Source organism: Phallusia mammillata, chromosome 8 (genome assembly GCF_965637545.1).
Source record: "Phallusia mammillata chromosome 8, kaPhaMamm4.hap1.1, whole genome shotgun sequence".
Lineage (NCBI taxonomy): Eukaryota > Metazoa > Chordata > Ascidiacea > Phlebobranchia > Ascidiidae > Phallusia > Phallusia mammillata.
In genome coordinates, this window is record NC_137259.1 from 3,943,074 (window position 1) to 4,004,021 (window position 60,948).

A 60,948-nucleotide genomic window follows, 5' to 3' on the forward strand; every position below is an offset into this window, starting at 1 on the left:
AATATATTTCTCATTGTTTTTTTGACTTTAAGGAATCACGTTGTTAAGAAACAGAAACCTTTGATTAAAAACCTTGGAAATATCTTGTTGATGTTTTTTGTGGTACGAATATAAGACCATACGTTTAGCATAATCTATACCTGTGGTTCTCAACCTTTCGTGGACCGTGGTCCCCTAAAAGTAACTTTTCGACCTCGTGGCCCCCTTCAAGTAACCCTGTAGGACCTGTGGCCCCCTTAAAAAATGTATATGACAATTTCATGTTGGAGTTCGGTACTAATTTCGGCTTTAAACAGGTCGAATAGAATAAACAAGAATCCGTAATCGTAAAAACCTCATGCAATATAGACAAATAGTATGTGAAATAGTCGATTAAATTAGGGAATAAAGTTAACAAGGAAATGGATTTTAGTGGGCCCTGGTTGCGAACCACTGATCTATACACTCGACGTCGGCAGGTGCTTTGATTTCAAACCAAATCTTGTTGAATGGTGTTTGCAAAAACTTACAACAGACAAAATACATATCTGTAAATTTCTAGGTTATAACATCGAAACAAATGGCGTATTATTCGTTAGGAGAAAATAGCGGCTGTCGATGATCTTTTTGTATGATGAACAATCATAATTTATTTATTTCAAACATTCTCCCTCAGTATTGATTTTACCAATGTTTGTTAGTAAATAATCAGCTTATGTATGCGAGCGAGAAAATAAAGTAATTGAGATCATTTCCTGGCAGATGAAAATCACATAAGAGCTAATTTTATAAGGCTGCTGTAGAAGTTGCCGAATATATTGTCACTTCATTTACTGAAACTACGAGATCCTTAATGGAAAATGCGACTGTTCATAAACTTATCTTGTTAATTTGTTTTAATTAAATTAAAGTAGACACTGTAAGGTGTGTAGCAACTTAGTGTTTGTGCAAAATAGGCTTCAAAAACACGTAAATATCCAAGCTGCAATTTAAAACTGGGTTCTCCCATGGGTGCCGTAAAAGTATTAAAACAGACACACACGCGGGAAATGGTACTTGGAGTTTCTTTTCAGTTCTTTTGCTGAGTAAGAAACGTGTTTTGGTGAAAACAATAACAATGCCGCGAAGAAAACGGAAAATTGTTGAGAATGCAAGCAAAAGTTCCACCCCGGATGAAGAAAAGTGTGATGCACCTAGAGCCAAGGAGAGCAAAGGCGATGAAATAATTCTACGCATCGAGCATTGGTAAGAATAGGAAAACAGAATTAAAGCAAACGAACATTTCCTGACAGAAACCTTCCACTTTTTCAAAACGTTTTTTCAAAAGAAAACTTGTAAAACAATTGTCACGCCGAGTTACAGCATTTTTTCTTCATAGCATTTGTTGGACAGAATTATCGCATTTACCGAAAACTCTATGTATGTATAAACCACAAAGTATATTGTCACAAAAATTATTTTATATCCAATTGCATTTGCTGTGAAGTTGGATCATTTGTTGTAAAAAAGGTTTTTCAGGCTGGTCTAACACCTGGTTAAACTTTTTCCTATGAATAACCAAAACAGTTTTCTTTCAGTTGCTTAAGGCAGGGGTGTGCAACCTGCGGCCCGCGGGCCAAATGCGGCCTGTTGATAATGGTTGTGCGGCCCACGGAGACGCTGGAAATTTCTAATTTACTGGCAAACAAGTCCAATAATCATATATTTTTAGCAGATTAATGCGCCTGGTGGTATTTCTTGGCGCCCTTGCAATAATGCAGCTATAAATAAATGCGACTTTTACTTGTTAACTCAATATAGGCATATATTTGGTATGCAACAAAGTAAAATCAACTTGTGGTGCGGCCCGCGATCTAATCATGGTAATTGTATTTGGCCCCACAGTGACAAAGGTTGCACACCCCTGGCTTAAGGTATTAAGTTGTCAATTGTTTTAGTTATGATTGGATTACTTAAATTATGTTGAATAGGAGTTGGAAAAATTTAACTGACTTCACAGTTTTCAGTATTTGTATCAAGCTCTTTTAAACCCAAGTATAAATGTATTTAAGGAGTGATAGAAGTGTGATACTTAGGATTTCATTGCGATTATGATTAAATACATTTAAATATTTTATGTTTTTTTGCAGCAAATCCTGACATGTATATGGAAAAAATGCTCGGCAAGTTGCTGCAGCATTAAAAGAAGTAAATGACAAGCTTGAAGTTAAATGTAATGAGAAAAAACCTAGAAGCAAATCGTTTGAAATTGATATTGTTAAAGGAGACGAAGGTTATACTTTTGTTTATTTATTTATTTTTGGAAACTATACACATTAAAAAAACATGCAAAATACCCTGTTTTAGACAAGTTGTTATGTAACGAGTGTTTTTTTTTACAATTGGACTATTATGTGTATAAAATTAATATGTTATAAAGTGACTATGATAAATATACATACATATTTATGATTTACTGTAGTACCAGCTTTATAATTTAATTCCTAAATACTAATTGTGATACTTTTTAGTAATTCCAATTTGGTCTGGATGGAAAAAGGGACCACCAAGAAAGCTAAAGTTCCCTTCTGTTGAAGAAATCCAGGAACTCTACAAGGAAAAGCTGCCATAACTTGTCAATCATGTTGATTTGCTTCTAACCATTCTTTTATTGTGTGCACTTTAACTCTTTTTGAATTACCTTGACAGGTTTGACTTAATCTATGAAGCGTATGACTTTGGACAGTTTAAATGTGTTGCACAATCTGTCCAGATGATAATGTATTCATATTTTGATGACTTGCTTGATCAAGGTATGTGCTTTTCCTATGCTAACCTTGCCATTAATTTGTATTGTGTTCTTTAACCAACATGACCATCTTCACTTGTAAGCTAGTGTATTGTGTGCATTGGGCTAGGCTAATGTATTACTTATAATGTATAAAGTTGAGAAAAGTCAGGGAGGTAAGCCTGATATTCTGTTATCAAGTATCACTACAGAAAAGCATACAGAGACTGGAAAACATGCTACTGTTGTGTAGCAGACAAAGATCTAACTCCAGTGGATTTGTCTGTGTTTTTGTCTGGTTCAAACATGTCTTAAGCAATGAAAGAAACAGTATCATCTATAAGACTTTTGCTAAGTTCCAGAACAGTATCCTGATACCCATACACAGATGTGTTTTACTTCAGTTTGCTTGTGTATTATCTTTTTTTGACATCTGATTGCCAAACGCAGTGTGAAACAAGCTACATTTGTTGTGGCAATTCACATCACAGTGACAAGATAGCGTTATTCTGTGCGAAGTTGTCCTAAATATCTTGTGAGTAAAAACACTACTAGGCCCCGGAACACGTTGTGTTTCCAATCGAATGGAGGCCTGTACAGGGTTTGCTTTCTGACTATCCTACCAAAAATGTGTAGAGCTTATAACACGTAACCTAACCACGATGACATTGCATGACCAGATGAAAGGTGGGTTGTTAAATCCACTGTAAAGCCTAAAGTGCCATTCATAAAAATGATTTTGCATATGTAGTTCCATAAACTTTTTCGCATCAATGTATTCCTGAACACGATATTAGTAGACGCCACGTCGGTAAGTTTGACTGACTAGCAATAACGTGATCGATTACTTGTATCTCTGTGGTAGTGTAGCGATAGGAGAATGATGTACGTACCTGCATTTAGGCTCGATACTGCGTCGGAACAGAAAATTGTGAATTGCCGTATTTGAGTCTACATAAATCGATCGAATTTTATTATTTCAATTATTACCAGCTGCCCATCTAAATCCAATTTGCACATTTCTATATTTTCGTGTGTTTAGATTCAATTTATTTTTGCCCAAGTAAATCGTCGTCCAGATGGCCGTGTTCTGATCCCGTCTGGCCAATTGTGTTTTTGTATTTAGGCTTTACCCAAAGCATAAACACTTAAATAATGCTACCGGCCTTCATGCCCACAAAAGCCCTAAAATTGAATCGAGAATCGGTTAACAAGCCATTTTCATATGAAGTTAAATGTGGTACATTTTAACGGGATTTCTCGGAACTCACAAAATAAATGAGCGTGTCCTTATTTATAGTTAGGTGACATTCTTCAAACAAAAACACGACGTGGTGACAATAATTCAGCAGCTTTATTACGAGTATTGCGTCAAAACATACTAAGCAAAAAGTATATCGTTATTTTATCTTGGTATATATACACATGACACATAAAATAGCCTTAACGTTAATTCCATTCTAGTACACAAATAGCAGCATATGTTATATCGGGGCCTCTCTGGGTTCAATCAGAAGTTGGTTAATCCCAACATGTCGGGGTTGGGAAACAACAAATGTTACTGCACGTCCAATATCATCAGGATCCAGAATTTGCACGGAACTGCTTCCGCCATACTGTTTTCGGGCCTGAAAAGTTGCTTTTAATGGTTAAAACAATTCTATTTGCATTGCTGAAAAGGTACTGTGATGTACAGGTTTCAGTTTGCCAAATTTGTTCAGCCGAATAATTTTGTTTAATTGGCATGATTAAGGTAATGGAAATTATGCGTATTTTATAATTTTATTGTATTTTAAAATCAAGCATATCAAAATATATGTAATGAATCTGTAACATTATGGCATAAAAATATTGGGAAAAGTAGATAGGGGGTGCTGCAGCACCTCTATGCACAAGCAGCCCCTGATTGTATCCAGAATATCAACTTTTTACGAAGAACTTACATCTTCATCCTTTGTGACAAGATGTGCGTTTGTCTTAACATCGCCTGGTTGAATGCAGGTCACTTTTATTCCCTTGGGGGTAACTTCGTGCCGTAATGCCTGTGAAAAACCCTCGACAAAAAACTTGGTTCCAGAATATACAGCTAGACCAGGGAAACCCTACAAAACAAGAAACAACAGTTGCATACCAAACTAGAAGAGTGGCTTTCTGATATACTTCCATTTTATATATTCTATACGATATTTACCAATTTACTATACACATCATTTGATCTACACATATGATTGTTTTTGTAAACAAAAACTAATGGGTCCCCACACGCGCGTTTGTGCGGATTTACAGTAAACAAATGTTGCGGTGATTTTTAGATTCTCAAGGACAAATTTTTAGAAAGCATTAACCCAACAACAACAAAAATTGTTCGTATTCTTTTTTCACTATTATTGTCATGTAATTACAAAAACAATAAAAAAACGTAACAAAGACTTAAATCTAATCTCTTGCTTTGACCCAGATATAGTCCTCCAAGGTCGGGTTTTGAACACATTTTTTTTTAGAAAGCTGTAACAGTTGTTTCGCAGACACTTTAAATTAAAAAGCAATTTGCTACAAGTGTATACATAACAAATTGTTTTTCATTTAACTTTGTTTCGCAAAACGAGTACCATTGACCTGTAGTAACCTCTCAGGGTGCACACGCCAAACGACTGTTTGACCTTTTGACACCGTTTTCAATAGCTCGCCGTCATTCGTGTTCAACAATACTGTTAAGCCTAATTTATACATGCCTTGAGTATTGACTCTTAAATTGATTGTCAAAAAAAAAACGCTACGTTATGAAGAAAGTTCTGAGCTGTGTTTGTAATACCGACTAGTTGACCTTAAGTAACCCGTGATCATGCGGCGGCCAACCTGACAACGAGCATTTAAAAAACATTTATTTGGCAAAAAAGTCAAGTTAATTTTTTCATCTTAACTTTTATTAACAAAGTTTTTCTTGACATATACAAAACCGAAGCACGGTTATTAGGTTTAAATCACGTCCAGTGGCGTATCTAGGATCGTTTTTAGGGGGGGGGGGCAATAATACAAAATATTTTGCGCCACCTTGCGGCGAAAAATGCGCCACCTTGCGGTGGAAATGCGCCATCTGGCGGTAGACTGTGTAGACGTCTCTGTTAGCACCTGTTGTGCCTACTAAACTCGCAATATCAACTAAATGCTGGTTAGCCTAAGGCCCTGTAAAGCCCTTACTCTTGCTGTAAGTAACGAACGTATAGTCACGATTCCATCGTATATATGTAACACTTTTTAACACTCTACACAGTTGTTTCTGACAGTGGGTGCCTCTTAATCATATTGTGAATTGACATAACGAAGCTATTATAAAATCCATTGTGACGTCATACGCGCAGTTGGACGCCAAGTGGCCTAGATTGGCATTGTTTATTAAGATGTGTGACGAACATCAATGCGTTACGCACATTGCCATTTACAGTTTTGTCTGAAATTGCAAGATTCAATACTAAAACAGCCGGTCAAAATTTCTTGAGGGGGGGGGGGGCATGGCACCTTGTCCCCCCCCCTAAATACGCTAGTGATCACGTCATAGGTGTAAAACCTTCGCCAAAACTAAAAATATGAGTGATAACTTAATAAAACGAAATAGCATTGCTGTGCAAAACAGCTGATTGCTAATCACTAAAACGACGTCTCGTAAAACATCTGTCCGACGTCAAGCTGAGCCCTCCCGCTATCGTAAACCAGTGAGTTACTCTCTTGGTACTTCTGCCTACAGTGTCTTTCTTGACCAAACGAGCGTTAGACACATTTACGTTTCGGGGGCCTGTGGGTGAACCTCTGGGTCATACGGGGTCAAAATTCACATGGACCATCTTTAGACCAATATCTGTAATGTGTGTAAATTTGAAAAAGTTTGAACCATTCTTTCTTGACCAAAATGTGGGAACAATAGCCGCGCTAAAAATTTCACGTTTTGGGGGGCTGTGGGTGAACCGAGGGATCAAACGGGGTCAAAATTCACATGGACCATGTTTAGACCAATATCTGTAATGTGTGTAAATTTGAAAAAGTTTGAACCATTCTTTCTTGACCAAAACGTGGGAACAAATCCGCGTTAGACGGAAAAAAAGAAAATAAGAAAAAAAGAAAAAAAAAATACGGACAAAACCAATATGTGTCCCCTTCAGGGAAGGGGACCCATAATAAACAATTGCCTACTACTTGATGGTACAAAAATCTGTGAAACTTTTTCATAGAAGCTGCTTCATAGTAAAAGTTTGATACACAAAATGTTTTATTTTAATCTTACCTTTAGTCCTGCATCTGAAGAAATGTTAACAATATGTCCCTTTTCTCTCTTGAGCATTCCAGGCAGCACTGCTCCAACACCATTAGTTACACCTTTGCAGTTAATATCCACCATTTCGTCCCAGTCATCCATCATAACATTGCTCATATGTGTGTAATAACTTACCCCAGCGTTGTTCACCATAATGTCAACAGGTCCAAGTAAAGTGTCAACAGACTTTACCAGGTTTAGAACCTTTGGATAAAATTTTTAATTACAGTTGTATTTAAATTTCACTGTTCCTAATTTTTGTGTCAAAAGTATGTTAAAGGTTTTCAATGAAAAAGTCTGCATGACTCAAGATGCAGTTACATCAGATATTTATAAAAGTAGGAACCTGATCTCGTTTGGTTACATCACACTGAAACATGGCATTATCAGAATGGATTTTATCCAATTGACTTTTTGCTTCATTGAGACGAACTTCATTTCTACCCGAAATACACACCTGCAAACAAGATTGTTATGATTTAGTGCACAATTAGCAATTGCAAACAAGTCTTAATAAAAATTTTAAAAAATATTGAAAGGTTATAATCCTTTGCACTGTATTTTTGTTACAGAATATTATGCGTACCATTGCTGTAAAGTTACTAGTTGTCGAAAATCACTACAACAGAACTGCCACCAGTGCAGTAGTTCAACAATGAACTTTATATGCTTGAAACCCTCCACAGGGCATTGGTATGTTCATCCAGGGTGAAAACAGAGTAACAGACCAATAAACATTAGGGCCCCAAAGCCAAACACACAGCACTCACTTTTGCACCAGCTTCAGCAAGATGGAACGCTATTGCTTTACCAATCCCACTTGTTGCACCAGTAACAACTGCGACTCGGCCCTTCAGAGACATATTATTCAAATATGAAAAAAATACAACCGCAAAAATTAAAACAAGAAAGCAATTTGCATAATGGAAACACAAGTGACAAAGCACGTTGTTCAACCATGCATGACTGTTATTGCCAAACTCAATGAAGCGTTATAAAATAAACAAAGCGTGAAACCAGATGTTTTGCATCGAATGCGATTTACCTGGCGGGTATTTATTTTTGAGGCACATCAGACACTTGCGGTAACTTTATCTTTCCTTTATAGTTCCTTCGTTTTGGAGCGACACTACCTTTTCCCACAAGTGATAATACCCCGTGTTTACTTGACCATATATTCGCGTTCGATAACCTTAACGAGGATGCGCTTGCAGACTGTACTGCTCATGCAGGCGTATATACGTTTTTACCTGAACTTAAACGCAACAAAACCCAGTTATCGCGAACGTTTCTTGAATGCATTGGCGTATAAGTTTTTATGACTAGCAATACCGTCGTGGTGTAGCGCCGCTACAATGGATTAATTATACTTGTAGCCTACCTCAGTGGTGGTAAAGCAATGGGAGAAAGTTATTACTTAGGGTATCAGGCCTATTGTTTTCTTCAATCCATATGGGTTAATCTTATATAGCCTATGTCAAAATAGAGCATACCGAATAAAGGTAATTTTAAAAACCTGATTGTTTCTCTCCAGTCTAAAATAAAGGATCCGATGTATATACATATCGATCTTGTTTTCTCCATTAATTAGTTTAAATATTAACAGCTGTGCTATCAAAATACGAAATGTGCATTTTCATATTTCGTATAGCCTGTTTAGATTATTTTTTTGTTGTCAAATACAGTTTCCCCAATTAAAATCGTCGTCCAGGTGGGCGGGTGGTTAGCTCAACCGCCTTGTGTTAATTTTAGTCCTCATAAAAATCACGACGTGTTAAAAATGATTTAGTAGTTTATTGCGAGTATTGCGTCAAAAATTTACTAAACAAAGTAGATTGCTATGTCTAGGTATGCACCTAAACCAAACTAAATGCACAATTAATTTCATACTAGTACACAAACAGCAGCATATGTTATATCGGGGCTTCTCTGGGTTCAATCAGAAGTTGGTTGATTCCAACATGTCGGGGTTGGGAAACAACAAATGTTACTGCACGTCCAATGTCATCGGGATCGAGAATTCGCACCGAATTGCTTCCGTCGTACTGTTTTCGCGCCTGAAAATGAAGCATTGATTGTGTTAACTATTCCAACAGCGATTCTAAACAGTGACTTTATGGTTAAAAAAAATTCTCCGATTTAATGAAAACTGAGAAGTGTTCCTATAGGCTTCAGTTTGCCGAATTGGCGATTTTGTCCAGAATTCTTTTACGTAAACATAACATAACGTTTGTCACACATTAGCCATAGGTCGGGCCTTACTTAAAATTGACATTTTCAAACCGATGTTTTCCCACTGTAGGAAAATGTGCTTACGTACGTAGCGAAAAATCATTTAATCAGCGCGTAAGCCAACATCGCTAAAAATGTTCTTGAAAAGCATTATTATCTGGCAAATGAACTATCTTTGAAAAACACAACAACTTCGTGATTAACAAGTAGATCTTACATCTTCATCTTTTGTGACACTGAGTAAGTTTGTCTTAACATCGCCTGGTTCAATGCAGGTCACTTTGATTCCCTTTGGGATAACTTCATGTCGTAAAGCCTGTGAAAAACCCTCGACAAAAAACTTGGTTCCAGAATATACAGCTAAACCAGGGAAACCCTACAAAAACAACAAACAAACAATTGCACACCAATGAAACAATTGACATTTACTTCTTCATAGTACAAAAACAAATTTGTGCAATACAGTAAACTTCAGTTTATTTGAACTGTGGATCTTCACCTAATTTGGTCAACTCAAGGTACAAATGATTTGTGAAGTGGTACAGCTTTAAAAAATCGACATCAGTTAATCCAGATCTTTGCTTAAACTGGAAAAAATTTTGGTCCATGACGGGTCTGGACTACCCTACGTTTACTGTATTTCTGAACGAGCTTCACAGTATGATAGGGTGATGTATCAAACACTAAAGGTCATCTTACTCTTAGTCCTGCATCTGAAGAAATATTAACAATATGTCCCTTTTCTCTCTTGAGCATTCCAGGTAGCACTGCTCCAACACCATTAGTTACACCCTTGCAGTTGATATCCACCATTTCGTCCCAGTCATCCATCATAACATTGCTCATATGGGTGTAGTACATTACACCAGCGTTGTTCACCATAATGTCAACAGGTCCCAGTGAAGTTTCAGCAAACTTTATCAGGTTTAGAACCTTTGAATAGAAAATTTACATCACAGTTGTTTTTGGCCAAAAGTGAGTTATTTTTTTTTCTTTACAAAGTGGTCTTGGGTGATTTTAATTGTGTCTGTTTATTAAACAATTACTATATAATGGTGTTTTGGGCAGTAATTCTGCACCTAAATCCAGTCAAACAACATGACTTTTGCTTTATCTTTTAATCATAACAAATAAATCAATAAAGGTGAAATTTAAACCTATGGCTTTGCAAAAAAACCTTTTGACACACTTAGCATGCAGTTGCATCAGATATTTATAAAATGGGGCACCTGATCTCGCTTGGTTACATCACATTGAAACATGGCATTATCAGAATGAACTTTGTCCAATTGACTTTTTGCTTCATTGAGACGAGCTTCATTTCTACCAGAAATACACACCTGCAAACAATATTGCTATGATTTCGAATGCATAATTTACAATTGCAAACAAGACCTAATATACATTAAAAAGAGGAGAAGCTTACTTTAATTTTTGAGGCACAATATTTTTCAGTTTCATTGTCACAAATCAGTGGAAGTTAATATGTCATAAAATTTTCAGGTTCTATTAAAAAAATCACTGCAACTAAACAGCAATCAGATCAACAGTTAAACATTGAGCTTTATAGTCTTGTCCCTGTCTATAGGGCATTGTCCAAATTTCATCAGATATATTTTCACAAGAATCAGACAACCAATACATTTGTAAGAACCGTTTACAAGACATGTTAGTTTTGGAGATATTGCAAATGTTGTCTGGTCGTTCGTCAGGGGTAAAAACAGTCCAACAAAAATTAGCACTGAAACTACAGCACTTACTTTTGCACCAGCTTCTGCAAGACGCAACGCTATTGCTTTACCAATCCCACTTGTTGCACCAGTAACAACTGCAACTCGATCCTTTAGAGACATGTTGTTCAAATCTGCAGCAAATTACAACCGTAAGGTTACTAGGAAAGCAATATCCGTGTAAAGAAACGTAAATTTCGACAAAAAAGCAATTTGCAAAATGCAAACACAAGTGACGAAGCACGTTGTGCAGTCATGCACGACTGTTATTGACAAACTCAACGAGGCGTTACAAAACTAACGAAGCGTGAAACCAATTGGTTTTGCAGCTAATGCTGGCGATATACCTGATTTTCTTGTTGGAGGTTTTTGCAGTACTCCATTTTTTACAAGTTGGCTGATATATGTCCGAAACAGCTTTTTCATTGACGGGTATGAGTCCACCCCAACGGTTGTAGATAAAACCGAGTTTAAGTTTGACTGGTCGAAAGTTGTGTTGTATTCGAATAAGGATTCATCTCTGCCAAATTTAGAAGAATATAAACCAACCAAATATTACCAAATTGCACATTTTTGATACCTGATAGTGGTGATGCTCTCCAACATTTGTTTAACATCAGGGTGACCTGGTACTTTGCTTGTCGTTTCCAGGTTTTCTAATCTACGGCACCATTCGTCCATAGCAACCAATTCCAACTCATAACCACATTGATTGCGTAGAAACTCAAACAACCACCTTCGAATAATAAAGTTTTGTTTGAAACCTTTTATTTTCAAATCTTGTGCTGATTAAGTATGTGACGTATAGGCTACCATACAAAGACCAATCGGAATAAATATCAGGGTTTTGAAAACTCACAGTCAAGAGAAACAGACAAGCTAATGTATACGAGTAAAACATAACGTTACAAGAATCGTTTGACAGTTTTAAATGATAATTGAAACCACGCGAGTCTGTAAAACCAAATTAAAGTATCACTTGTAGGCCTAATCAGCAAGCATTTGAAAATAACAACATGATTGTCGAAACCCCCATGTCCAACTTGTAACTATTGAAAAGATCCAATTCACTCACTTTCCTGTAACCCGTTCCGGCTGCACAACATGAAAAATTTTGTGAACCGACGACCGAAAGTCTTGAGACAACTTGACGATGCACTTGCTCACGAAGTCCACTGGCGTCATTTCTACGTCCCACGTGACGTCAGGAAACGATGACGTCATTATGGAAGCGCGCATCACAAGGAGAATAAAATCACTAGGGTTCCAAGCAGCCCTTGCACTATCACCCGAAATGTTGCCTTAAAATTAATGAAGACAGTTAAATTTAATATTTTCAATTGACTGTCGTAGTGCAATATATTGCTGAGTCAGCACGAACGTTATTCTGGACGAACATTGTAGATTATTACGACATCTCGCTTCGTACACTACTTGGTTGTTTACCAAGCGACAAAATCGGCTTTCAAGACACTGGAATTTAGACTTGTTCTGCTGCATAAAACAATCTTTAATTTACCAATTCTGTAGATGGTGACAGGCAAACCCTGTTCGAATCCTTTGAGCAGGATTCCTTCAGCGACCCACTTGCTCTGTGAGTATCCGTTAGGTAGCGCTAGAGCGGTGTCATGTGGCACTGGTGACTCCTTGCAATTAGTCTGAAACAAAACTACATTTCTTTACATGCAAGTACTTACGATAGTATGACCCATACTGTATTTAAACCTATATTCCTCAAAGAACTGCATTGGGTGCAGTATGAAATGTTTGTATATCGAGCCGATACTAAGAATCAAATTTGCATTGTAGGCTAATTTTAAAATATAATAGTCATTTGTAACTCACACCAATTGTTTAAAATCTATACTGAAATAACAAAATGGCCAATCATTTTCTGTGCTGAAATGAAAAGTTACGGAGCAAAACAATGTCTTATTCAAACCTTGTTGCTTGGATACACGGCGTTTGTGCTGATGTAATGAACGTGCTTTATTCGTCCCGTCCGTGCAAATAGCAAAACATTTTGCGTCCCCTTGACATTAGTACCCTTCAGTGCGTCATAGGGGTAGACAAGATTGACGTAAGCCGCTGCGTGGATGACGTAATCGATCTATTAAAACGAACAAGTTTTTCACTAATTTTTTTAGGGTCAAGATTTTAAAATTTGACAATCTTACCTCGTAAGAAAGAAATGTGTAATCTTCTTCTGACATTCCGAGCTCAGCCAACGCCACATCACCAGTCATTGCATGAACTCGTTTTTCGAAGAGCTAAATGAATAGGATCGATTTATAAGCAGCGTTGCCAGGGTGGCGGTTTTCCCGCCCAATTTGGCTGATTTCTGACATCGGGTTGCGGGTCAATTTGGTTGCGTTTTCTGCAGGCAGGTTCTCAAAAGTCCATTTTATAAACTGGACTTTGGAAAACATTCTAACTACTGACAATTCACGAACAATATAAATGTTAAATTATCGCCTTTTACCTGCATAAGGTCTAAGTCTCCGTTCACGACCGTTTTGAAGATTTGGTAAAATTCCAAGTTTTGTAGAATTCTTTCCTTTGGAGTTTTGTCCGGAAGTCGTCTTGCCAAGCAATATACCTCGGCCTAAAAACCTTTTTTTCAATTTTTAATTTTCAATCAAAGAGTAGGCTACACTGTGACTTATCACAAGGGTAACGTTAATGGATTAAATCACTTTCACTTTTTGATCAAAGTGTGTAGGATACTTTGTTTTTTTCTTATCTGTTTACATATTATACCTTAACCTTATAACTAGGGCAATTATTTTTTGACCTAAAAAACGAAAAATTTTGACCTACAAATTGAAAATTTTGACCTTAAAAAACGTTTTTTTGACAAAATTTTGACCTATGAAGAATTTAAGTAGTTAAATTACGCATTATCGTTCAAAAAGTTAAAATATGGCTAGGCTAATCTAACTAGAGCGAAAGAATGTGCAAAAGGGCAAAAATCTGAACATAGACCTAACCTATTCTGAAAAGGGAATGAGCTGATTAAAAATCACTGCCAAAAAACTGCAGCTAAGACACAACGAAAATTATTCAATACATTTGTACAAACGAAAGATACATGAAGTATCTAAAGCAAAACCGAAGCAAGAGCTGCGCCTAACCTGCAGCTGCCGTAAAATGACTTGGGACCTACCAAAATTTTGCACGTTTTGAGGTGTGTTGAGCATCACGCCATATCAACCTAATTGTTTCACTCACTTGATGGTTTATGATTCGCAATAATTGGGGCAATGGGCCAATTACAACAGTATAAAGTAGGCTACAAGGTGTAAAACGAATAGTTTGCTGGCAGTGCAACCTCTACAACACCACGACAATGCAGTTTGTAAACAATTTTAACTTTGTAAAAAATTTTGACTTTGTAAACAATTTTGACAATTTTTGACCTATTCTAAAAATTTTGACAAAATTTTGACTTTTTTTAACAAGTCAAAAAATATTTGCCCTACTTATAACAAAAAGTCCAGTACAGGTTCGCTAAAAAATGGTTACATCATAAAACGATAGTCCCACCCTCCCAAATTTTATTTCTACAACCAGTGAGTGTTTGTTGAAGTTTTATTGAAAATTTAAACTGTAAACTTAAAACTGCACATGGGATTCAGTGAAGTTTAACCGTAGTCAAAATAAGGGCCCGAACCCAAAAGTTAAAACCCGATACAAAAATGATCCCAAAAAGCTGTTGGAATTGTGGTACAAGTGAAGCCGAGTGGTGCAGTCAGAACCGAATCAAATCCGTTTTATTTAAACCTAAGCCAACAAAAATTCCTCTTACAACTCATCAAATTAGACCCGAAAAATTGACTTTCAAACCCTGTGCCTACAAACAAATGATGGTTACCTTGGTGGTCATAAGAAGTTCTCGTAATATAAAAGCTCCGAGAAAGCCTGTGGAACCCGTTAGCAATACTCTGGCTCTCCACGACTTGCCAAATCTCAGAGATCGCCAGAATGCTCTTAGTTGTATATCCAAGTTCACGTGACCTACGCCATGGGTCACTACCTCCGAGTTTAAGTCCAGGATGGCAGCTGACCTATATACAATACATATACGTATTTTACAGTTTGTTTTGATGATTCAAATACGAAAATGCGATTTTAGAGGTTAAGAATATTTAAAAGTTTTTGGGAAACACTCAAGGTTCTGTTTAAATTGTGCTACATAAATAAGCTACATGAGTGAAAAACATAACGTTAAAATTTCAGTTTTTTGTTTTGAGGTCGTTCATACAGTTTTTGTTGGCCAGGCTTACTCCACGATATTTGTTCTTTGAAAAGCGTCTTTGAAAAGACAGAGCATAGTAAACTACATAACATTTCTATAATAAAACCATTCGTGTGGCACTGCTTCCCTAAAACGCCTGTTTTTAACATCATTTGTGCTGGATAGTCTTACGTTCGACAAGATTGCAAAAACATGTTGAGGTTGGTAGTAGGGTGTAATGCCTTCAATTGGTATCTTACTTTTGTTCATTGCCGTTTTCTCCAGCATCAATCCACTTTGCCAACTCAACAATGGTCGGATTCGCGAAGAGCACTTGCATTGTGACGTCACTACGGTAGCGTTCTCTGAGCTTTCCAAGCAGGCGGGCGGCCAAAAGCGAATGCCTGCAGGAATAAAATTTTCACCTAATTGAACGACTAAAACAAGTTTGAAACTGAAACCTCCTAAAACTGTTTTTTTGTTTACAATTTATTTATTTTGTTGTTTCTTCATAATTAAAAATGTCAACGCTATAGGTTTTGCCTGTTAAAAAAAGACGGAAATTTTGTTCTTTTGATTTCTGTTTGACTGTTGTTTTAATCCCTCTCGTTAGACCTACCCTCCAAGATCAAAAAAGTTTTCTTGCACATCTATAAACTCAAGTTGCAGGATATCTCTCCAAGTTGCCTCGAGGAACTCTTCTGTCTCCGAAATAGGGTTGCTGCGATCATCTGCGCCACCTAGTGCTGAGGAAGGTGTGAATAGTTGCGTTTGGGATGCGCGACGGGATTGTATAGATGGGAGAGCTTTTTTGTCAAGTTTTCCAGATGCAGGAAGAACAGGAATGCTAAAAACAAATTCAGCCATTTATGAGTTTATACAAAAACCTTTAAAGTGAAACTTTCAAACTCTTATGTAAATAATAATATTTTGACCCTTACAAACTTAAAATGTCCCCATATAAATCGAAAAAAAAAAAAAACTCCAACCCTTAGTTTCACTCTGTTTATCAACTTTGCGCCTAAACAATTACTTTTTTGCGCAAAAAAATGGTCTCTTGTATTATTCCTTTCTTAGTTCTCTTCTAGGCATATTTTGGCTAATTTTGAATGGAGACGACAAAACGTATTTATCAGATGGTCGTCACATGTCGAGGCGAAAAAAAGCGAAAACAAAAACTTAAAAGTGTAAATGTTCAGTCCAAGTACAAGTACAATCAACGTTTTAAAGTTTTAAGTTGGCGGTTATTGCGAAAAGAGTGTGTTTTGAGTCTTGGAAATTATGGTGACAATAAAGTACTGAACATACCTGGCTAGAAACACAAAGTATGATGGAATCATGTAGAACGGAAGTTTAGACTTTAGTGAATCCCTGACCATCTTTTTGGTGGCTCCGTCCTCTGGCACAAGATATGCCACCAGTTGTTTATCTTGACCTTCCTCTCCGACTGCCAGAACCACGCAGGCGTTTACCAACGAAAGCTCCATCAATGCACTTTCCACCGCCTGTTACCACACCAAGGTATACATTACACCACAGAAGCTGCTTCAAGTTTACAAAGCTCTTCTGGCAACTGTATGTTTGCACCGACGTTTTGACGTCCTGTATACAAGTCGCCTTCATAGGGTAAATAACACTAAATGCGCGTAGTGCAGTGCACTATAGTCAATGCTGCTTTCCTATGCACTGTAGAAAAGATAGTTTTGGAAAAAACTTCAACTAACAAATAAGTTATACATCGATAAGTGGTTAGAAAATTATTTTTTTAGTAGTCAATCGATGAATGTTACAAATGACAATTCTTACAAAATGACAAGGCAATTTTCATTCAGTCAGTGAGTTGCTGTTTTAAAGTTTCATAGCGCGGATCTATTTCTTATTAAGTTTTGCCGGGTAAATATTTTCTTATCAATGAAATCTCCTTTCAAGTAAATTAACTGCGACGATTCAGGGTCAAAAATACTGCGACAGATTTAATGGTTTTTATGCTGAAATTTAAAGTGTTACCTGTATCTCAATACTATATCCTCTTATTTTCACCATTGAGTCGCATCTGCCGCAAATCTCCAAGTTTCTGTCGCTCCGGATTAAACCCCAATCCCCAGTTCTGCAAAGGGGAAACCCATGAAACAAATAAACGATAATGTATGTAGCACCGATTACTACGATGCAAATCATGGGTCGAACCTGTAGAGTTTGTTTCCAACTTTTGGATCTACGTCTTCAGGTCTATTGATGAATCTTGCCTTGTTCATTTCAGGGCGATTTAAGTATCCTCGCGCCATTGTCGGCCCTCCAACAAAAATCTGAAATACAAAAGATTCCTAGCTAAAGTTTTACTTCTAACTTTGTGGTTCAATAATTTTTGCCTTTAAAAAAAAGTTAAAAAAAGTTAAAAAGTTTATTTGCCTTTAAAACTGTTGGTAGCTCGAAATGGTGTAGTACTAGAATGTTAAGTATCAATTCTTAACATCATATCATCTTATACTCTAAGTCTAATGTTTGCAATATTTTCTGTTTCGGTCTCAAAACGGTTTCGCAGTTTTAACAAAACTACAATTTTCACAATTGGAATAACTCCTGCAAAGCGTTTTAACAAGTGTGTGACCAAAAACTCGATAAAAAGGTTAGATTAAACTAAATCCATATAATAGTTCGAACCTCTCCCGGCATTCCAACTGGCTGAACTCTTCCATCTTCGTCAAGAATCACAACATGGACTCCTGAGTAAACTTTTCCCACAGGAGCAAATTTTCGTCGTTTGGTGGCGCCGTTGGTCTCTTGGTTGTCGAGGTTAAACTTGTTAAGGTCACAGAACGACACGTCGTGACACTCTAAGTCGAAAAAAGATGTTGATTGTGCAGTCGGTAACATGTCAATCAAGCTGCTCTAGAGTTTACTTTAAGGCAGTAGTTCTCAACTTTGTAAGAATCGCGGACCCCCTAGCGACTTTTTTACATCGCTGCGTACCACCTGAACTCTGTGTGAATGGGTAGAACAAGAGATAGGCCTATTTTTCCCGGCTAGCAATTTGAATAGAATTTTCAACACAGGAGTGTCCCTCAAACCAGGGCTGATCAGCCAGTTCAGTTGAGTTACAATTCTGGATCTGACTTAAATAAAGTATTACAGAAAGCTACTCGCGTACCACCAGTACCACACGTACCACGGGTTGAGCATCACTGTTTTAAAGTATATGCACGATTATGTTACTTACTTAGGTGTCAATTGCAAGAGGGATAAAGGAAACCCGATCAAGGTGATAGGTGCTAGTGTAATTTGTGTTTCTCACGTCTTTAAAAACCTACCTGAGATGCTGTAGAGGTTGAAAAACTTCACCGATGGCAATTTGGCGAAACATCGGTCGAGCAAAGACGTTGTGACAACCTCACCACAAAACCATATCAGCCTGAAAGAATTATTGACGTAGTTTAAGGATGTAGCGATATTCAATGAGTTTGCACCTGTACTCGCAATTTTTCGACTCTTGAGAACTAGATGCTGATAATAGGCAAAAAATACAACAGTAACAAATAATTACACATTTACAGAAAATGCTTTCCATCATACAGTAGTGTAATCAGAGATGTAAACTATACAATATTTGCTTTTATACCAAAAAATAGAAATCTTATCGCAGTGGATAGGCTATTTCATAGTTTAAAAATACAAGAACTCTTTTATTAAATGTTAGCATCTTGCCTCATTGAGGAGAAATCTTCCATGTTAATTCCCGGTGCATCAATAACTGTTTCAAGCAGAGAAGGAGTGAAGAGCATTCGAGTTATGGAGTTGCGTTTAATGAATTTCGCCAAAAGCAGCGGATCGTATATGCTGGTGTCAGGGATAACGTACAATGGATAACCCTAAAAAGAAAAGTGTTCAGTTACGTTTGAAAATCCCAAGTACGTAACTGCAAAATGCATGTGGTTATTGTGTACCCCTGTCTGCTCTACCCTTACTACACTATTTCTCTCCTAGGTTTACCCTATTTAGACTTGGCACCCCTGAAAGCAGTGGTGCCCAACTCTTTTCTACGAAACTACACATCTACACATAAAGTCTAAGTAATACAATATTGAACTAACAAACTACACTTACATTCTGCGATTCATTATGAATGCACTGATTTAAAAATATTGATTTTTTGACTAGTCACCTAATTTGTGTTTTCGCAATTTTTGCAACTTTTACAACTTTAAAAAAAATAACAACTTTTAATAATACCACACTGTTCTCCACCCATTATTTATTCCACTGATTGGTTTATTGTAAGTAAATGTGACTGTATTAGGTAGTAACCTAACTAAGTACATAAGATCCAAAACGTACCTTTAGCAAAGGTCTAAGAAGTTCCCAGACAAAGAAGACGTTGCAGCCAACTCTGTCGCCTTCCTGGAAAGGTGTAACTAAATGTCTCCAGGCATACGAGAACACTGCTCCTCTGTGAGGACACATAATCCCTGGAAAAGGGCGCCGCAAGAACCTCAATTAATAAGTTCGTGTCTTAATGCACATTTTAACTGAGAAAATTTGATGTTAAACCAGATTTTGTTGCAAGCCTAAAGCTACTATCAGGTGTTACTTTTGTGCATATATTTTGTACTTTAAGCATAATATTTTGCAACATTAGTTTGATGTTCAGGGTAATGCACGTCTTATGAATGTTTTCTTCGTACCTTTAGGCTTTCCAGTAGTGCCCGATGAATATACAATGTAGGCAAGATCGTCCAACTCCACCTTTCGCCTTGTAACATCCTTTCCCTCATTTTTAGCTTTCTTATTTGTTTCTTCCAATCTTTCTTCCCAACCATCATTTAGAACAACCAGTGGCTGATTTTTGTCTGTTACAAAAAATTAAATGTGGGAAGTCGAAAAACAGTTGTGCCGTGTTCTACTATGATTGCAGCAAACTGCGTCGTCTAGAGATTTGTATTGTGGGCCTTGCTAATATTTACCTTTCAATTTCGGTAGCATTGTGTCGTTAGTAACCACACATACTGGTTTGGCATCGGTAAAAATATCTTCTAACAAGCCATCAGGGTAGGAAACGTCAAGTGGTATATATGTTCCACCTACAGAGGAAATATAGGAAATGGCAGTTACTCTTGGCCTATGATATGACCTATCCTGTCACCAGCTACACGAATGAAAACCTTAAACGACCAACCGGTGCGCATTGTCTGCAACTTAATTAGCATTTATTGACTTGATCGTTTTATGTAAGAACTCCCTTGAGTTAAGAATGCAGTCGGTATTATTGTTTCACGAACCATGAAACCATATACAAATTCAATCGGGGTTAGTTTTGTTTGCTTGTTGCATTTTGTTTTTGGTGGGTAGGCAACGCCTGAATGCGCTATGCTCATAATGAGCCCGCCATTAAGCTGTTTATTTCAGTACGTTGAATCATATTTTTATTTGATTTTTTAGAACTGGTTTAGGACATCAAACATAAGAGGGTGAGACGGGAGTAGAACCTACAACCTTGTGAACTCTATTGCGTCAAGACGCCATCTTGACGCCAAGTTTAACTATTTAATTGTACCAATGAGCAAGCGACATAAATAAGTGCAATGGACTAGTAACCATACGAAATAGTGGGTATCAAATAAAAAGAAACATATCTAATGTACCTGCTTTCAAAATCGCAATATATGCTATCACGTACTCCATGCACCTCTCCATGTAAATTCCCACAGAAGAGTCTCGCACCACACCGCACAGGATTAAATGATCGGCGAGAGTGTCTGCTGCCTTGTTTAACTGCGCGTAAGTCAATTCTCTTCCCAAATCGTCGACTACTGCTGTGGAATTTGGCGTTTTCTGAACTTGACGTTCAAACATCTCATGTAAGCAACCATTCTCTTCGTATCTGTTGATTCAACGTTATAGACATGAGAATGGTTTTTGCTCCAAGTTCATGTTAGGGTTATTTTTTGCTTAATACTTATCAACTATTTCGTTGGAAGGCCCAAATTTATACGGTATTTGTGAAAATGTATATATATATATATGTGTGTTTAAAAAGTTAAATGGCGACTTTACAGTACTACCCAAGGCAATCAGCTCCGAAAACAGTAAAATGTTCATGATTATAAAGGACAGCAGAAATTCTTCACAGTAACGCGTCCATATCTGCTGATTCATATTTGAATGTAAATTACATTTCCGGAGCAGGCTGGTCTATGATGCGTAAAACACAACGTTTGTTGGTATTACGTACGGCCAAAACCCTTGTTTATGAAGTAACTATAGGACTAGGTGAACCTAACACAGCCCTACGACCACATAACAATGTATATAAATGCAGCGACGAAAAGTAAAGCATTAGCATAAGGCCGAAAAATAAGTAAAATCAATCTAAGTTTTATTTACCTCTTCATCTGGTCATCTGCTGATAATTCCCCATTCATTTTGTTCATTTGAAACAAGCTTATCTCAAAGATCACCCTAAATACTGAAGCTCGTTTTCTGATAGGAATATATTTTGCGTTAACAGTCGGCCTTTTTATAAGTCTGACGGTGTTAGTCACTTTTTCTGCCTTTACAATCGCATAATCAAACGCTATTTCAACAAAAATACACCTTACATCTTAACCTCCTTTTCAATACAATCGCTTTTGTGATGGACTTTAATCTATTTGCGACCCGAATAAGCTTATCTTACAAACAGGGCTCGTTGGACTTTGTATTGGCAAATAATGTTATTATTGTTTGTGTTTCGCCTGTGTCGGGACGTCTTACAAACGATCATTTAATGACGAAACAGCTGTGGCGGATATTGTACATTTTTGTGATGACAATTTGGTGCAAAATAGGTACAAGTATGTTATGTAAAAAGGTCCTAAACCGAATGGTATCAACGTTTAGAATGTAACGTTTGCATAAAATGGTTCAACACTCAGTGAGTTTAGCTTTCCATTTTTTTCTGTTTTGTACCAGTATTGGACGTTTAATTTCCAGGTTGGTATCCGGGGCACTGTAGATCAGTGTTCTTCAACCTTTTTTGGTGCGGTGAACCCTTAAAGTTGTTGTGACGAACTCATGCACCCTGTTTACTTAAAAGGTAAACTGAGAAAAAAGCGATATGAAAAATTGTTATGCATATCATCTTGCCAATCAACTCCAAGCATATGTTCGCGATTTTCTATGAAACAACGGCGAAAAAACCAACACTCGATATCCTAACATCACCCGAATGTAACACAGACTCTATCAAACTAGACACGGGGATAAACCATTGAAAAAGTTTACCTGGGCTATACATAAGTTGAAACCTACATCTTTTTTCTAATACCTTGAAAGTCAAATATTAATGGTTCATTAAAAGTTTGTGATGCACCCTTGTATACCTATTCGTACTGGTGCACCGTGCACACCGGTTGAAGAGCACTGCTGTAGATAATAATTTTATGTGATGATTGTAGAACACTTGTGAAGTACTTACAGTTACATAACGTGGGGAGAAGACATTACTCTACGGTTAAAACATTAAAAATGCTTTGATAACACGACAACTTGGTTTTACGACCACAAAAACTGATAACGATCCGTGATTTATGCAATGCCATGTTCATGACCTTCCAAGTTTTCATTAGTTTTTAAACAAGGCATTGCTGACTGTTGTAAATGGCACCAAACGTCTGTCAACTGCGCTGCTAAGCCAATATTTGTACTTACCAAACCGGCTAGCTCAATCACTGTAAATTACGGTCAGACATGTGAGGCAAGTGTTTACATATTAACAAGTTGTTGTCGCGGAACAAAGTTCGCTGTTCCAAGCCAGCTGAAGATTGTGACTTGTTAACTACGCAACGCCAAACCTGCCACGTTGTTACTTGTTGCGTGGCTATTGCAAGTGCGGTTAGTGGAAAAGTTTTGCAAATGTTTTGTTGTGTAATTCAGCGGTCTGATGTTTAGATATGTTGTTTGTCTACTTGTGCAAATAGTTGTACCGTTTTGTAGAGCACTGGGCCACAAGACGGATTTAAATGGTTTTATACATTGCAGTAGCAAAAAGTTATACACCCTTGGTGTAACAAAACAAGTATGGCATCACGTGATAAAGTCACATGCATAAATATGTTTTTTTAGTTTATAAATGATATCGCTCATGAGCAAGGTATTTCACATGGGCGGTGGTCTCATTTAGTAGCAAAATGACGTCTATATTTTCTACTATTTACCTTAAATTGCTCTATTTGCGACAGCTCGAACGAACATTAAACTAAAATTAAGTATCAGCTGAACATGGCATCTCCACTGCTCGCCAAATGGAAGTTGGAAAAAAGTGAAAATTTTGATGAGTATATGAAGGCAGTGGGTAAGTGAAAAATTGCAAAACATTTCTACTGTCTTAAAACTAAACTACATCACTGCTATAGGTGTAAATATCGCGCTGAGGAAAATGGGTGCAATTGTAAATTCGACATCGGAGATTTCGGACGAGGGCAACGGAAAAATACGTATTAACACACAAAGTACGTTTAAGTCTGCAAATGTGTTGTTTCCAGTGGGTGAGGAAATTACCGAATCAACCATGGATGGTCGTACATGCAAGGTGTCTTGAAATTTTATGTACTTTTACCCTGTGAAATTTGGCTTATAACTTGTAAGGGCGTGTGACCGCTACAAATAGTTCATACAAGCCCAACAATCGACTGTTTGTCATTTACTTTGGCTAGCAAATGACATGCAGTCTTATGACCTTGCAGTATGGGTCGTTTTACTCATGTGATTATCAATTTGCTTGGGTGCTTTTTGCTCTCTTCTTCACATATTAGTCTATCAATTTCTTTACCAACTGCAGTCACAGTTCTCAAATGTATTTAAATTATCTAACTAATTACACGGTTTTTTCCAAAAAAATTCCACGTCGGCTGTCGTAATTGGCTCGCCATTCGGCCACATTGCTACAAATATTTATCACTTTTTCTATCTGAGCAAGATACAATATATGACTAATAACTTTTAAACCTGGTCAATCACAGACCACTATTAACTGGGACGGACCAAACAAGTTGCATCAGGTGCAAAAGTGGGATAATGGAAAGAGAGAGGCGACTTTGGATTGGATCTTTCAGGACGGTGGCATGGTTCTTGTAAGTCTACAACTTTTGTCACGATTTGCGAAAATTAAGCTGAATAAACTTTCTTGGTTTTGAACTTTAAATTATCCTTTATAACGGTTTGTGCCAACAACGGTTAGGCTGCTGTCGTCGTGGTTCAAATCCCGTCGCAGGTTGGACTTTACTACAGTCTATGACTTGCCTCAAAATGATTCATATCTGATCCCAGCTTTAAAACGGTGTATCTTTAATCTTTTAAGCACATTTACTTGAATATATTTTTGAGTCCAGAGCAGTGCTTTAAAGCCCATTTTATAAGAATTCCTCCGTTAACAATTCAAAACATTTTAATTCCTCCGATAGTAGATGCAAAACCATACAACATCTTAAAATTCGGGACTTTAATTAACTTCACAGGTCATATACCCAGAGCAAGTTTCTTTTTACAATCCACAAAATGAAGCAAATTTCTGTCCTTAAGCTTTGCAATTCCTCCCTGGCTGGGAACCACTGATCTAGAATGTTAAAACGCATTACTTGATTGCTTTAAGTTGCTTTCTAAGTCCAAAAACCTAGTTTAGTCAGCAAGTTGTCAAAAACATAAAATTGTGACTTTAGTGATGGGTTAGAAGAGAGACACAGAACTATGTACAAATTACATGTTGTCATCAAACTGTTAAAATGTTCAATATTATTACTTTGCAGCACTTGGAATGTGACGGAGTAATTTGTGATCGGTATCACTCAAAATGTTGAACACGACTGGCATGTTGGTGAAAAATAGGAATTTGTCATTATCAGTTGTTAAATTTGCTGTGAAAACTTTTAATTTTTGGAACTATCGTAATACATGTCTTTTTCTGCGCAAAACAATGAAAAACATACTTTCTGATTTCGTTCATCTGATTGTTCTTTGCTATTAAACATTTGAAAACTATTCCATGTCTTTCAATGAGTTGCGTGATCACTAAAATTGTTCAACAATATCCCATAAAATCAGGATTGCACAACATTCTAATATCACCAACTGCGTCCTAGTTTCTTCATGATTTTTTTTCGTAAATTACTGATGTAAAGAAATAGGATTTATCTCAATACCCCATTTACTGGTGCATTAATGATTATTTTTTTACATTATCCGTACATTGAGCAAAGCTTTTAACAAAGACCAGTTTACTAGTGAAACATATAACAAAGGTTTTTTTTTCCGAAATCATCACTACATGTAATTTAACTAATATGTTCACGGCCGTAGGTCGTGCACCCCTGCCCCCCTCTTCGACCTTGATGTCAGGAAACTATAACAACAAACCGTGGGCTTGATATACAATGCACACCTGGTTTACGTATAAAGAAAAGAAAGATATTGTTTTATAACGATAGACATACATTGGTATGCATAATCAATTGCTTGCAAACATCGATGCTTAGCAAAAATTCCCCAAATCATGCTGTTTCGTTTAAAAAAATCGAAATTTTACATGGTATATTCGTTTTAGATTTTTTTTCCTTTTGCAAACTTAAGAATGTTTATTTTCAACTTTTTTGTGGTGGTAAGGATGGTTTTTAGTAACAATAACTAAAATATGAGCTTTGAAACGTTGTCATGCACACCAGTATTTCGTCGTAAAGTCATAAAACACCAGTTAAAGTGTGCACTTGTTTGCATAGCGAATCATTCACGCACACTTTACAATTTCTCACACAGTTTGAGAAAAACTGGTCTATAGAGTAACACAGTTTGTTTTCTTCTTCTTGTTTGTTGCTGGCAAAACGACTGATTTCATCGCATCTTGGAAAATTTCTTGAACGCCTTCGACACGTAAACTGGAGCATTCCATATACTTAAGAGCACCGATATCTTTTGCTAACTGAAGGCATTGCTCTGTTCTGCAAATTTAAACAACCTGTTTATTAAATGATAAATCTTTTCCAGTGCAAATATTTTTGCAAATGACTGTAGTTCGTGTTTGGTTCAGTAGTACTGTATGATTGTGCAAAACGTGTGTGACTTTTTCTAATCAATTCTGCTGCTGCCAATATGGTTTAGCTTTCAAAGCATTAACTACAAAGAACGACAAATCGATCGTGGTTTTGTATCAAACATAGAACAGCATTTCATTTGTGATAGTAGAAACACTCTTTTTCTGCCTTTGTCAGAGAGTCAACCATCTTGTATTTTGTCCGCGCTGTTCTGGGTTAGGATAAAATACTGTAATTTCCAATGGATGAAAGTAGTTAGTACTCTACAATTTTAAAAGGTGCACGAACGCAACTGTTTCTCTGTTTTTTTGACATTGGTATTTAACTGGAGATTCTTAGTGTTTAAACGAAAATGATGTTTTACCTGATCGGTTGTGTTCCCATGCTCTTCATCTTCTCCATGGTCTCCGGGTCCTCACGAAGATCGGACTTTGTTCCCACAAGGATGCAGGGAACGGATGGGCAGTGGTGACGTATTTCTGGCCACCACTTGGAGGAGACATTGTCAAAAGAAGATAGGGAAACCACCGAAAAACAAATAAGAAAGATGTCGGTACCAGGATACTTCAAAGGTCTCAGTCTATTGGGAATAAAATTACAAAGTTTGTGTTAATTTAGATGCCCCTAAAATGCTAAAGGCCTTGATGAAATAAATGGTAAACATTTACTTATTCCTGCGAACGAGTTGTTATCAACTCAAAATTGGAGCGTGAACAGGCCTAAAAGTTCCAAATTATTTCGATAGGCCTGATAAATCGGTCTTTTACACCAAATCTGTTTACTTAATTTCTAACCGGTCCAACAGCCTGCGATAACGGCTCAGCACTAAGGCCAAATGTATTTAGTTTAGGGGCGCGGATTATATTAAAACAATATAAAAACGACTTTACACCGGGCACGTTGCAACCCAACACCAACACCACCACGTTTCTGCTTCACAGCGCCCGGAGAAAAAGCCACCTCGTTCACTTGCGACGCCTTGCTTAAAGCCTGTGAGACAGAAAGGCACATTTCGGCGTAATGAACGCTGAACAAACCAAAGCAGGGATGGTGCCATAACACAAACGTATCTAGTGTGCCACAACGAAAAAGAATAAAATTATAAAGTGACGGTGACAAGCAAGAAAACCAACAAGCAACAAAATTTTGCTACATATGTAGTTTGACTTTAGACCCAAATTAAGACCGTTTTATGGTAACTTGAGTTACCATAAAACTTAAGGAGTTAATTAACTCCGCTGGACACTAAACTCGATAACACTTGTTTTTTCGGTGTCCTTGCTGTTTATGTAACCGTTCGACAATGGAATTGTGATGATGAAGTGATTATGGAAACAAATTTAACTTAACTCCAAATCTGACCCGATATGATCGACCCAATCTAAATTTCTGTGTAAACTTGTTCTTATAACGGAAGGACTGAATTTACTGTGTCCTAAATAAAAAAAACCAAACATTCCAATGTTGAAGCGATCACTTGTGGTAGTCAAAACATTATTTTCTTGCACATTTAATAAACAAACCTATCGTATTCCTCTTGTCCTGCAGTATCCCACGCTGAATACATGATGGTAATCCCATTTACAGTGCGTGTTTGTGCGTAGCAGTTTAACTGAGACGATATGTAGTCTGGAAATGTGCCTCCTTCGTAGGTCAAGCGAAGACAAGTCTTGCCCACTGCGCCATCGCCCACCACAACAATTTTCACACTCTGCAAAGGTAAAGTAAAGTTTTGTCTTTGAAAATCCTTTTTTATGTTATCTGCCATTTTATAGGTCTTACCAACCGACATCAATAATGGAATAAACTTTAATGTAGAAAGACTGAGACACATAACGTTCAATAGTTTTGACTCGTCACAACATACTGGCAAACAAACTCAAGATATATTCCCTAAAGTTATCAATCCATGTATATTTTTTTAGCGTTTACACTTTACAGTATCACAAATTCTATTTCGTTTACGACCACTAATCACAATTTGGCAGCCGAGTGCGTACGTCTAGTTGGCAATAATATAATCCCGTTTCAGAGTATACAATAAGTTCTTTCCGATCAATTTTAGCGGTCTATTATATGCCAAAAAAGAGCTTGTTAAACAAAAGATAATCTTGTAGGATTGTGCAAAACGTGTTTGATATTTTGTAATTAATTGGTCTGCTGTCATTATGATATCGCTTTTTAAAACACTAACTGCAAGGAACTTGTATCGAACACAAAACAGAAATTCAGGTTTTTTGATTGTAGGAACACTTCTTTTTTCTTTTTTCTGTCAGAGAGTATTCAACCACCTTAAATTTGGAATTTCGCAGTATTTAATAATGTTGGATAAAATGATCCGGTGGGGGGTTGTGTTCCAATGCTCTTCATATCTTTCATGGTCTCCGGGTCCTCCCGAAGATCGGACTTTATTCCGACAAGGATGCAGGGAACGGATGGGCAGTGGTGACGTATTTCCGGCAACCACTTGGAGGAGACATTGTCGAAAGAAGATCGGGAAACCACCGAAAAACAAACAAGAAAGATGTCTGTTTTGGGATAGTTGAGAGGCCTTATTCTGTTGGGAAAAATATAAAATTCGTGTCAATTGAAATGTCCATGGAGTGCTAGAGATTTCTTTTTTGTGTGCAACCGCGAAGTTGTTAGTAGTCGGGGTACGCACACGGCCCGACAAACGAATATATAAATCCAAAAACCGGTCCTAACACGCGATTTTTTTAACGAATTAAGAGTCCGAATTAAGCTCGAAAGTTAGTAAAATTGCAGCACAAATATGGCAGAATATGAAGTCAGTCCTGAAACCAAGACATTTTACCCGAAAATCTCGGTTCAATCTACAACTCCGTGCAAACGCGTTGTTTTCAGGCTAATACTGAATCTACTGATGAACATAAATTCGTAACTGGGATCAGCCCTGAAGCGTCTATGCAAGTCCGCGATCACGGCACATTCATATATAAATCACAGTATACCAGGCCCATTGAAGGAGCCCGTACCAATTCAAAAAAAAAAAAAAACTGAACAAATGTCCCAGTATTAAAGCAATCGCTTGTTCTGCTCTGTTATTTTCTTGCACAATTGAGGAAAGAAAGAAAGAAACGAACTTGTCATATTCCTCTGATCCAGCAGCATCCCACAACGAATACTCTATGGGAATCCCATTAACGGAGTCGTTTACTGCGAAGTTGCCTAACGTAGTTGGTAATGTAGTTGTTTGTACGTATTTTGTTGCATCAAACTTTCCTGTGTATGTGAAGCACATGTGTGTCTTGCCCACTGAGTTGTCGCCTACTAAATAGATCTTCACTGACTGCTAAAATGTAATATAGATACACAATTGTTTAACAGTTTTGACATGTTACAAACCACTTGCAAACACATTTTGTACGTCAAGGAACGTACATTTCATGTATGTTTCACCTACTTTTACTCGACTGATCAACACACAACTTCAATAATGTTCTGTTTCATAGATTTTTTTATATTCAATTATTTTTGAATTCCACCATTTATGGTTCTAGTTGCAAATCATCGCAAATTGGCAGACAGTTTTTGACAGTTAGTGCAAACAACAGTTAGTGCAAACGTTCTGTTGAGCAATTAGGCTTAACTTTTTTGCGGCATGAGAGGCTCTTATTTCTCTAACGAACACAAGTGGCAGTTTTGCAGCTACGTTTAGTTGACTATAGAATTCGCAAAATCAGTTTTATTTCGGACAAAGGTCCTTTCGTTTCAATATTGGAGTTCAAGCAACTAGTAAAAGAGATCAAAAGAGCACATGACCTCCAGCACATAGATTTTGATATACGTGTGTGCACCGGGTGGTCATTCACCCCTGGATTATGGTACAAAACAATAAATACACGACACCTACATGTATATGATATATCTTGTTATATAGCTCTTACCCTCATGTTGATGTAAGCTCTGGAGAACAGTTAAACAAAATCCAATTGTTTAGTTTTTGTTAGCTTACAAAACCTGAGAGGCAGAAATGGTAAAAACATTTGTCACTGAGAAAGATAAACATAATCACACACTACAGAAAGTTAATAGCACAGATGAACACCAATTCACTGTTGTGTAATTTAGATTCTCTTTAATATTTTCTCTATAATTAACAGAAAAATATTTGTTCATGTCACTGTTGCAAAGCGACTTCTTTTCAATTACTTATACTGTTCTTTTCAGCTTTTTAAATGATGTGATTTGTGCAATCAGCTTCACGCAGTCAGGTAATGGCAACTTTTTCTTTTCCTATCGAACATGGGTGGTTATTTTGGATGTCAACTTGACTGGTTTCATCAACGTTTTCACCCAGTCTTGACGTCCTAACGCGCCAACAATACACTTTAATTAATGCCAGTCCCCGCAACATCGTAATTACGGTATAGCTGCAGCTGTACCATCTCTCCACTAACTGCGCCCTCTACTTTGTCGCGCTATATATAACGTCTCAATGTTTCGCAGCTATTTCCGACAAGGTAAATATCTTAGTGCAGTGGTGTTATTGCGACCGACCGAGGAAAAAAAAAACCTAACTCATCTCGTATACTGATATTAACTGACGTACCAAACAGTATGTGATGTTTTTGTCAAAACGACTCTGAAACCATCCCTTATATTTTAGCCAACTTTGTTGGCTTATAGTTTGTTTTTCGTAATGCTATTACCGACAAGCAAATCGCAATGAAAGTGCTACTATTTCATTGTGGTCTTTCGACTTGGCCCACTAGGTAGTCAACAAAGACACCGAACCTGAAAACCCCTTCAGGATTGGTTAGGGATCCATAAAGACCAGGCGAAAGTCATATAACTAAGCAAATGCACTAGAATGTATAAACTATCATACAAAACTCACAACTTTTGATTGCTGTCTGGTAGCTGGTTCATGTACAGCAGTAGTTCTCAACGGGGGCGTTTGCGATCACTAAGGGGGCGCTGGAGAATAATTGGGCGATTGGGGGGCGCTGGGAAAAGATAGAGCAGGTAAAACGAAACAAAAAGCTCAAAATCATTTGTCTCATATCTCTTCCATCTGCGACCAGTAAAAGTAGATTTGATAAAATATTTACTGTATTGTGTACTTTGTTTGATACCACGATGCATTTTATAGAAATCACAATGCGTCAATTGTCGGGGCTTATCTGCGCTTTAATAGCAAAATTTGCAGGTAGCAATTGCCTTGTGCTTAGCCGAACCGAGCTAACACCCGAGTACTTGGTACCGAGCATCGCACATCGCAAATTGTGATGCTCGGCGCTTGGCCGCATTAACTGAGCCGTTAGACCAGGGGTCATCAAACTACGGCAAACTACGACGTCATTTCATCCGGCTTGCGAGAGTGTTTGATCCTAATATATATATCTTGGAAAAATTAAAGCTTGAGTTAAACGTTTAAAGTTAATTTACTGGAAAAGTATTTCTGCAACAACATGTAGGACTAAGTTCAACTAGTTTTACAAAACGCACAAAATGATCCAAAAGTTGTTTGTTTTATCACAGACCAAACTAAAACTATCAATTCATTATTGTGCGCAAACAAACGGCTTTCTATTGTTAATTGCGTTTATAAATTACGAACACGTAAAAGGGGCGGCACAAGAAAAAAGGTTGAGAAACACTGATGTACAGCATCTTAAATGTTGCATCTTTGTGCAGTTTGTTATTCACTGTCGATAACTGGTATGAAATTAAGCGTCTGTTGCCCAACTAAAGTCACTGCTCGTTGATAAGACTTTACATGTACACGTCGTTACAGTAGTTCATTCATATGAATCACGTGTTTTGAATGACGATTAGGAATATGCTAACTAGCTACTTAACACTAAATTTAGTTACAATACATTGCACTCACTACTAATGTACCAAATCGACTGACAATTGTTATCGAAATAAAACCGTATATTCGGCAGTCTTTGAAAATCGTTTTTTTAACTATCTTGAACACCACACAACTGTTATAAGTTCGTTGCCTTGACCCTTGTTGTAAAACTATTTTGCTGTTAAACAAGACCTTTGCTATAAAACTATTTCAAACCACTTCGCGTGTTTCGTGACATGAACCATTTAACCAACCGTAGTCTTGATGTTCATTGGTCAATTCGTTATCCACAAAGAATAGATCATTTTTAGTATTTAAAATCGCGTGTTGATTTTCGACGTGTTATGTACTAGGACTTATAGCGTCTTGTTATATAGTGTTATGAGTTTACAAAAGTTATGTACTTTTATCTTATTATATACTAGGACCTTTAACCAGGGAGTCGAAACGCTTGTTATATGGGTTCAGGTTCGGTTGGGTTCACTATTTACTGTTTTTAGGTGATCGGTTCAGTTTAGGGGTTCAGATTTAAAACAAACTATTTTTGCGTGCGGTCGACGTCCCGGTTCAGGCAAACTATCCCTTCCAAACAAGTTTACGGTTTTTAAACCGGTTTAAATTTCATTTGTTTAATTTTATTTCTACTTATTATTTTCATGGCCTTGTCAAACTCCAAAAGAGTTTTTGGCTGTGCACTGCTGGACACTTTATATAATTCGTCAATTTTAAAGCGTCTTGTAGCTGTTATGTCCCGTAGTGTTCAGTAAGTTGTTTAAAATTGGTAAATATTGTGGCAGAGATCACAAACCTGCGGCCATGAACATGTTAGTTAAGTAACATGTACTAGTGACTTTGCAAAAACTCTTTTCTAGATGTTTGGCTTTAGCCATAGAAAACTGGTGGCTCTATAGAAAAACTGGAGCGATACGATTTTGGGGGACAGTAAGATAAAAAAAATAGTCATGCCTTTTGTACACATCTTGTGTAAACAACTAAATAAACAAACAAAGAACAATGTAGATCGCGACGTCATAAACAACATATTCGCTGCTAAACGTTTCGCCCAAACGATGGATGATATAAAACATTAATCCACTTTAAGGCACCACTAAATGGGTCATTTCCATGCATCAGAAATTTGCAGACACAAAGAAACTCTGGATGTCCAATGCTCTACAAAACGGTACAACTATTTGCAAGTAGAAAAACAACGCATAGCAATTTACTTTAGTATTAAGCCGCTAGTTAGCATTTTCTCAATCGCCATTCAAAACACGTGACTTATATAAAATAACCAGTGTTACGAGAAATACAGATTATGTTTTATCATCACAAAACGTGCAGTGAATTTAGTTGGGCAACTGACGCTTCATTTCATATTAGTCATTGACAGTGATTAATAAACTGAATAAAGATGCGACATCTAAGTTGCGTAACAAGGAACCAGCTACCAGCAGTAATTAAAAGTTTTAAGTTTTGTATGATAGTTTTGGTGTGTTCATACGAGTTTAGTGCATTTGCTTAGTTATAATTCGTCTAAACTATACATTTTGCCCTGGCCTGAAGATCTCTAACTAACTCTAACCAGGTTTTAGAATTAATGTATTATCTTTCTTGACTAGCTAAACCTAGAGAGTTAAGTAGAAAAACCGTCACGAAAAAGTAACATTTCAATAATTGTTGATGGCTTGTTTGTGGGCAATAGCATTACGAATAACAAACTATATACAATAGAGTTGTAATATAAGGACAGTTTCACAATCTTTTCGACAAAAACGTTACTGTAAGTCAATTGTTACTATACATCCTATACACCATACTGTCAGTACAGTGTTACGAAATATGTTAATAGCAAGGGTATGAAGGCTTTACCTTGTTATTGTCGTTGGTTTAACAGTTTAAGACCTTAGTTTCGTTATACTATACAGTATGTTAAAGTGATGTTCCGATTACCTGACTACATGAGGTTAATTGCACAAAAAAACATCAAAAAACTAAACAATTCGATTTTGTTCAACTGTTCTCCGGAGCTTACATCAACATGAAGGTAAGAACTTAAAACAGGATATATCAAAACCATGCTTTTTGTCTTACGTTTATTGTTTGGTACACAAATCAGGGGTGAATGGCCACCAGTCGCACACACGTACATCCAAATCTATTCGCGAGCTGTCGTGCGGTTTTTCATTTTTTTACTAGTTGCTGGACCTCTAATATTCATACGAAAGGACTTTTGTCCGTAATCAAACCTAATTTGTGCATTCTATAGCCAACTAAACGTACTGCTGCTATACTGCCACCTATGGTCGTTAGAGAAATGAGAACCAAGGCCAGGATATAAAACAACACAGTGAGGCTTTGCAAATCACCAATTTCGCAACTTTCTAAAACCAATGATTTGCCACTAGTGCCATACATGGTTACAAAATATTTTGGATGTTAAAAATATATATAAAAACAACAACAGCAAAATAATTAAATTTGTGTATTAATAAAGTCTATACCGATTGTCGGGTAAGATTTTTTTACTCCTCAATCAAGTAAAGTATCAAACATATACGACTTGTACGTTCCGCGACGTATAAACTGTATTTGAAAGTGGCTTGTAACGTGTTAAACATTTGCGTCTCTTAATTGCTGTTTTAAGAGTTCTTGTTACCTATCAACGGCATAAAATGGCCGATCCATTAGACTTGACTTTTTAGGACTTCATTTTTGCAGTCAGTGAAGATCTGTTTGGTAGGCGATACCTCAGTGGGCAAGACCTGCCTGTGCTTTACATACGCTGGAGTTTTTCCAGTAGATTACGTGCCAACTATATTCGACGGCTACGCAGCAAACGACACCGTTGATGGCATCTCCATCTACTATTCGCTGTGGGATACTCCTGGATCACAGGAATATGAAAAGTTTGTTTGTTTCCTTTTTGGGCAAGAAAACACTGACCCGACCATAACAAGCGATCGCTTTATTGCTGGGGCACTTTGTTTAGTGTTTGCTGACAGTACAGTAGATACAGTATTACCATGAAAACAACGCGTTTGCACTAAGTTGTAGATTAAACCGCGTTTTTCGCGTAACATGGTCCTGATTTCGGGGCTAAATTCTCATTCTGACACATTTGTGCCTCAATTACTAACAACTTCGCGGTTGCACGAAAACAGAAATTTTCAGCATTCCATGGACATTTGAATTAACATGACCTTTCTAACTTTTATTCCAACAGATTAAGACCTCTCTCTTATCCCAACACAGACATATTTCTTATTTGCTTTTCGGTGGTTTCCCCATCTTCTTTCAACAATGTTTCCTCCAAGTGGTTGCCAGAAATACGTCACCACTGCCCATCCGTTCCCTATGTAATGGTTCGGAACGAGATTTTTTTTTGTAGCATAATTTTTGTTAGCATAGGTAACGGTTTCTAACGACCACATAATGTTACAATTTTTGTTCGGAACATCTTTTTTCAAGTCAACGAAAAACCGTTAGATGGAGGTAGAGGTCTGCAAATTTTAGCATTCAAACCGCACAGCTAAATTAATTTTATGTGTTTATTAGTTCGGAATTTTGATGAAGTGAAAGTTTTCAATGGGAAAATGGGGCTTAGGGATTCAACAACATTGTTGCAAAAAGAACATTGGAAACATTCAATAGTAAAATGGGGCTTAGGGCTTCAACAACAAAGTTGCAAAAAGAGCATGCAGCGATGAAAATAAATGATTAAGTACAAAAAAAGGGAAGTGAACACCGAACATTGGAAACATTCAATAGTAAAATGGGGCTTAGGGCTTCAACAACAAAGTTACAAAAATAGCATACAGCGATGAAAATAAATGATTAATTACAAAAAAAGGGAAGTGAACACCAAACATTGGAAACATTCAATAGTAAAATGGGGCTTAGGGATTCAACAACATTGTTGCAAAAAGAACATTGGAAACATTCAATAGTAAAATGGGGCTTAGGGCTTCAACAACATTGTTGCAAAAAGAACATTGGAAACATTCAATATTAAAATGGGGCTTAGGGCTTCAACAACATTGTTGCAAAAAGAACATTGGAAACATTCAATATTAAAATTGGGCTTCGGGCTTCAACAACATTGTTGCAAAAAGAACATACAGCGATGAAAATAAAAGATTAAGCACAAAAAAGGGAAGTGAACACCAAAAATTGGAATCATTCAATAGTAAAATGGGGTTGAGGGCTCCAACAACAAAGTTGCAAAAAGAACATTGGAAACATTCAATAGTAAAATGGGGCTTAGGGCTTCAACAACATTGTTGTAAAAAGAACATATAGCGATGAAAATCAATGATTATGTACAAAAAATGGGAAGTGAACACCAAACATTGGAAACATTCAATAGTAAAATGGGGCTTAGGGCTTCAACGACATTGTTGCAAAAAGAACATACAGCGATGAAAATAAATGATTATGCACAAAAAAAGGGAAGTGAACACCGAACATTGGAAACATTCAATAGTAAAATGGGGCTTAGTGCTTCAACAACATTGTTGCAAAAAGAACATACAGCGATGAAAATAAATGATTATTTACAAAAATAATGAAAATGAACACTGAACATTGGAAACATTCACTAAGATAATAAGGTTAATGGCAATGCAAAACAGAAATGCAATGGGTTTAAGTTTCCAAAATAGCTTGGGACATGTAAAATGTAAGTAAATGTATGTTTGTTTTGCAGTCAATAAATTAGGTAATTTTAAAGCTGCATCACACACTATCAACTACAGTGAGAAATATGAATAGAAAATATATGAATAGAAAAAAGTTATTTTACAGAATCAATGTAACTGCATGACATGTTATTTTAAATAATTTAGAAAAGTCTTCTCTTTTTTTGGTGATGCTTCAAGAATCTGAGCTGCATTTTTCTTTAGTTGGTGTATCTGGAAGTAGACAAAAAAATATTAATATTTCTTGGAAAGTTTGCAATTTTATATTATTTCATGTACGTTTAATGGGATGTCATTAGGCTGTTACAATTATCCTACTTGTATCTGGTATTACTAAGCTTTAAAAAGTTCAAGTCTAGTAAACTTACATAGCGACTGTTGGATTCTTTTAGCTTTGTAAAACAGCTTGTCTGCTGGCCACCTCGCTTTGCATAAACCACCTTCAGGAATTTGAGAGAAGTCTTTAAATTTCTTGTTGTCCAATGTTTTTAAGTCAGAGATTCGAAAAATTTGTAAAACTTCATTATTGTCCACAAACTGAACCATTATATACAATGATTCATCTGCAACATAATATAAATAATTGTAAATACAATTATAACTACCATGACTTGGACTATGACAACTTCAATGCACTATGTTCAGAGGTAGTTCATGACAGCGATTGGTTGCAATCAAGTAAACTTGTCAGTTATTAAAATTGCATTGACATAAATAAAATACTAAAAGCAAAAAACGCAAGCCTACCAGTGCTGAGTTTTTGATTTTCTGACGTTGTGGTTGCGATTGTTTCTCCACTTTCTGTGACACAGTAAATGAAATTAGACAAGTATAATATTAAGTTAGTGCAAAATAAGCGTAACTCTAAAAATAACGAAGTCAATATATTTGACATAACAGTCAAAATTCTTGCAGAGTTTAGTTTAAAATTTCCTTCTTATGGCAGGAAGATGCTTGAGTTGTGACTCTTATGTCAAATTTATTGGCATTGCTGCTTTTGTATAATGTAATATAAAGTTAGATTACCCCAATGGTCGTTATGGAATGACTGTATAGGTGGCAAGCACACCATGTACAACTAGAGTGCTTACTTATAACATGTAAATGCCTGTCTAACATTGATTGTAGTATGTAAGTCATATACATACCAGATTCTGACGACTCCTGATCCGGTTGAGATTGAGATATATCTTCTGTACAAAACAAACAACTATTTAATATCAAATTAAAACATACTTATATCATCTAGAACAGTGATTCTCAATCTTATACGGACCATGTACCACCTGACAACTTTTTTTATCACTGCGTACCACCTCCAAAACCTGTTTGAATGGATAGACCAAGAAATAGGCCCATTTTCTCGCCCTGACATAGTTTAGCATATTCCGTAATTTTAAAAGACTGTACAAGACACAAGTTTCGCCCAAACCAGGACTGATCAATCGGGTCAGTTAAGTTGCAATTTTAGTTCAGACTTAAATTAGGTATGATGGAGCTGCTCGCGTACCACCGGAAAAGTCCTGGCGTACCACTAGTGGTACGCGTACCACAGTTTGAGAACCACTGATCTAGAATATAATGATGAAAAGGTTTTAACTGACCAAATTGCGAAACATAAACTATTGAAGAAAAATCCTGTTGGGTAGTTGAAAATGAATTAGTAAATGGGTGCTTACTTGAAACCACCTCCTCCATAGCCATCCTAGCTGTTTCAACAAATTTAAGGATGAGACAAGTCATACACCCGATTTGCCATTCCGATTGAGTGCCCCTCGGCCCTGGCAACTGCTTTTTGAACTTCTGCTGGAGCATCTCGCATTTTGGTTGTTATTATTTTTCTGACATCAGTTGCTGAAACTGCCATTTACGTTGATAGAAACCAGTTTGAAAAGCCTATTGAATGTAGTGGCTTCCATTTCAGCACCAGCAGTAACCAATGATGGAAAAGCTTGAGATTTCTCTCCCGGCTTATGTTTCAAAAAAGCCCATGCATGGTCAGATGCAACCTTGAGGTGATCATATTCAAGTTTGGACAAAACAATGCAACCATGTCGATTTTGTTCTTTCTGCTTTTCAACTAAAATTGAAAAATTCCTTGGGCAGTTTCCTCTTTTCCTAACAGTTCATCTCGCCTCATTCCTCTAAATATTCCACCCCTGCATCCTAGTCTGCATATAACACGACAGAAAATGTCGCCCAACAAAAGCTCCAATTGTTTTTTTTTAAGTTTCCAAACTTAGTTTGACGGATCCTGTCCATTTCTTTTGTGATCTTGTTGTTGTTTTCATATTGCAAGATTGCTTTCTTTGGTGTGTCGAGATCCTTAAGCTTCTTTCTACTTTTTTCTTTTACATATTGTTCACGTTTCTCTTTCTGTTTCTTTCTGAATTTGTGGTAGATGACGCAACGGAGCGTAGGCTTTTACAGTGAGAATAAGTGCTGAATCAGCAAGTTGCATATTGTTGACTCATCAATTATTGTCAAGACGTCCCATAGCTAGTTCAAAATGATTCTAAAGAATATATTCCTTTTTTTGCAACATTAGCTATAGCATTAACAAAAGTTGTAACAAAAGGTGTGTTACAAAACGATAACATACTTTGGTTGGTAAATTATTGCTTCCATTCCAATCAAAATTACACACATCAAGGTACAATGAACATGACACAAAACAAACACGAAACAGTGATAGATTTCATCATTTTAATAGAATACATAACACATCACTAGATAACGTACACCCATATTTTGCACATGGCTTTAAATGATTTGTTAAAAGTGATCCTTTCTGTTGTTGTTCTAATCTTTGGCAATTTCTGTAGTTCATGCTTTGATTACATCTGTCGTAGAGTAGCCTACTTGTTTTTAACCAGTGCACTTGAAACTTTTTTTCATACTTCTAAAGAAGTGAATATTCGATTGTGTGCTGAGAGGAATGCAGTGTTTACAGACTATCTAGTGCTACATTAGCGAATTTTTATGTGAACAGTAATGTTATGACGTACAATATCAGTTCCAAAATTTAAGACTTAATGCAGCTGAGAAGCGCACATCGTCATCATTCGCAAGGAACGACCATTAAAATTAAGGCGCGTTGACATACAGACAAGCACCTTTCGGTTATAAAACACGAACGGTTTGACATAAATTCAAACGGTTTTCACTGGCCAACTCCGAATTGCACTCAGATACAGCATGCGAAGTTATAGGTCATTCCAATGAGTGAATCGGAATTCAGAAGCGTGCATGCTAGATATTCGCATGGAACGACCGTTAAAATTAAGGCGCGCTGACATACAGACAAGCACCTTTCGGTTATAAAACACGAACGGTTTGACATAAATTCAAACGGTTTTCACTGGCCAACTCCGAATTGCACTCAGATACAGCATGCGAAGTTATAGGTCATTCCAATGAGTGAATCGGAATTCAGAAGCGTGCATGCTAGATATTCGCATGGAACGACCGTTAAAATTAAGGCGCGCTGACATACAGACAAGCACCTTTCGGTTATAAAACACGAACGGTTTGACATAAATTCAAACGGTTTTCACTGGCCAACTCCAAATTTCACTTAGATACAGCATGCAAATTAAGTTATAGGTCATTCCAATGAGTGAATCGGAATTCAGAAGCGTACATCATCATTATTCGCAGGTCACGACCGTTAAAATTAAGGCGCGCTGACATACAGACAAGCACCTTTCGGTTATAAAACACGAACGGTTTGACATAAATTCAAACGGTTTTCACTGGCCAACTACAAATTGCAGTTAGATACAGCATGCAAAGTTATAGGTCATTCCAATGAGTAAATCGGAATTCAGAAGCGTACATGGTCATTATTCGCAAGGAACGACCGTTAAAATTAAGGCGCGCTGACATACAGACAAGCACCTTTCGGTTATAAAACACGAACGGTTTGACATAAATTCAAACGGTTTTCACTGGCCAACTACAAATTGCAGTTAGATACAGCATGCAAAGTTATAGGTCATTCCAATGAGTGAATCGGAATTCAGAAGCGTACATGGTCATTATTCGCAAGGAACGACCGTTAAAATTAAGGCGCGCTGACATACAGACAAGCACTTTTCGGTTATGAAACACGAACGGTTTGACATAAATTCAAACGGTTTTCACTGGCCAACTCCAAATTTCACTTAGATACAGCATGCAAAGTTTCAGGACATTCCAATGAGTAAATCGGAATTCAGAAGCGTACATCATCATTATTCGCAGGTCACGACCGTTAAAATTAAGGCGCGCTGACATACAGACAAGCACTTTTCGGTTATGAAACACGAACGGTTTGACATAAATTCAAACGGTTTTCACTGGCCAACTACAAATTTCACTTAGATACAGCATGCAAAGTTTCAGGACATTCCAATGAGTAAATCGGAAATGAGAAGCGCACATGGTCATTTTGGGCAGGTCACGACCGTTAAAAATTAAGGCGAGCTGACATACAGACAAGCACCTTTCGGTTATAAAACACGAACGGTTTGACATAAATTCAAACGGTTTTCACTAGTCATCTACAAATTGCAGTCAGGTGCAGCATACAAAGTTTCAGGTCATTCCAATGAGTGAATCGGAATTCAGAAGCGTACATGGTCATTATTCGCAAGGAACGACCGTTAAAATTAAGGCGCGTTGACATACAGACAAGCACCTTTCGGTTATAAAACACGAACGGTTTGACATAAATTCAAACGGTTTTCACTGGCCAACTACAAATTGCACTCAGATACAGCATGCAAAGTTATAGGTCATTCCAATGAGTGAATCGGAATTCAGAAGCGTACATGGTCATTATTCGCAAGGAACGACCGTTAAAATTAAGGCGCGCTGACATACAGACAAGCACCTTTCGGTTATAAAACACGAACGGTTTGACATAAATTCAAACGGTTTTCACTGGCCAACTACAAATTGCAGTTAGATACAGCATGCAAAGTTATAGGTCATTCCAATGAGTGAATCGGAATTCAGAAGCGTACATCATCATTATTCGCAGGTCACGACCGTTAAAATTAAGGCGCGCTGACATACAGACAAGCACCTTTCGGTTATAAAACACGAACGGTTTGACATAAATTCAAACGGTTTTCACTGGCCAACTCCAAATTTCACTTAGATACAGCATGCAAAGTTATAGGTCATTCCAATGAGTGAATCGGAATTCAGAAGCGTACATGCTCATTATTCGCAAGGAACGACCGTTAAAATTAAGGCGCGCTGACATACAGACAAGCACCTTTCGGTTATAAAACACGAACGGTTTGACATAAATTCAAACGGTTTTCACTGGCCAACTCCAAATTTCACTTAGATTCAGCATGCGAAGTTATAGGTCATTCCAATGAGTGAATCGGAATTCAGAAGCGTACATCATCATTATTCGCAGGTCACGACCGTTAAAATTAAGGCGCGCTGACATACAGACAAGCACTTTTCGGTTATGAAACACGAACGGTTTGACATAAATTCAAACGGTTTTCACTGGCCAACTACAAATTTCACTTAGATACAGCATGCAAAGTTTCAGGACATTCCAATGAGTAAATCGGAATTCAGAAGCGTACATCATCATTATTCGCAGGTCACGACCGTTAAAATTAAGGCGCGCTGACATACAGACAAGCACTTTTCGGTTATGAAACACGAACGGTTTGACATAAATTCAAACAGTTTTCACTGGCCAACTCCAAATTTCACTTAGATACAGCATGCAAAGTTTCAGGACATTCCAATGAGTAAATCGGAAATGAGAAGCGCACATGGTCATTTTGGGCAGGTCACGACCGTTAAAAATTAAGGCGAGCTGACATACAGACAAGCACCTTTCGGTTATAAAACACGAACGGTTTGACATAAATTCAAACGGTTTTCACTAGTCATCTACAAATTGCAGTCAGGTGCAGCATACAAAGTTTCAGGTCATTCCAATGAGTGAATCGGAATTCAGAAGCGTACATGCTAGATATTCGCAAGGAACGACCGTTAAAATTAAGGCGCGTTGACATACAGACAAGCACCTTTCGGTTATAAAACACGAACGGTTTGACATAAATTTAAACGGTTTTCACTGGCCAACTACAAATTGCACTCAGATACAGCATGCAAAGTTATAGGTCATTCCAATGAGTGAATCGGAATTCAGAAGCGTACATGGTCATTATTCGCAGGTCACGACCGTTAAAATTAAGGCGCGCTGACATACAGACAAGCACCTTTCGGTTATAAAACACGAACGGTTTGACAAAAATTCAAACGGTTTTCACTGGCCAACTCCAAATTTCACTTAGATACAGCATGCAAAGTTATAGGTCATTCCAATGAGTGAATCGGAATTCAGAAGCGTACATCATCATTATTCGCAGGTCACGACCGTTAAAATTAAGGCGCGCTGACATACAGACAAGCACTTTTCGGTTATAAAACACGAACGGTTTGACATAAATTCAAACGGTTTTCACTGGCCAACTCCAAATTTCACTTAGATACAGCATGCAAAGTTATAGGCCATTCCAATGAGTGAATCGGAATTCAGAAGCGTACATCATCATTATTCGCAGGTCACGACCGTTAAAATTAAGGCGCGCTGACATACAGACAAACACCTTTCGATTACAAAACACGAACGGTTTGACATAAATTTAAACGGTTTTCACTGGCCAACTCCAAATTGCAGTCAGATACAGCAGGCTTGTCAAACTCGCGGCCCGTCGGCCGCATGCGGCTCACGAACAGTCAATAACAATTGTAGTATTTTTTTAGATTTTTTTGATAAAACCAAATTTTTCTTACTTTTCAAAGCTATTATCTAAACAGACATTTAGCGAAATTTAATTTGTAAATACAAATTCATATGTTATGAATAGAAACGATCGTAATTAAACCGTTCCTCATACTTTCAGTCAAGGCTGTACAATCTGCGGCCGTACGACCACATTAAAATATATGTACTGGCGGCCGTGATGTTATTAAAACTCCTTTGCCAAAACTTTTGATTTTCAAACTGCCCGAAACAGATGTTGTGTTACTGAAAAGAGTTACAAGCCTAGCAGTCATATGCGTCAATCTTTTTGTAGGCCTATTGTGTGCAAACAATGCGATAAAACAGGTAGTAAAAGCATCACAATATAGATTATGACGTAATAAAGATTAAAACTGATTTTTATTGTGGAACTCAATCTGTTCATCATGTTGTAAATTAATGTGATAATAAATCCGGACCCCCCCCCCCTAAGTTTTGCGTAAATTAAATAGGCCCAAATCGTTTCCGTTTACCGCTGATAACAGGGAGTCGTTATCTCAAAGCCCTGAGCCTTCAATCTCTTGTATTCGCTTGTTATCTAATCGCCAATTATGACGTAACAAGGGTTTAATAAGGAGTTTTATGCGCTAACAATCGGAAAGTTACGTTCCGGCTGGAACGCTGGTTGCAATTTCTTGCTTGGTGTTAACTGCACTTAATGCAACATATCAAACTGTTTTTGCATTTGTATTGTTTCGACCTGCCAAACACGTAATAGTTTTGTCCCAAACATTAGATCGATGTTAATCGAGTTATGTTATTAGGGTACACGGAATTTGTGACTGCCACAATTTATGCCTTCTACAGTTACCAACTTTAGTGCATTCGTGACATTGCGCAACTTTAGCATTATCGCTTTAGAAAGGCGTTCAGTCCTTGAGAATCTGTTCCCCCTTTTTAAGCAACGATTTTGATCACCTGACGCTTATCGCTTATCTTGCAGCTGCAGTTTTGCTGATTAAGCTAGATACCAGCGGCAAAACCAGGAAAATACAAAGCTGTCGCGAAAATTATTTGTTCTTTCTGTCAATTGGAGTTAGTGGCAGTTTAGCATGTGAATTACGTATTCAGTATCGTGCGGTCTAGCGTGTTTGCAAACACTTTTCGTAACAAAACTCTGTTCCAACTAGTCCTTTTCGTAACAATTTTTTTCCAGCTAACACTTTTCCGAAACAAACTTTTCTTACGGCTAAAGCTTTTTGCGAGCTAAATTTATTCAAAACCGATGATTTTTGCAACTTAAAGGATGGTTGAAGCTAACAGTTCATGTAACAAAATTTTCTTACAACTATCACTTTTCGTAACAAAATTTTGTTTCATCTAACACTTTTCGTAACAAAATTTTGTTCCAACTAACATTTTTTGTAACAAAATTTTGTTCCAACTAACACTTTTCGCAACAAAATTTTGTTCCAACTAACTATTTTTTTGTAACAAAATTTTGTTCCATCTAACAGTTTTCGTAGCAAAATTTTGTTACAGCTAACACTTTTCGCAACAAAATTTTGTTCCAACTAACATTTTTTGTAACAAAATTTTGTTACAGCTAACACTTTTCGCAACAAAATTTTGTTCCAACTAACATTTTTTGTAACAAAATTTTGTTCCAACTAACTATTTTTTTGTAACAAAATTTTGTTCCAACTAACACTTTTCGTAACAAATTTTCTTAGAGCTTTAGCTTTATGCGAGCTAAATTTATTGAAAACCGATGATTTTCGCAACTTAAAGTATGTTTCAAACTAACACTTTTCGTAACAAAATTTTGTTCCAACTAACACTTTTCGTAACAAAAATTTGTTCCAACTAACACTTTTCGTAACAATTTTGTTGCAACTAACACTTTTCCGTAACAAATTTCCTTAGAGCTTTAGCTTTTTGGGAGCTAAATGTATTGAAAACCGGTGATTTTCGCAACTTAAAGTATGTTTCAAACTAACACTTTTCGTAACAAAATTTTGTTCCAACTAACACTTTTCGTAACAAAATTTTGTTCCAGCCAACACTTTTCGTAACAAAATTTTGTTCCAACTAACACTTTTCGTAACAAATTTTCTTAGAGCTTTAGCTTTTTGCGAGCTAAATTTATTGAAAACCGATGATTTTCGCAACTTAAAGTATGTTTCAAACTAACACTTTTCGTAACAAAATTTTGTTCCAACTAACACTTTTCGTAACAAAATTTTGTTACAGCTAACACTTTTCCGTAACAAATTTTCTTAGAGCTTTAGCTTTTTGCGAGCTAAATTTGTTTAAAACCGATGATTTTGAAACTTAAAGTATGTTTCCAGCTAATACTTTCCGCTACAAAATTTTGTTCCAGCTAACACTTTTCGTAACAATTTTGTTCTAACTAACACTTTTCCGTAACAAAATTTTCTTACGGCTAAAGCTTTTTGCGAGCTAAATTTATTAAAACCGATGATTTTCGCAACTTAAAGTATGTTTCAAACTAACCCTTTTCGTAACAAAATTTTGTTCCATCTAACAGTTTTCCGTAACAAAACTTTGTTCCATGTAACACTTTTCCGTAACAAAATTTTCTTGCAGCTATAGCTTTTTGTGAGCTAAATTTGTTTAAAACCGATGATTTTGAAACTTAAAGTATGTTTCCAGCTAATACTTTCCGCTACAAAATTTTGTTCCAACTATCACTTTTCCGTGACCAAATTTTCTGCTAACAAATACCTTTTCTAACACATTTTAGTTCCAGCTAACACTTTTCGTAACAATTTTGTTCTAACTAACACTTTTCCGTAACAAATTTTTGTTCCACCAAATAGTTTTGTAACGTAATTTCTTCCAATTAACAATTTTGTATCAAAATTTTGTGACAGCTAACACTTTTGGGAACGAAATTCAATTTTTATGGTTTCACCATGTATGTGCAGATTTAAAACACAAAATGTTTAAAATATGCTTAAAAATTCTCTTTGTCGCCACCTAATGAACAAAAAAATACTGTAACAAAATTTTTTGTTACACCCAATTTAACGATGTTTTTCTGTTCAAAAATTTTCGTTACGACATACCAGAAATTTTTGTAACTTGGAACAAAATTCGGAACAAAATTTTCGTTCCGAAACGAAATTGTTCAATTTGGAACGAAATTTTGTTACTCGGAGCGGTTTCGCTAACGGTATTTCCGAGTTAATGGAAAATTGCATTATGCCCCATTACCTGCATCCTCGTCGGAACAAATTCCGATCTTCGGGAGGACCCGCTGACCATGAGTGAGATGAAAAGCATGGGAACACAACCGATCAAGTAAGAGTAAAATGAAATTCTTTTAGCATTTATAAATACTGCAAAACCCCACATAAAATACCTGATTGAAAAAGTAGAGTATTATAAGACTTTCTAGACTTGTTTGATACAAAGCAACGATTGATTTTTTGTTCGGTGCAGTTAGTGTTTTGAACAGCAAAATCAATGTAACAGCACACTTACAAAAAATCACAAACAGCACATTTTGCACAATCATGTAATACCACAATAAACGAAACCTAAATTACAGTATTATAAAGAATAATTTTAAGATTTTTTTCCTTTATTTAAGAAGTTGTATAAATTTGCAGCAGACATCAATGTATTCAATTGGCTAAAGATATCGGTGCCCTTATGTACATGGAATGCTCCAGTTTACGTGATAAAGGTGTTCAAGAAATTTTCCAACATGCGAAGAGATCAGTGGTTTCACCCGGAATAAATAAAAAGAAGGAAAAAATATGTGTTACTCTATAGACTATGTATAAACAAACTTGTTCAATGGAAGTGTGAAATCATTTGCACAATAGAGCCACTATTTAAAAAAAAGTAATGTATTGTCCAAATATGCTTTCTTTTCGTCGCTTTATGCTGGATGTTTGTGTCATCTTTCTTGTCTTGCAGTGTATTGAAGTAAACTACTTAAATACACTTAAAATTTTAGATTCACTGAATAAGTTGTAAAATCCCGTCGAATCCCTGTCAACTTACCTTAAGAATTTTCGTGGCAAAGAACAGCGACGTTTTGGCAAAGAAGCAGTTTTTAAAACTTACTTCTTAAAGGGGTAAAGTAAAAAAATGCCTGTAAAAGAAAACATGGTGCCAAAAGTATTTTAAATATACGTGAATAACTTTGTTGATAACAAATTTTAAGTGTCGCTTCATGCAGACTGTTTTTGCGACATTTAGCTTACATGGGCGTCTGCAAAAAATGTAAGAGGAAGCAAGTTTTAAATATATATAGGTACATGGATGGATTACGATATTACGTAATTATGTATAAATAAGCTTAAATTACATACAGTACAATTACATTGCCTAAATATTAAATACCTCTGCGATATAAAAAAAACACGTCATAATAGTTTTGTCTGTTCGAAATACAGTTAAAAGGTAGAGATTATGGAAACAACAACAGTCTGTTGTCAACAGACACGTAAATCAGGCAGACATTGGTAAACTGACTTGTTTAGACATTCACTGATTTAGCTCCTTCAATTCTTCGAGCATGTACTTTTTCCAATTATAAGGTCTTTCGACAAAATATGTTCAACTTATGAATACATTAAAACTCCAAGGGGAGCACTTGCCCTTGCGTCCCTGTGCCCACGGTAAGGGTCGCGGGTTAAAAAGTTTGAAGCCTTGACTGAAACATTTCAGGAACTTTTTTAGTGCCGGAACATTTTAGTTCAGGTGTACACACTGACAAATCGAATTATTAATATTCCACTCAAAGGTCTGCAGCCTTGTATAAGTGAATGCTAGAAAACTGATCACGTACATTGGACACCTTGTTTATTTAGAAAGTAAAGGACAATTTCATTTTATGTCACATGGCAAACAAAGATCGTGCTTTCGACCAACGATAAAAAAGTAGGAAACAAAATGTGTTGTAAGTATGTGTACAAGACGTTTAACTTCCCTACTATCCACTGTTGCGTTATTCAATAAAAAGAATAACAAAATTTTACCCGCAAACATAGTGTTATGTTTTGCACACTTGGTTCATACTCCATTTTACAAAAAAAATAATAACAACAAAAACGCAAAATAGGCGCCCATAACAATAAATAATAATATGCAGTACTTCAGCAAACAAAACAACGATAATTAAAACTAACAACCATCAAGCAATTGCTGAACCGAAAGTGCACTACGATTTTGTAGTAGTGAAGAGTGATACATCAGTGTTTACACCAAACTGCTTTAAAGTGTTTATCACCGATGGCAGATGGTTTATAAAGTGACGCAGTTTTTGTCTTTTTTGTTAGTTTTTGCTGGTGATATAACCGAGTTTATTGCGTCTTGAAAAACTTCCTGGATTCCATCGCGGCATAAACTGGAGCATTCAACATACTTTAGGGCACCGATTTCTTTAGCCAACTGCAGACATTGCTCAGTTCTGCGAAATAACAAAAGCAATGTTACTTTTAAAACAAGTTTTAAGGGTAAAGTTTTTTCGGTTCAATTCAGTTGGTTTTTAAATCAAAATCATTGTTTCTTTAGAAACGTGTTTTAATAAAAGTATTTGAGCTCCAATTCGGTTGTTTTTAGAAATTAAAATACATTATCACCTTTTTAAGGAAGTTTTTTAAGGTGCAAGGCAGTTAGTTTTTCAATTAAACGACACTATTACTTAAAAACATGTTTTAATCACAATATTTGAGGACCAATTTAATTGTTTTTGGAATAAAAAAAAACTTTTTCGCTTTAAAAACGTGTTTTACAGCCTTGTAAATGTCATTCAGTTGTTTTTAGAATTTAAAAGCATTATTCATTTGAAAAATTGTTCAAGTATTTAAGTGTAGTTTAGTAACTTTTGGAATTAATGCGCCCAAAAGTATGTGTTTTGTTGTTGCTTGGTGGTAAATATGACTGCTTGGAAGAAAATATGACTGACTCAACGTCACAACGCACGCAATGACGTCATTTTGTTACCGTGGTGTTTGGAGTCAGACTTTTCATGTATGTTATTTACGTTTGTACTGTTATTTGCGTCTTTGCATAAAGTCTGCATGAGAACATTATGTATTATTGCGCATTTTTGTATTACAGTCGAAATTGTGAAACTTGTTTGTTTATTCCCTCCTAGGTTTCCAGACGTTTGGTGTTAAAAATTTCAGTTTTTCAGTTTTAAACATTGAATACTCTTAAAATGGATGTCATTCTATATCTTAAAAGTATTCATAAAGTTATTAAACATAATAACAACGCGTTATTCTCCGGGTGAATTACATGAGCATGTTTTTTTATGACATGCAATAAATAGTCGAATAGTCATTTACAAAGCGTATGCTTGTGAATATATGATTTATGTAAAACTACTGAAGCTTTTACTACACTTACATCAGCTTTTTAAGTGTACTGAAAGCTTAGTATGTAAACTATTCAAACATTAGAAATATACTAAGGAGTTCAAACATAGCGGTAGATGATATGATTCTGTTCTTACTTGAGCGGTTGTGTTCCCATGCTCTTCATCTTCTCCATGGTCTCCGGGTCCTCCCTAAGATCGGATTTTGTTCCGACAAGGATGCAGGGAGCGGATGGGCAGTGATGACGTGTTTCCGGCCACCACTTGGAGGAGACACTGAGGTAGGAAGATGGGGAAACCACCGAAAAGCAAATAAGAAAGATGTCTGTCTTGGGATAAGAGAGAGGTCTTAATCTGTTGGAAAAGAAATTAGAAAGTTTATTTTAGATCCCTTATGCAGTATACCAAGGATTTTCTAAAAAGCAATCTATCTATGTGTTTCCGGATTGGCTAAATGTGGATTAACGATCTTGCCAAAGTAACAGGGAACTTATATCTTTTTGACAAATTTGTCGTACAATTGGTGTGTGGTGCGAGACGAGAGGTTGATTTTAAGAACGATATGGATTCTTCAGGGCACCTCAGTGCTTATAACTGTATTCTTTGCTGTGTTTATAGTCTTTCCAGGAGTTTTGGGGTTAACATAAAATAAACTTCCTAGAGCAGTATACTTTTTTCTGGGTAAGAGAATAAATCTATTACCCTTAAAAATTAAAATAAAAAAGGCCCAACATCAAAGCCAATGCTCGTTTTGGTTGGAACATTATTTCCAAACAGCCAAACCTGTCGTATTCCTCTTGTCCTGCGGTATCCCACAGTGCGAGATTATATGTTAGTCCATTAACGGTGCTTGTTGCTGCGTAGTTGTCGAATATAGTCGGTACGTAATCTGCTGGAAAGGCGCCTTCTGCATAGGTGATGCAAAGACAAGTCTTGCCCACTGCACCATCGCCCACCACAACAATTTTCACTGGCTGCGGAAGCAAAGCACAATTGTGTAAGTACAGGCCTTCTTTAATGTGCACCTTTAGGCTATTGGTGCGTAAATGGGTGATCTCTTGCATGGGTTTGAAACAGAGTTGTAAGTTGTTTTGGGCTTTTCAGGTCGGGATTTGGGTTGGATTTAACTTTCTTTGGCCTCATTTATACGCCAATTGCACTATCTTACGAGCCTCAATTTAAAAATTGCTACGGAAGGGTTTTAAGGCATGTTCGTTCGGGTTCTGGCAGGTCTTGGTATACAATTTCGGACCCGCTAACACCTCTTGTTTGAAAGTACCTGGTCATGAAAAATACAAACTGATTACGGGAAAGTCGTTCAGTCTATCACATCGTATCCATAGTTTTTTAACATCCGACAAATTTTATTAATATTCTCATTCGACGGCATAATTTTTATTCCTCTTCTTCTTCGACGGCATAAAATAGCACTACTTTCATGGTTTAGTAGAATTTAGTTTTGGAACTTACGAAACACACTATGTTAACACATACTTTAGTTCATATTATCAGGGAAATGTTTTTAAGCAGTACATTTTAAACTAAGTTAAGTTAATATTTCGTTTCAGACGTCGGACTTTCGATTCACCAGATCGTATTCTTATAAGAAAACGACTGACGAACCGTTTGTGTCGAGGTCTAAAGCTCTAACATCTTTACGTCTGGTTTTGAACTTTAAAATGTGCATCAGTTATTTTTAGTAGGAATGCACAACTTTTTTATCGCCAAACGTATTTCAGTGTTCTTGTTTATTGTAAAGGCGCCAGTAAGACTACTTGGCCATTTCATAAAAATAGCAGTGGCGCGTGTCCAAATGTGCTGACCACATAACAAGTTCTTATTATTCTAGCGGCTACCAGTGTCAGCTTACTAGCTAAGCGCATATCTACTTGGCTAATAGATATAAAAGTCCTGTTTAATCTAAGACAGAGATCAGGTATGAAGCAAACAACTTTTAATAACGCACTTTGCCAGTGGATGTTCTGCCAACGTAGAAACTTACATCAGACAGGGTTTGATAAATATCGATTGATGGGTAAAAGAGCACTTGCGAATATTTGAAAGCAAATTGTGTAAAAATGCTGACGGTTTGGGCTATTAGGGATGGGGTGAGGTTTTATAACAATTACAACTATAATACAACTTAGGAAACTTAGAAAACTTAGGAACTTAGTTACATACGTTAATTCTAGTCTCATTCCTTTTCCATTATCACTGATAATAATTATCAGTGATAATAAATAATTTAAATAACTGTGCGCCATTTGTCGATAACTCCTTTGCGCCACTTGTCGATATTTAGCAAACTGCGTCTACTGTGAGTTCTTATGTTAGTAGCCCTACCGTTAACAGTACGCACACTTCAACATAGGTGTGTACAGCTCGATAAGTATGTATCGCATATGATCGTACTGCTGGCGATTGTGCACCCCCGGTTTGTGTTCAAAACAAGATATGCAGAGTGTATACATTATGTCCAGATTATTAGCTCTTACCCTCATGCTGACGTCAGCTCAGGAGAACAGTTGGACGAAATCAGATCGGTCATTTAACGTGAGCTTACAAAACCTGAAAGAGAGAAACGAGTAAGAAAAGGCTTGACAGTGAGGCATCAGATAAACATGATGGCACTTTCAGAGCACGGATACCGCCTACACTGACGTCAATATTACGTGGTGTGAGTTTTGCTGTTTTTTTCTTGCTGCCAAGTTCCTTGACTGTGATACAGATGAACACAACATCTACTTTTTGTTGTTTCGTTTCTCTAATGTTATTATTAATAGAAAACGTACCCCTGATAGTTTTTATATCACGGTCGTAATGGCGTTTTTTTGTAAGTTATAATATCGTTTGACACAATGCCACTAGGGATTGCAACTGTCAACTTTGACAAGTGCTGCCCCACGCACATGGTTATAATAGGGTTTAGATGTTAAACTGCACTCTATTGACAAAATATACTGACAACTGACGTGACACTCACAGTACCAATTATTAGAAAACCATTCTGACAGCGTACTTTGTTGTAATGTGGGCTTTCCGATTGGCAAGTAGTCTGTCATTTTTGCTGTTATCTACAAGCAAATCGTTTAAACTGTATAATGGATGTAATGGATATGCTTTTTGTGATGAACAGTTTTACTCTGACTCCAACAACTATATTTGGATCCTATACCGACATAAAATAGGCGTTGTTACACTAAACCCCCAATTCAGTTAAGGTTAATCTCAAGTTAGTAACTAAAAGTTGTTAATTTTGAAGACACAACCGCTCAAAATAACAAGCCAACTTGTATGCGAATAAGTCAAAAACAAAGCAAACAGACTGATCGAGAACCGAGCAAACAAACATACAGACTAATATTTCTAGAAGATTTTTTGAACTTCTAAATATGTTGTCTCCTGGCTGCAACAGAATTTAGATTTCTCAATTTTCTGATTGGTCACAGTACAAAACGTGAAAACGCGATAACTGTATTAACTCTAGTTACTTAAATGCTGAACGTACATACCAACCATATACCTAACTATTGTACAGTAAAGACTATTGATTGCCTTCTGGTTGCCATTTCCTTGTTACGCAACTTGGATGTCGCATGTTTAAGCAGTTTATTAATCATAGTCGATGACTGATATGAAATGAAGCGTCAGTTCCCAATTATAGTTACTGTATTCTTATGTTATGATGATAAGACATAAACTTTTACCCTCACAAGAGTGGATCATTTGATTGACTCACATGTTTTGGATGACGATTAAGGGATTGCCTACTTGAGGTTTAATGTTAAGTTATTTACAAGGCATTTATAACCTCATATGTAAACAGGTTTAAAACGATAAAATTATGTGGTTATTGTGATTATTTGTGGAGCTACGTCGTGGTATACTTTTAGGCAAACATAATTGGCGCTTAAATTGCCAATTTTGCTGTTGATTTATACATTATGATTGTGTGTTAATAGAGTTATGGCAAGATATCATATTGTTCCGTTGCGTTTTGATTTTGCATTCAGGCAACCTGATTTTTTTTCATATGCAAAATCAAGAAAACTATTGAGTTTTAACATGTTTTGAATGGTTGCAACTTATTTCTACCATATGAAGGATGAACTGTTAAAGGGGACAGTTTTTGTACACCCACGGTTACGAACTTTACCCCTTAACAAACAAGAATATGCAAGTTATACCACAAAGTTTTGTTTCTGGTAAAACTATCAAACACTTCTTTCAAGGCTAACTTTTTCCAAGTCATATACCTTAATCACTTGCAAAAATCAAACATATTCATGCTATAAAATCAAGAAACGTGACATCTGTTTTTTGATTTTGATAAAGTCAAACTTCATGCAAACTCAACTCAACTTTTAAAGTCTTTACTTTTCGTGCGCATAAAAAACTGTACTCTTGAAACACAGTTCAAGTTAAATTGGGCAATCCTCAAATCAGAAATAAAGTCATACTTTACTGTACAAAACCGGATAGCAAAACCGCATTTAACCCGCAGAGCGGTGGAAACAACAAACAAAAACTGTTTGCAGTAACATGTACATATTGGTACACCAGCGAACCGCGCTGCGAATCGACAGTTGCACCTACGTTTCCGTTTGTATGCCGTCATCGGCCTGTTGTAAGTCCTTTGTACTCTCATGTATATAAGCAAGTGTGTGTGTATGTGTGGTCTGTTTCCGGTTGTTCCGAATATTGTTTAACTGCCTCTTTAGCTGTACAGCTCTTGCCTGGCCTCTGGCGGTTAAATGAATAGTGACATTATACAAAACTACAGGTTTATAAACGACTGCGTTTATTTGTTGAACGAATATAACCAATTGTAGTAATCGTTGTTAGTAGTTGGTAATATTCACACTGTTGATATTAAAGTAATGGTTAAACCCCACCCTCTTTCCCTATCACACATGGTTAGTTTATCGACTGGTTCCACCAACGTTCCTCACCCCAATCTCACTTTCTTGTGAGCCCCAGTTAGATAACGCTTTAAAACACGGTGTAGTTTTTTGGGCATTATCCACCAACTGTGCCTACCACTGTTTTGCTCTCCATAACGTTTGCGTTGCGCAGCTGTTTCCGACTTGTCGATTGTTTTTATGCTATTGTGTCGCTATGATTTCTTTCACCACGCGAAATAAACGCGCCTCTGTCTTTATACCTCTGATATAGTTCGTATAGTTCCTAAGAAATGCTACTTTAACTCCCGTTTGAAAATTCACATACTTTTTGTCGCTTAAAACATACAATAAAACGAATGCAACAGGAATACGCAAAAAAGAGAATAACGCTTTAGGAGGGCACATGTGAAACAATAAGTTACTACTTTATGGGTCCGAATTTGATTTCTCCACTGAGTCTGCTGTTCCTTTTTCAACCATCTCCATGATCTGAATAAGTAAGCGTTAAAATCAAAAATTCTTGAAACAAGATTACTAACACGTTGTTTATTGGTTGATTAGTTAGGTTAGTGCTTTTTAATCTTCATATTTTTGGATACAAATGTGACGTCAGAATTTGAGGTGTCTTGTGAAATGTTCTTTTTCAAATCACGGAAACTATCATCTTATGCTTTAAGGCTTAACGGGCTAGACAACAAGCTTGACATATACATCTGTCATCGGGTCCATAAAGCAACTAAATGGATATTTGGCATTATCAATCACAATCAAAAACATTCTTACCCACACGTAGAACACCGCTGCCCCTTCGCTGACTTCATAGATGTGTTGGAAGTTGTAACCTTTCAGAATTTCACGGACACGTGACATGACGTCGTCGGTGACATCGTCACGATGTCTTCGGTCGATGAGCCGTTTTAGGTTGTGTTTGCCACTTTGGTTCATAAAAGCTTGGAGAGAAGGCCATTTCTAAGCGGAATAAAATTGTTGTAAATGTTTCTGCCCGAAATGTTTTATGATACTCTTTTACAAACAAAAATGTCAAGTTTTTAAATACTATTTTGTATTTGCGATAGTGTTTTGCAAAAATCTACAGTTTGCACAAAACACCGGGTAACCGGCCAAATTGCAAGTATCAATTGAATTTTACAAACTGATCGTTATTGGTTTTACTGCTTTGAAGAGGTGCATATTCTTCACTTTGTCCGTACAAATACCTTCAGCTGATGTTCGTCCGTAAATCCAAGGAGCAGGTAAACGCACACCATGACGTCATGAACTGCTTTAGGTGGTTTTGCGTAGCTTCTTAATTCCGACACAACACTAGGACGAATGTCACGTACCGCTTCTCTCATCCGATCTACAAATAAATTAGGGGTCTTAATATTTTAAAGCGGCCACAAGGCATGATTTCTATTTTGAAACATTCAGTATCTTGAAACACACAGCAACAAAGAAATCAAATTTTGGGTTTTTGGTTTTAAATTTTGGATTTGCCATTTTCCTGATAAAGGCGTCTATCTCGTATGGGACAACGGTAGTTAACAATAAAATTGCCGGAATAGCAATACTCGCTAATACATTATGCCTGGCAAAAGCTCATTATCATGAACACTTGTTTAATATATTTGACAACAAATGATTCACATGTCTTGCGTGGTGTAAGTGTCGATAGCAAAATATTTACAAGCTCGCTAAAACATATCGTACTTAGGTTATTCTGTTGCTTGAAGCAGTTGCGAGCTTCGAAGATTTCGCTTCCCAATGTCACTTCGTAACCGTCGAATACTGCCCACTCGATGGCGCCCTCCAACATTTCCAAGTCACCCAACCGCATTGCTTTCAGGAGATCTGGCAAAGAGTTTTACACGTTTATGTTGTAATGATGCATCGTACAAAAATACATTTTTGTCACTTGCCGCTTCTTCGTTTTTCCAAGTTGTCCGATGTTAATTCATTTCCTGTTAAGTCTGTGGTGTCATTTTGGGGAACCACTTGTTCCGAGAGTGAGCTTCTGCGAAAAGGCGTTTGTAATTACGTTTTTATTTTGGTACCGTCCTCTGACGTCATAAATGCAATTCTATGTTGCGTCGCTGTAGCGAATTGCCGAAGAGACGTGGTTCCACGAGGCTAGAAAGCGGGCAGTTGTAGTTGGTGTACAGCTGGGGTTGTTTGGCTACTGCTATATCTGCGCTGCTTAACTTTGATCGTTTTCACTCTTTTTAATATTTTAGTACAAGTTTGAATTGGATACTGACAGCCCGGCACTGCAGCAGAACCGAAAAAAGCGTAACAATAATAGTGTTGGATTGAAAAAATATACACTTTAAAATCCAAATTGCGATGGGCCCGAAAGTGCTTGGGCGCAAGGAAGTTTCTTTGAGAGATTGGTTATCATTTTGGTCGCTTTGAAAAGCATTTGCAACTTTCTTTTTGCTCGCGGTGTATATTATATGTTTTGTGCGATAAACTATATTAAAATGCATCTAATTTTTACATGTAAAATGTCAAAATGGGGGCTACAAGAACGACAACTTTTAACTGCCTAAATATACAACAATATCAAAGGTAAAGTTAATAAAATTGTCACCAAGCGCTTGGTAAATACAACATACTCACTGACTTTCACCAAGGACGTTCAAAACGTCATCGACTTCAGCATAAAAATTTCGTATTCGTGCTTGTGTAGTCATAACATCAGTATTTTTAAATAATTTTCCTCTCACTAACCTTCTGTTCGCCTAAGAAGACCTTATGTTCCGCTCTTAAAATTACATTTAAAATACAAATTAATGCCATGTATGTCTTTGCTTAACGTTAATATTTTATCTATCCTGGTTTGAATAAAGTATATATTTCCTGAAAACAAACTGTAGCATCATGGCTATAACGATGAGAATACATAAGCACAAAAACGTACGAATCCCTTCAACAAACACTGTTTAAAACTCAATTGATAATGATAATTCCAAACACATGCTTGTCTATTAGTTTTGTTTTGTGTGTAAAAACTCTTTAATCCCAAATAGGTTCTGTCACTATTATAAGCTAGTTTCAGTACAGCTAATTTGATGATAATAACTGGTAAATCTCGTACACCAAAATTTGAATAAGCTAACAGTGCTGACACCTAACTTCCAAATTATACCGAGTGTCGTCAAAAAACGTCAAAGCAATCTCTTTAAGAGTGACTTAAGTATTTTAAGAAGCCCTTGAGCTCCACTTGGTAAAGTTTCAAGCTGGTTAACTGTTTTGTTAGCCTCCGGTTCAAATGCAATTACATATTATAATGCTTTAGCTCCTAATTTCTGGTTTGTTTCCTATTCAATGACTTTGAGAAAGTAATAGCTTTAATATGGCATGGTGTGTTCGTATAATGGCAACATGTCAAAGCGACCCTTGGCCAAGATCATTTTGAAAAAGTTTGCACAGCCGGCGGAGGCGTTGGATTTGAAGTAAATGTGGCCCGCTAAACTATTTCAGAGCAGTTCTAGCAAGCGATTTCATTTTTTTTTGTTTACTGAGTAAATCAATGCGCCGCTGCTATATTTCTCTAAGTCTATGCTAACATTGCGGCTACAATCACTTTTTGCTGATAATTGTTTGGCACACAACAAAGCAAACACAACTTGTGCTATATAAAGGTGCGGCCCGTCATTTAATCATGTTGCTTGTATTTTACCCATTAGAGACAAAAGGCTGCATACTCCTGGAATAATTCAAGAACTGTTTTGTGTGTGTTGGCGCTAAATAATTGTTTTAGACACATATTTTAGATCCTAGAAGAATAGGTTAAAGTTCACGAACTCAAACTCAAGTCGATTTACTTTTAGGGATATTTTTGCCTTAACATAATTTCTCATTTACCAAGCATCAAACGGGGTTATTTTTTTATGATAGTTGCTCTTCAGCCTATGATTTCAATGTAGTGCTAATAAAAACGTATGTAGTTGTTTGCAAGTTCTCGAAGTGGAAATTGCCTTGCTGGGATGATTCAAGCAAGGGGACAAAATCCTCATCACATTGATAATCAAAAGCAACTACTTTTTCCTGATTTCAGCGATTAAGAATGTTTAAAGCGGTTTACCTTTACTGCTGTCTGTGCGTTTTTCAAGTCATGGTTCTATAAAACGCAATATTGCGCCAGTTTGGTTTGGAGAATGGTATTTATCAAAAAATGCCTGGAATTTGGGCGGGAACTTGGCCGAGCAGTCCGGCGCGCCTGACCCATATACTGTACAAGCATAAAAATCCCCGATCGGGATTCGTCCCCGGGAGTGTCGTGGGTTCGAACCTCGTGAAACAAAATTGTCCGGAATTTGGTCCATTTAGATATGGTAAATCCTAAGGTAACGTCTGTTAAACTATCGAGTTAACTCAACAATTTAATTACCCACAAGAACATTTTAAACATACAAATCACAACCATAACTTAAAACATAATAGACATGTGTTTACCTTGCTCTCTCATTGTTTTGTGACTCTTCCATCATAACTAGCTTTTCAAGCTTTTCAAACTCCTCCAGATCTGCATCCGGATGTTGCAGATCGCTCTTCTCACTTGGTGCTCGTTCCGCATCAGCATAAGAAGTGTCGATGTTACCATGGTGATACGTTGAACAATTGTCTGTCTTGTTATTTCTTGATCGCAACTTACTGCACGTATGCTGTATTTCTAAACTATACAAAGTGAATTTCGAACATAATTTATACTATATAAAGTTTGTGCAGTTTTAAGTTGTCTTAAAAAAAGCTGAAAAGCTCCCTAACTTGCAATGGGGTCAATTTAAAGCTTGATAATATCCGATATTCGCAGTCCGAATTATGCGCAAACATTTTTAATGTTACTTTTTTGCGTATCTGGCTCTGTATTTCCGTTTCAAACAACGTTTTGCGCGATGTGACTAAGCTAAAATTCTTGTCAAGTGCCTACAAAACTTACCTGTATACGGTACATAGAATGATCGTCTTTAAAAGGCAAGTTATAAGAAGAACAATAAGCAGAATTAAAGACAGGTTTTCATCCATTTTGTAGTGAACCTAAAAATATATACAACGCCATAACCACCAATGTAAGTTACAATGTTTCTCTAAAACGTAAGACTTTTCATTAGCCGCAACCAACCTTCGACAAACATTAACATTTGCCTATTCTGTTTCTGGTACTGCACATATAATTATGTAGCACTTCCTTTAAGTTTCCTAAAGTACACGACTTGTGTTTGTGGTCAATGCACGTAATTACTAAATTAAAAGCAAACAAACTCGTCAGCAATACAATAGTCAATAACTTGTAACTGACGTTTTTAATCAGTCTCATCTCAAGTCTCTGATAGACAACACACTTTATTGCTTGATAAACTTTGACACTCAAGGCCAAACTCACTCGCACGATTATATTACAATTCCCGAATCCTGTTTTGTGACGCAGCAGGACGCACATGCATATGTGACGTCATAATGGAATTCGCGCTGCGGGTGTTTTGGATTGGACAATCGATTCATCAAACGACGACTTGATATTACGTTCCGCGTTTTTGGAATAGTAATAGTGCCAACTCACTTATGTAAACCCCTCGATGTATTGTAAATTTGTCGAAAACTTTCAAGGTTCTCTTGTCCCTTTAAGAGACATTTAAAAATGTTAACTTTGTATTAGCCGTGTGAGTTTATAAAACATATGAATAGATGCAAAACAATCATCTGCAAACCATGAGATTCAATAGAAAAGTCTTTAATCACAATAAGGTGTTAAGGCGGGTGAAATGCGCAAATTATAAACACTAGTATATTGACTTTTGTGGGAACAAAACAAGGCGCTTTTTATGCTTTGTAACTCCCTACTTTAGTTTTTAATTAACCAGCTCCAGACATTTTGCTGTTTGATAAACGTTGTTTTATTTCTCAGTCAGTTGAAGTGGTTTTCGAATGTCCGAATAACTAATGTTTTGCATTTACAACGCTCTAAATTGTTTCACATTTTCATCACATGGGGCATTTAAAACGAAACAGTAAACCGGCCGTCGAGAAACATTTTTATTTTAAAGTGATCCTTGAAAACGTAAACTGATCCATATGTTTATCA

General features: G+C 36.7%; 7 protein-coding genes and 1 pseudogene across 10 annotated transcripts; 2 read left to right on the forward strand and 6 right to left on the reverse strand.

The window, feature by feature from the left end:
* Positions 1–1,012: 1,012 nt before the first annotated feature.
* On the forward strand, positions 1,013–2,849 carry LOC145205512 (selenoprotein H-like). Its single transcript, XM_080078255.1, has 3 exons — positions 1,013–1,224; positions 2,109–2,251; positions 2,490–2,849. Exons 1-3 carry the CDS (start codon positions 1,097–1,099, stop codon positions 2,588–2,590), a joined length of 372 nt encoding a protein of 123 aa, XP_079934381.1. The 5' UTR covers positions 1,013–1,096; the 3' UTR covers positions 2,591–2,849.
* A 1,232-nt stretch (positions 2,850–4,081) lies between these two features.
* LOC145205336 (uncharacterized) lies at positions 4,082–8,013 on the reverse strand. 2 transcript variants are annotated; one of them, XM_080078028.1, is made up of 5 exons: positions 7,823–8,013; positions 7,399–7,509; positions 7,023–7,256; positions 4,690–4,848; positions 4,082–4,374 (listed from the first exon to the last, which is right to left on the reverse strand). In XM_080078028.1, exons 1-5 carry the CDS (start codon positions 7,913–7,915, stop codon positions 4,231–4,233), a joined length of 741 nt encoding a protein of 246 aa, XP_079934154.1. In that variant the 5' UTR covers positions 7,916–8,013; the 3' UTR covers positions 4,082–4,230. The 2 variants fall into 2 exon arrangements, with proteins under 2 accessions (XP_079934154.1, XP_079934155.1); XM_080078029.1 differs by lacking the exon at positions 7,823–8,013 and adding an exon at positions 7,639–7,800.
* An 813-nt stretch (positions 8,014–8,826) lies between these two features.
* Positions 8,827–21,758, reverse strand: LOC145204804 (uncharacterized). Of its 2 annotated transcripts, XM_080077390.1 has the most exons (26): positions 21,630–21,758; positions 20,888–21,126; positions 20,210–20,326; positions 19,931–20,095; positions 19,584–19,714; positions 18,954–19,117; positions 18,560–18,660; positions 17,913–18,085; positions 17,439–17,557; positions 17,259–17,358; positions 16,560–16,756; positions 15,871–16,098; positions 15,512–15,655; positions 14,889–15,081; positions 13,497–13,619; positions 13,192–13,284; positions 12,957–13,124; positions 12,534–12,672; positions 12,090–12,315; positions 11,595–11,750; positions 11,362–11,534; positions 11,045–11,148; positions 10,514–10,624; positions 9,984–10,217; positions 9,502–9,660; positions 8,827–9,109 (listed from the first exon to the last, which is right to left on the reverse strand). In XM_080077390.1, exons 1-26 carry the CDS (start codon positions 21,674–21,676, stop codon positions 8,966–8,968), a joined length of 3,948 nt encoding a protein of 1,315 aa, XP_079933516.1. In that variant the 5' UTR covers positions 21,677–21,758; the 3' UTR covers positions 8,827–8,965. The 2 variants fall into 2 exon arrangements, with proteins under 2 accessions (XP_079933516.1, XP_079933517.1); XM_080077391.1 differs by lacking the exons at positions 20,210–20,326; positions 20,888–21,126; positions 21,630–21,758 and having other exon boundaries at positions 19,584–19,737; positions 19,931–19,995.
* Positions 21,759–23,434: 1,676 nt separating this feature from the next.
* LOC145205337 (fatty acid-binding protein, brain-like) lies at positions 23,435–25,259 on the forward strand. The gene is made up of 4 exons (XM_080078030.1): positions 23,435–23,577; positions 23,639–23,814; positions 24,245–24,355; positions 25,028–25,259. The coding sequence occupies exons 1-4, from the start codon at positions 23,505–23,507 to the stop codon at positions 25,076–25,078; spliced, it is 411 nt and encodes a 136-aa protein (XP_079934156.1). The 5' UTR covers positions 23,435–23,504; the 3' UTR covers positions 25,079–25,259.
* Positions 25,260–25,798: 539 nt separating this feature from the next.
* Positions 25,799–28,073, reverse strand: LOC145204644 (ras-related C3 botulinum toxin substrate 1 pseudogene; annotated as a pseudogene).
* Positions 28,074–35,523: 7,450 nt separating this feature from the next.
* LOC145205303 (uncharacterized) lies at positions 35,524–39,416 on the reverse strand. Its single transcript, XM_080077990.1, has 5 exons — positions 38,509–39,416; positions 37,978–38,022; positions 37,577–37,630; positions 37,198–37,392; positions 35,524–37,042 (listed from the first exon to the last, which is right to left on the reverse strand). Exons 1-5 carry the CDS (start codon positions 38,642–38,644, stop codon positions 37,005–37,007), a joined length of 468 nt encoding a protein of 155 aa, XP_079934116.1. The 5' UTR covers positions 38,645–39,416; the 3' UTR covers positions 35,524–37,004.
* Positions 39,417–48,476: 9,060 nt separating this feature from the next.
* On the reverse strand, positions 48,477–52,523 carry LOC145204453 (ras-related C3 botulinum toxin substrate 1-like). Its single transcript, XM_080076996.1, has 4 exons — positions 52,455–52,523; positions 50,743–50,933; positions 50,098–50,313; positions 48,477–49,047 (listed from the first exon to the last, which is right to left on the reverse strand). The coding sequence occupies exons 1-4, from the start codon at positions 52,458–52,460 to the stop codon at positions 48,882–48,884; spliced, it is 579 nt and encodes a 192-aa protein (XP_079933122.1). The 5' UTR covers positions 52,461–52,523; the 3' UTR covers positions 48,477–48,881.
* Positions 52,524–55,188: 2,665 nt separating this feature from the next.
* LOC145204959 (uncharacterized) lies at positions 55,189–59,897 on the reverse strand. 2 transcript variants are annotated; one of them, XM_080077575.1, is made up of 7 exons: positions 59,806–59,897; positions 59,322–59,543; positions 56,783–56,877; positions 56,574–56,714; positions 56,081–56,223; positions 55,651–55,832; positions 55,189–55,352 (listed from the first exon to the last, which is right to left on the reverse strand). In XM_080077575.1, exons 1-7 carry the CDS (start codon positions 59,889–59,891, stop codon positions 55,199–55,201), a joined length of 1,023 nt encoding a protein of 340 aa, XP_079933701.1. In that variant the 5' UTR covers positions 59,892–59,897; the 3' UTR covers positions 55,189–55,198. The 2 variants fall into 2 exon arrangements, with proteins under 2 accessions (XP_079933701.1, XP_079933702.1); XM_080077576.1 differs by having other exon boundaries at positions 55,647–55,832.
* Between the last annotated feature and the right edge of the window lie 1,051 nt (positions 59,898–60,948).

Excerpts from the sequence above, each read along its gene's own strand:
- LOC145205337 (XM_080078030.1), top strand. The coding sequence starts at position 23,505 with ATGGCATCTCCACTGCTCGCCAAATGGAAGTTGGAAAAAAGTGAAAAT. Across the intron at positions 23,815-24,244 it reads TGGATGGTCGTACATGCAAG|ACCACTATTAACTGGGACGG; the intron begins GTGTCTTGAAAT and ends GGTCAATCACAG. Across the intron at positions 24,356-25,027 it reads AGGACGGTGGCATGGTTCTT|CACTTGGAATGTGACGGAGT; the intron begins GTAAGTCTACAA and ends ATTACTTTGCAG.
- LOC145204959 (XM_080077575.1), bottom strand. The coding sequence starts at position 59,891 with ATGGATGAAAACCTGTCTTTAATTCTGCTTATTGTTCTTCTTATAACT. Across the intron at positions 59,544-59,805 it reads ATTCTATGTACCGTATACAG|TTTAGAAATACAGCATACGT; the intron begins GTAAGTTTTGTA and ends CACTTTGTATAG. Across the intron at positions 56,878-59,321 it reads CAAAACAATGAGAGAGCAAG|AAGCTCACTCTCGGAACAAG; the intron begins GTAAACACATGT and ends GCCTTTTCGCAG.
- LOC145205336 (XM_080078028.1), bottom strand. The coding sequence starts at position 7,915 with ATGTCTCTGAAGGGCCGAGTCGCAGTTGTTACTGGTGCAACAAGTGGG. Across the intron at positions 7,510-7,822 it reads TTGCTGAAGCTGGTGCAAAA|GTGTGTATTTCGGGTAGAAA; the intron begins GTGAGTGCTGTG and ends TCTTGTTTGCAG. Across the intron at positions 4,375-4,689 it reads TTGTCACAAAGGATGAAGAT|GCCCGAAAACAGTATGGCGG; the intron begins GTAAGTTCTTCG and ends GCAACTTTTCAG.
- LOC145204453 (XM_080076996.1), bottom strand. Across the intron at positions 50,314-50,742 it reads GGACAAGAGGAATACGACAG|ATTAAGACCTCTCTCTTATC; the intron begins GTTTGGCTGTTT and ends CTTTTCCAACAG. Across the intron at positions 49,048-50,097 it reads ATGGGAACACAACCGCTCAA|AACTGAGCAATGTCTGCAGT; the intron begins GTAAGAACAGAA and ends GTTATTTCGCAG.
- LOC145204804 (XM_080077390.1), bottom strand. The coding sequence starts at position 21,676 with ATGAACAAAATGAATGGGGAATTATCAGCAGATGACCAGATGAAGAG. Across the intron at positions 20,096-20,209 it reads AATGCTACCGAAATTGAAAG|ACAAAAATCAGCCACTGGTT; the intron begins GTAAATATTAGC and ends TTTTTGTAACAG. Across the intron at positions 13,125-13,191 it reads ACACATTTCTTTCTTACGAG|ATCGATTACGTCATCCACGC; the intron begins GTAAGATTGTCA and ends TCGTTTTAATAG.
- LOC145205303 (XM_080077990.1), bottom strand. The coding sequence starts at position 38,644 with ATGCTCCAGCAGAAGTTCAAAAAGCAGTTGCCAGGGCCGAGGGGCACT. Across the intron at positions 38,023-38,508 it reads TATGGAGGAGGTGGTTTCAA|AAGATATATCTCAATCTCAA; the intron begins GTAAGCACCCAT and ends TGTTTTGTACAG. Across the intron at positions 37,043-37,197 it reads AAGAATCCAACAGTCGCTAT|ATACACCAACTAAAGAAAAA; the intron begins GTAAGTTTACTA and ends GTCTACTTCCAG.